Raw genomic sequence first — 72,089 nt, forward strand, 5'->3', positions numbered from 1 at the left:
TTAATAGTTTTAAAAACAAAGTTTATCATTTGGAATCCCCTTTTTACTTTTATTCTGGATATTCAGGAAAATTAAAAAAGAAAGTAATCTAATTCTTCAATTTGTTCTGTGGCAATTATAACTTGAGTTTTGAAACCTAGAATATAAAAATAAAATGATTAAAAGTGCTGCAGCCCGGCTGGCTGGGCAAAATAACGGGGGAAGGGGGTGACAAACAACTTGTGTAGATTAATACAGCAGGAGTGGGAGCCGTTTATTGTGGGACAACAGAGGTATTTATACATTCCACATAGCTTATCTAATTAACATAAACTAGATACATCAGTCAACCAATAAGAAATCTCCACACTTAATGGCTCGCTGGCCTTACTTCACAAACCACTCCCTCTGGCATTTTGCCAGGTGCCATCCAGACTTGTTTACAGACTCTAACATTTGCCAGGTGCCATCCTGAATTGTTTACAGACTCTAACATAAAAGGAGAACTTACTAGGAACTTTTGACTTAAGAAAACAATGACTCATCAGCTAACAGAAAGGCATTTCTACTGCTCACCTTACCTTGATTTTTACCAATTGGGCACTGGTATCATAGTTTGAGATGGCTATGGGCTGACAGGGTTTATAATTAAGTTAATTCAGTTCAGGTTTGGTCTAAGATATGAACTGCCTTTAGTTGCAAAACTGTACCCAAAGTGTATGAAATTTTCAGTGGCAAAATACAAATTCCAAAGAACAATAATTCTCAGAATACAGATGGAAATGACTTTTTGCTTGTGAAATGGAACCTGGTCTAAGGGGACTTTAAAGACTTTGGGGCTTTGAGAAAGCATTATAGAGGCATTAACGTTTCAACAGTTGCTTGAAAAATTCTAATTGAAAAAGGAATGCCAAGTGTGTGTGGGGGAGAACATGCCATTGTTTATTTCTCTTCCCATAAGGGAAAAGTCTGAAAGACAAATTAATAGATGAATGCTATTTTTAATGTGGAATTTAAAACAAATTAAAATGCTACCTCTAGAATGATGTCTGAGAACCAGGGAGGTGTGGCAGGCCAGGTCTTGCTCCTCTGTTATTGTGGGGTGTGTGGTAGACCCACAGTCTCAGCCTTTACTTAAGTTCAATGCAGGATGTGGGTTAAGTTTGTAAACTGTTCTTATTTCATATAGATATTTGAATTGTTCTAGCATAATTTCCTCCATGGAAGTGTCTTGGAACTTTTTTGAACTGTGTTAATTACCATGGTTAAGTTTTGTAGTCCCATTTCTCTTTTGTTGAATTAAATATCTAGCCTTATAGATGGATATAGATAGTATCACACTTGTCTTATTAACTGTAGGTTTATAGTAAGTTTTGAAATTAGGCATATTAATCCCTTCATTTTTGTTAATTTTCTAAAAAACTCTATTCAGATCAACTTGCGTTCCCCCATCCCATCTCCTTTGTAGCTCCTGTAGACTGATATTTGCTCACCATGACACACAGCTGCCTTTTCACCATTGCCACACAAGCTACATTGCACCAGCCCAAGGCTGCTGGTCTCTTTGCCAGCATACATACATGAAGCTCAGAGCTTTGGATTGCACCTAGAGAAGCTATACAGAAGATACACTTTGATCCTCAACTGGAATTAAAGCTAGCTTATCATAACAAACCAGAATACCAAGACCGTTTTTAGGAGAAAGTCTTTCACTACAAAAACTACCTTATAAAATTGGTAGAGACAACAGATTCCTAAATATGCTGTTGCCAATATAGAGACACAAGAGATATGAAAAAGAAAAAGATAATATTATGCATCCAAGAGAACACAATAACTCCCTAGTAACAGACCCCAAGGAAGAGGAAATCAATGAGAAGTCTGAAAAATAATTTAGAAGACTGATTCTAAAGAAACTCAATGATATACATAACTCCATGAAATTAGGAAGATAGTTTATAATATTGATGGGAAAGTTAGGAAAGAGATAGAGATTATTAAAAAGAAACAAATAAATTTTGGAGCTACAGATCTCTGTAAGTCAAATAAAAGATGCAATGGTGAATCTCAACAATGACAGAATTAAGCAGGAAAAAGAATTTCTGAGCTTGAAGACAAGTCTTTTTAAATAACCAAGAAAGTTTAAAAAAGAAAAGAAAACCCAAAAGAATGAAAAGAGCCTCTGAGACTGATGTGAAACCATTAAACAAATATTTGAATTATAGCTATCTCTGAAGAACAAGAGAAGGGAAAAGACACAGGAAGCCTATTCAATGAAATAATAGCTAAACCCAATCCAAATCTCAGGAAAGATATGAACCTTTAGGTACAAGAGGCACAAAGGCCTCCAAATATATTTGACCAAAATATATCCACATGGTATATTACAACCAAACTGTCAAAAGGCCAACATAAAGATAAAATTATAAAAACAGGAAAAGAAAAGTTCCAGGTCACATTTAATGCAATCTACATTAGACTAATTGCAGATTTGTTAACAGAAATCTTTCAGGACAGAAGTTGATAGAGTTGATTTATTCAAAGTTCTGAAAGTAAAATAAAACAAACAAAACCCTGCTATTCAAGAATGGGCACACACAAAATATCTTTCACAAATGAAGGAAGAATGTAGATTTTCCAAGACTTGAACATTTACATTCCCAAGTAAATTTTAGGGTAAACTTCCTTCTGCAATTTTAGCTGGACACATCTATAAATGAATTTGGAGAATTTATATCTTAGTAATATTGATTCTTGAAATTCATGAGCATGGAATTTCTTTACATTTACTTATAACTTCTTTACTTTCTTTCAGTGATATGTTATAGTTTTCAGTATACAAGTATATTAGTCTGTTTCCTGTTGCTACAACAAAATACGTGAGCCTGGAAACCTTATAAAGAAAACAGGTTTATTTGGCTCATGATTTTTGTGGCTGGTACATTCAGTGTTGTGCTGGTGTCCTGGTAAAGAGACCCTGACAGCAACACAATGTGGCAAGGGAACAGAAAGGGATCACATAGTGAGAAGAGAACTCAGAGAGTAGAAATGTTCCAGTCTTGTCATTTTATAAAAACTCATTCTGAAAGAAAGTAACTCACTCCACATGAACAGAATTAATTCCCTTTAAGGTTGATGGCAACAGTGACCTAATTACCTTCTGCTAAGCCCTATCTTTCAAAGATTCTGCCACCTTTTGCTGAGGGCCATTGCCAAGTAGGAATGACGCATCGAAATTTCCTTGCCAGCATACCCCATGTTAAATGGACTTGCCTTGGAAATTCGCTGTGACATTGCATGTGTGTTTGAGAAAGGTGACCCTGCTCAAGGACCAGGGTGGATCCAGGATTAGGGTGTATCCTGCAGGTTTGAGGAAGTATCCCACTCCTTGGGTTTAAGGTGTTCCCGGTTTAAGACAAGTTTAAGGCGTTCCCAGTTTAAGACAATATGGGTTTTAGGGAAGTTGGATGTTGAAGATTATTGCTGCTGGGAATAGGGCATTCCTGCTGCCTGAGTTCCCGTTGAGTTCTCGTGAGATTCAGAAAGTATTTGGAAAAAAGCCTCATGGAGTAGGTGAATTGGGTGGCGGCAGAACTGGGATTTCCCCAGAACATGTGTGTAGAGGCCGGTGTGAGTTCGGGAATAAAGAATTGCTGTTTGAATTGACAAAGCTGTGTGGTGGCTCGTGATTTTGTGCCCAGCCAAGACTGCGGCAACCTTTCACATCACCACACTGGGGATAAAGTTTCTAGCACTTGAAAAGTTGGGGGAAACACTGAAACCATATCAAAACAATTACACCAAATCCTATGCTTTTTAAATTTAATATACTTGTAAATATTTTGTTCATTTTAAAAGATCATGGGATACCATATAATGTTTTGCTACATGTAAGCATTGTGTAATATTTAAATCAGGGTAAACCTATCTATCTACTCAAATAGTTTTCATTTCTCTTTGGTAAAAAATATTTTAAAAAACATTCTTTTTCTATTTTTTTTGAAATATTTCTTTATTTGGGGACTTGGGGTCCTAGGGATGGAACTCAGGGGGCCCTCAACTGCTGAGCCACACCCCCAGCCCTATTTTGTATTTTATTTAGAGACAGGGTCTCACTGAGTTTCTTAGTACCTCACTTTTGCTGAGGCTGGCTTTGACTCATGAACCTGCCTCAGCCTCCTGAGCTACTGGGATTACAGGTATGGGCCACTGTGCCCAGATGAAATATACTTCTTTTTGATCTTGTAAATGGAATTACTTTCTTTTTTTTTTTTTTTTTTTTTTTTTAAAGAGAGAGTGAGAGAGGAGGGAGAGAGAGAGAGGGAGAATTTTTTTTTTAATATTTATTTTTTAGTTCTCGGCGGACACAACATCTTTGTTGGTATGTGGTGCTGAGGATCGAATCCGGGCCGCAAGCATGCCAGGCGAGCGCGCTACCGCTTGAGCCACATCCCCAGCCCAATGGAATTACTTTCTAATTTCATTTTCAATTTGTTCATTGTTAGTATATAGAAACATGATCAATTTGTCTATGTTAACTCTGTACTCTACAACTTCATAGAATCCGCTTGTTTTTATAGTTTTCTTTAGTTTCAATATGTTCTATATCAGAATAATGTCCCCTGCCTTAATGAAAGTGATATTTCTTTTTTTGCTGAGAGGTGTCTTCAGTGTTCCCTGCTTTTTTCCTTCCTTCTTCTTCTTTCCCTTCCTGTTTTATTGATGAGGACTCCAGAACACTGATGAACAGAAGTGGCAAGAGAAGATGTCTCAGTTTTTGATCTAGGTTTAAGAAGAAAGCATTCAATTTAAATGTGTGAGTATCCTATTTCTATATGTCCTCTTTCTGCTCTTAATGACTTTGACTACCCTTATCTAAACATGGATTAAAGGCTTAATTACTTGACTTTATAAGTCCTCTTGATATCTGGCATTACAATGTAGTGGTGACCACAATTTTCCTGCCTCAAACTGGATTTGGCTTTACCAGGTCCATTATTTTTCCATGTAAATATATGATAGACTTTTCAAAAAAAATTGTAATATAACTAGTATGGCACTGAATTTATATATTAATTTAGGAAAAAATATTTAGGTTTTGAATCATTTAATTAATGAACATGACATTTCTTCATTTATTTTTATGTTTTCCTATAAAATTTAATAATTGCATATTGAAGACTTGAGTTGTATTACTAGATAATTCCTAAGAAACTTAGTTTTGAGGCTATTATGAAAGGGTATTTATTTATTTATCTACAAACCTAATTGGTTATTCTTCATTTATGGGAAAGGTATTGATTTTTTTCCTATTTATTTATTGGCCAACTTGCCTAATGCTTTTTCCTATTCTTTCTAGAAGTATTATAATATTCTCTTTTATTAAAAGCATAAATTTTCATTTTTTTCCTTTACCCTATTTTTTTCTATTTTCCCTTCTTCTCATCTTCTGATTGGGCTAGAGAGAATCACTGACAACTTGGAAGAAACAGCAAAATAGCCATAATTTTTGTTGCTGATATGAAGGGACACTGAAAGTTTAATCTTTAAAGATATATTTTTGTAAAATTTACTTTCTGATTAATTAGGATTTGAGTATAGTGTAATAAATGTAACTGTCTCTTTTTTTTGAATGATATCAAGTTTAAGCAAGTATATAAAAGAAAATTTTTCTTTGTTATCTTTCTTTTTTTTTCTTTTTTTTTTAATGATTGTTCAAAACATTACAGAGCTCATGATATATCGTCTTTCATACATTAGACTCAATTGGGTTTTGAACTCCCATTTTTACCCCCAAATACAGATTGCAGAATCACAACTGTTACTCACAATATTACATAATGGCATATTAGTGACTGTTGTATTCTGCTACCTTTCCTATCCCCTACTATCCCCTCTCCCCTCCCCTCCCCTCCCATCTTCCCTCTCTACCTCCTCTGCTGTTGTTCAATTCTCTCCCCTTTCCCCCCCCCCCTTGCCCCTCATAACCTCTTATAGTTTTGTGTATCATTGAAGGTCTCCTACCATTTCCATATGCTTTCCCTTCTCTCTCCCTTTCTCTCCCCCCATTCATCTTTCTTTACTATTAGTCTTTTCCTCATGCTCTTCCTTCCTGTTCTGTTCTTAGTTGCTCTCTTTATATCAAAGAAGACATTTGGCATTTGTTTTTTAGGGCTTGGCTAGCTTCACTTAGCATAATCTGCTCTAATGCCATCCATTTCCCTGAAAATTCTATGATTTTGTCATTTCTTAGTGCTGCATAATACTCCATTGTGTATAGATGCCACATTTTTTTTTTATCCATTCATCTATTGAAGGGCATCTAGGTTGGTTCCACAGTCTAGCTATTGTGAATTGTGCTGCTATAATCATTGATGTGGCCATATCCCTATAGTGCGCTCTTTTAAGGTCCTCAGGGAATAGTCCGAGAAGGGCGATAGCTGGGTCGAATGGTGGATCCATTCACAGCTTACCCAGGAATCTCCATACTGCTTTCCAAATTGGCCTCACCATTTTGCAGTCCCACCAGCAGTGTACAAGTGTACCCTTTCCCCACATCCCCGCCAACACTTATTGTTGTTTGACTTCATAATGGCTGCCAATCTTACTGGAGTGAGATGGTATCTTAGGGTGGTTTTGATTTGCATTTCTCTGATTGCTAGAGATGGTGAGCATTTTTTCATGTACTTGTTGATTGATTGTATGTCCTCCTCTGAGAAGTGTCTGTTCAGGTCCTTGTTGATTGGGTTGTTTGTTATCTTATTGTTTAATTTTTGAGTTCTTTGTACATTCTGGATATTAGGGCTCTATCTGAGGTGTGAGGGGTAAAAATTTGTTCCCATGATGTAGGCTCTCTATTTACCTCTTTTATTGTTTCTCTTGCTGAGAAAAAACTTTTTAGTTTGAGTAAGTCCCATTTGTTTATTCTTGTTATTAACTCTTGGGCTATGGGCGTCCTATTAAGGAATTTGGAGCCTGACCCCACTATATGTAGATCGGAGCCAACTTTTTCTTCTATCAGACGCACCGTCTCTGATTTGATATCTAGCTCCTTGATCCATTTTGAGTTAACTTTTGTGGATGGCGAGAGAAAGGGATTCAATTTCATTTTGTTGCATATGGATTTCCAATTTTCCCAGCACCATTTGTTGAAGATGCTATCCTTCCTCCATTGCATGTTTTTAGCTCCTTTATCAAATATAAGATAGTTGTAACTTTGTGGATTAGTCTCTGTGTCCTCTATTCTGTACCATTGGTCCACCTGTCTGTTTTGGTACCAGTACCATGCTGTTTTTGTTACTATTGCTTTGTAGTACAGTTTGAACTCTGGTATCGCTATACCTCCAGATTCACTCTTCCTGCTTAGAATTGCTTTTGCTATTCTGGGTCTTTTGTCTTTCCATATGAATTTCATGATTGCTTTATCTATTTCAACAAGAAATGCCGTTGGGATTTTGATTGGCATAGCATTAAACCTGTAGAGAACTTTGGGTAATATCGCCATTTTGATGATGTTAGTTCTGCCTATCCATGAACAGGGTACATTTTTCCATCTTCTGAGATCTTCTTCTATCTCTCTCTTCTATTGTGGCAGTTACTATGAAGAAGTAATTTGTAAGTTATTTGTAAGCTAGCTAAAACTCACTTCTGTAGCCTCCTTTGGCCTAGTAACCTTTTGTGAATGAAATTTTCATTACTGATTTAGTTTCTTTAATTAAATAGAGCTCTGTTTGCATTTGGTATTCCCTTCTGGGCTCAATTTTGAATACATTTTTTTAAATTCTTTTGAAATTTCCAATTAACTTATCTTTAATTGTACCAATGCCTTTTAAATTCATATCATTGTCTACATGTACCTTGTCTAATTATTCTTGTTATTTTCTTCTCTTCTACTATTTGTTCACAAAGCTCAGCTGGCATATAAGTACGGTAAATATGATTTTCTATAAAACTGTTGTTCCTCAGTTTCATTGTAATATGTCTATCTGGGAATTTTATCTGAATTTGCTCTGCTGTGCATTTGCCCCTGATATAAAGATTATATATAAAGATATAAAGTCAATATAAAGATTCTGTCTTTTATCAACTATGAAATCTTGGTAGTCATTAACTATTTAAATACTAATTCTCTCAATCTTTTTATTTATTTACTTAAGGCCCTGTTTTCAATGTGGATTGGGCTATCACTTTTCCTACTCCTTCTCTGTTAATCTCTCTTTTGTATTATCCACTCATTTATCATTAATTCTATATATTTATATTTTATTATTATCACTTCATATCTGCCTTTCTATTTACTCCCTTCTCTTTCAACTATATACATTTTTAATAAATCCATAAAAATTCTATTTTTATATAAATAAATATAAATATTTTCAATTATAAGAAATTCTAAATATGTTTGTGTCTCTTTATTCCATAGCATCCTATAAATTCTTCATGGTCTTTATTTGTTTTACATCATCATATTTAATCACTTTATGTGTGTTTAGTTTAAATACACCTTAAGAATGTTTCATGTGGTATATCAATTAGGTGATTTTCTCATTTTTTGTTGTGAGCTGGTCTTTAGCCAGTTTATGAGCCACACATTTGTAGGAAGTCCACAATTCCAGAATATTAGACCTATCTTTAAATAATATTACAGTTGGGTTCTGGAAGTTACCCCAGAGGTTTTCCATTTAGAGAAAAGTCTTTACATAAATTTAATTGCTTGTGGTAGCTTTCTGTGGACTGAATTTTTGTGTCCTTTTCCCTCTTCAAATACATCTGTTGAACCCTAACTCTTAATGTGACTGTATTTGGGGATAGAGCTTGTTAAGGTCTTTATGTTTGTGTATTCCCAAAATTCATCTCTTAAAACCTAGTACCCAGTACAGAAAGTAAGAAAATGTGGGGCTTTGGGGAGGTAACTGGATCATGAGGATGAAACATTCATAAATGAGATCAGTGCCCTTATAAAAGGGTCTGGAGGAACTTTTTGGACTCTTTTACCAGGTAAAGACACTGCTAGAAGATGCTACCTATGAGGAACAGTTCCTTACCAGACATCAAATTGTCTTAAATTGCTGAGCCTCTAAAAGTATGGAAAATAACCTTATGTTGTTTATAAATCACTCATTGTAAGGTATTTTATTATAGCAGACCAAATGGACCAAGACACAATCTATAAGGAAGTAACTAAGGCTAACCCTGTTCATGAGGTAATGAAGGTCCTGAGCTGATGGGATTACTGTCCTTGGAGAAGAGACAATACAGCTTCAGTCTTCTTCTCCCTCTCTCTCCATGTTCCTCCCCACCAGCATTCACTAAGGAAAGGTCATGAGAGGACAGAATGAGAGGGCCAGCAACTCAAGTCACAAAGCAAGCCATCATCAAAAACCATGATCTTAGATTTCCAGCCAACAGAACTATCAGAAAATAAATTTTTATTTCTTAAGCTGTACAGCCGGAAGTAGTCTATGATGATATCACTGGATAATGAAAATACAGCATAAGAGAAAATGACTAGAATTTGAGTCTATATCTACATGTGGTACAGGACCAGCTACTGGGAGAAATACCTTTTCTATTGTATACTCAAATCAGTGTTGAACTTCCTTGTTTGTTCTAGCCTGAGTTGGTTTTCATCCCACTTACATGAAGGAGACTGATCAAATATTGCCTTCACTTTATGCAGGGCCACAGTTCCCACTTTAAATCACGGCTGTTCTACTGTTGGTAAAGATTAAATCAAAGCCACCAGATTAAAGGGTCTTTATTTAGGGTCATCTCTTCCCCAGATGTTACCATTTCACTATGAGTTCTCTTCTTTTTTCTGGAATCTTGAATTTCTATCATTTCTTCTGAGTTCAGCTATTTGTGTGTGGTTTGTTGTTGTGTTTTTAACTTTTATACAGCATTATATGTTTCTGAGAGAGATGAAGAGAGAAGTCTATGTTAGATGCTATTCATATTGCCATAATCAGAAGACTCCATGTATGTTTTATATAATACACATATAATTCTGTGCAAAAATATAATGAGTTTTCCTGGATAATTATTGAAAACTCTATGACCCAATGCTGTTGCAACCAACTCATTTATCTTGTATTAAATGTATAAGCTACAATAATTTCTATAGTTTAGATGTTTGTTCTCAAGCCAAATTCATATATTGGGATCTTAACCCCCAAGTGTCATAGTATTTGGAGATAGAGCCTTTGGGAAATAATTAGGTCATTGGGTATAATTAATCATAATGTGATTAGTGCCTTCATTAGAAGAGAGATGAGTTCCCTCTCTTTTTCCCTCCTCTTCTCTTTACTCTTCTCTTCCCTTCCCTTCCCTCTCCTTCTCTTCTCCCTTCACTTTTCATCCCTTTCTCTCTCTCTCTTCCTTCCCTCCCTCCCTCCTTTCCTCCCTCTCTCCTTTTTGACCTCTGAGGACTTATCAAGAATCCCACTTACAAAAAAGTCCTTCACCAGACTGATCATTCTAGCACTCTGATTTCAGGCTTGCTCTCCTCCAGAAGTGTGAAAAATAAATTGTTAAGACACTTTGTTTATGATATTCTGCCACAGGTGCCTGAACAAAAACAAAAGCTGGTACCAAAAAGCAAATACATTAAAATGTGGAAGTGGCTGTGTAGTTGGATAATTGGTGTAGGCCGGAAGGTTTTGCACTAGAAAAGGCTAATAATGTTATTAAAGGTCTTTTAAAAGTCATTACTTTGAGAGCTCAGAAAAGAAGGAGGAAAGCCATAGAGAAAGTACCCCTTCTCTAGAGAACACATAAATAGTGATGAACCAAGTATTGGTAGAAGTAATGAATGGTGATGTCCATTCTGGTGACAAAAGGTGACTTTTGTTTCTATAAAGTGGCAAAGATTTTGAATTGTGTTTGTGTTTTACTGTTTCATGGAAGGTAAAATTGAGTAATAATGAAATCGGATACTTAGCTGGGGAGATTTTTAAGCCAAGTCTGGAAGGAGCAGCCTGGTTCCTCCTAACTCCTTGTAGTAAAGTGAAAAAAGAGAAAAATGAATTGAGGTTGGAATTGTTAAGCGAAAAAGGTCCAGAATGTGTGTGTGATTGAAACACTTGTGAATTGTGTTTTAAAATAATCACAGTAGTAAAATGACTTGAATGAAAATGTAGGGTCCCCATCCCTAACATGTATAGTTTATTTAGTTATTTTAATTATTTTGTCAACTGAGCGTCAATATAGATTTTTTCCATATTTACTGGTGGTAAGTATGAGACATATTTATTGAGACAAGGTATTTTATTCTGAAATCATTAATTATTAATTAACGATTAATTAATTATTAATAATTAATTAATTATTTTTTCTTGAAGTGTTCAATATAAAATATATAATAATAATAAACATTTCACAAAAATTTTAAAAAGAACCAGAATTTAAAGAATTTTAAAATTACCAACCTGTCCATATTGCAAAAAAAATATGCAAAAGTATGATCAGAAGAGAATATCCATGGGGTGAACAATGGATCTTTTGATAAGGAAATTGGTGTGAACATGAACTATGTACCAAATCAACCATCTCTAGAGAGGTCAATATTAGAGATGGAATTATACCAGCATAAATATCATCAGTTTAAATAAGAGGACAAAATAAGTGCTCTGAATTGAAGGACAGATTGTTGAATTCCTTAGATTCTACAGGACAGAATGATAAAGCTCTTTAGCTAGGAACTAATTCTATGGGGTGGGGGTGCGCAGCAGTTTAGGAGAGAGAGAGAGAAAAGGAAAGCCCCTTAGAAGATATAGGTTTCCAGATGACTGAACACTTCCAACAGAAGCTATGGGGAAGGGCTACTCAGTGATGTGGGTGTATAATCCTCATCTAGCAGGGCCTTATATTCTGTCATAGCAGGACAAATTGATGAAAACAATAATTTACCATCTAGACTTGTGTGACTGAGAACCTCCCTTTTTAAAAAAGCAACCAAACCAAACAAAATAAAACAAAACTTGGGATGAAAAAGAACTTTTCTCTTAACCAATGAATAATTTCTTAAACTATATTTACATTAGCTAAACAAATATAGCAGAATTAATTGTTACTTTGTGGAAACCATTCTTGTACTGATATCTTCTTAGAGATTTTTTTTCTACATTCATTAAATTTTATTCAGTTGTTCCAGTTTCTCTGAGCACTAACAACTGGTAGGAAAAAGTGAAGAAGTATATAAGGAGGAAACTCCAGTCATAAATATGCCAACTGTACACAGGCAGCACTCACTGCAGGCACTTACAAATGACAAAGAACTAAAATAGCTTTCTATCAGTTGCTTCAAATTTGAACTCTTGTTCACTTTCTTATGAAAGTATCTCTCCATGTACTTTGGCAAGATTCATATCACATTGCTCTGAAGACACCTAGAGCTGGAATACCAGATTCCAGAGTGAGATCCTCAGCCTTCCCAGACATAGTGATCTGTTAGGAGATTGCCATTTCTAATATGGTTTTTATGGGCAATTGATGAGAGTTACTTACTTATTTGAAAAAATAAAATAATCTACTTACATAAATTTCAAAAGCAAGTAAATGTAAATTATCCAGTTTGAAGATGAAAGTTTTGAGGTGAAACCATAAGAAAATTGAAGAAGATGGATGCCCAAAGGATTTAACATCAGCATACTATAATAATGCAGCCTCATCAATGTGCATAGCAGCTCAATTCACAATAATTGTGGAAGCAACCTAAATGCCCTTCAATAGATGAATGGAAAAGAAACTGTGGTATATACACACAATAGATTATTACTCAGCATTAAAAGGGAATCAAATTATGGCATTTGCAGGTAATGGATGGAGTTGGAGAATATCATAGTAAGCAAAGTAAGCCAATCCCCCCAAAAACAAAGACCAAATGGTCTCTCTAATTAGTAGATGCGGATCCATAATGGAGGAGAACATGAGAAAAATTGAGGAACTTTGATTTGGCAAAGGGGAAGGAAAGGAGGGGAGAGGTTATGGGGGCAGGAAAGATGGTGGAATGTTACGGACATTATGACCCTAGGTACATGTATGATGCTAACATTGTGTACAATCAGAGAAATGAAAAGTTGTGCTTCAGTTTTGTACAATGAATCAAAATGCATTCTGCTGTCATATATACCTAATTAAAATAAATAAAATTTTAAAAAAAGAAAATCAAGGAGGAGATTGATAAACATAGTACACTATTGCTTACTTTGAAGCGGAGAAAGATTAGCGTTAGGCTTCTAGATTGCTGGCCATTCCATTTGACAAGAGATATTTAAACCGAGATATTCTTAGGCTTTTATTCTTGTGGGGATGGTCATTATAGATTTATATTATACTGCATTTCTGTCTTTAATACATATAGAATGAATTATCTATTTAATCTAGGTCAAATTTTAGGTGAGGAACCCTCATTGCATTAGATGTATTGAGCAACTGAGAGAATTCTGTTGTGATGGTGTAGAAAAAATATGTGGTGAACAATCAGATAAACAGGCTTTGTCATTCATCACTACATGGCTTGGAACATTACAGAACGTCAGATTTCTTACCTGTAGAGTAGAGAAAATGGCTCCCTCACAGGATTATCATGAGTATTTCAAAATAAAATAGATGTACAGCATTTAGCCCAACCCTAGGATGTTAATAATAAATGTTAATTTCCTTTCTTGGTATTCTAAAATTTTGAATTAATTTGTAGAATTTTTTCAAGAACTTTGGAGATCTTCTTTCTAATACTAGTTACTGGTATAAGAATAAGCTAGGAGACATTGAGTTGGTCAGGTTCATTCAGAAGCGAGATCAATACCCTGTTTCTGACTCCATAATGAATATGTAGGCAAAGATGATGTCAGTATATGTTTTCTCTTATCAAATTAAAAGGTAATCCTCTGCTGCTCCTGAGATAACTAAGCATTGTTTTGTTGTGTATTTTTAACCCCCCTGTGGGATTTAAATAAGGTGTCATTTGCCCTGAATGATGTTTGTCTTGTCTTCCAAATTTTCCAGCTACTCCTCTGCACTCCATCTCTATCAGATCTTTTCTATTTTAATATTTTTTTAGTTGTAGTTGGACACTATGCCTTTATTTTATTTACTTTTATGTGGTGCTGAGGATCGAACCCAGCACCTTGCATGTGCTAGGTGAGCGCTCTACTGCTGAGCCACAACCCCAGCCCCATGAGCCACAACCCTAGCCCCTGTGAGATCTTTGTTATGCTGCTGCTAACTCAGACACAGTCCTCTAACCCTTGATCTCAGCCCCAGGTGCAATGGATTCTCTGGAAGTTCAACCTCTCCTCAGCACACAGGCAGCACAAGATCTTCTGCACTGGGGAAACAGGCAGCATTGTAGACTCCAACAGACAAATAAAAAGGAAAACAAAAGGGGAGAATGTTCCACAAAAGGTCAGATTTCTACAGATGCTAAGGGAGAAAATGTCTTGCATTCTCTATGGGGACAGAAGTGAGTTTTTAATCTACAGCAAGCTCTGGGGGCCAAACAGCTGAGAAACGAAGAGCATTGACAATTTCTTCTTTCAGAGGTGTGACTATAAAACTAAAGAATGAGTCATATTCTACTGTTTAGTCTATGAAACTAGGAACTGGCTTTTCCTTTATTTCTTTTTCTCTTCTCCTCCCCAAAGGAATACACAGATGATTTAAACAGCCTTCGATTACAGCATACCTAAAATAATAAAGCAATTGAGGAGGGAAGAAATCCACCAAAGGTGTAAACCCCCTCCAGGCTTGACCATGGCGTACTTCATCCTCTCATTCTAAATCAATGCTGAGCAAAGCACAGAAATGTTTACCTTTGTCTGATCTCTAATTCCCTAAATTTATGTGGAATCATGCACAGATGCGCTGGAAACCAGCCTGGAAAAGCCTGGCATTTTAATTGATCCCAGAGCTTCTTGCCTCACGGCTCCTGCTGTGATGAAGTCTGCTACTTATTCCAAAGATTCTCCGCCCGGTTGCCTAGCCACGGGCAGCTGGCCAATCAAGGTGGACATACACGGTGAGGGAAGTAACCAATCAATTTTTTAATTTCCTTCTGTAAACGGGAATGAATCAGGGTGGATTTGAAATCTCATTAGTCAAAAGTGAGATCTGTAGTGTGCATTTTAACGTATGTATTAGTGGAATACATTTTGGCATTTAGTCATAAATTCTGATGAACATTTGAAACTCATTTCAGACAGGGTTGAATCTTGAATTATTGACCTATTCTTTAAAAAGTCAGATTTATATTCTAAGTAGTCCAGTCTTTAATATAAAATTCCAGTAGCCTCCATTCCTCAATCTAATACCTGCCTTACCGAAAACCAGATGAGTAATCTCAAAATTTCCTTAGAGAGACAATGGCACCTCACATTTCCCAATCATCCCAAATTCAGTAACTAAAATCACAGGCTAAATGTTGCCCTCATTCCTTAATCCACACAGTTGTCTTTTTTTTTTTTTTTTTTTTTTTTTTTTTGTCCCTCTCCACTCCATTTGACCCAATTTCTCCATTCCCATGACCGTTATTCTGATGTAAGGCTGAGATTTCTTCATATTTGGATTCTGAAACAACTTCTTTGGCTCTGGGTCCTTTCATCCATTCTTGAAGCCATTATGCACTCTCATCACTTCAGTCCTCTTTTGGAAAACTTTTACTCAACTGTGGGCAGATATGGGTTGAGTTGTGCACTTAAGCCAATTGCATATTCCAATAAGTCATCTTGTATCTCAAAGTCTCAGTTTCCTCATGTAAATGTGAAGGTAATTAAGATAGAGGAGATAATGTCTATAGAGTACCTCATCAGACGCATTATTTTAACCTTCAATACTGTTACTTACTACCTCTTATTTTTGTTATCCTTATCATTAAACTTTCAAAGTTCTTCAAAATTTGGTCTCCATTTTATTCATCTATCATCCATCCTTATTTTCAATACCTCATTTCTGATCCTTTTTTCTGCCCCAGTGTTCACCACCATGTATCCATCACTCATTGAGTAGTCTCTTCAATGAGCCTCAAATTTATCATGTTATATTCACTCATGTCTTTCCCTAACTCCTATTGATTCTTCAGAACCCAAACTCAAGTATCACTTGCTAGTGGAAGATTCTTTTATACACTTCCAAAAAAATATGTTCAATTACTTCAGAAGACTTTCTCAGTAATGATATATGACTAATACAGCTATTTAATTAAACAATGCTATGCCCTGGAATAAGAGGAATAATTTAAGTTTCTATTTGCCACTTTATTCCTAGTGCCTGATATGTAAGTGTGGTAAAAGTATTTGCTAGAGAATGTTCTTGAGTTCTTCTCTACTGTAATGGATTCTACTCTTTCTCTCCTTCCAAATCTGAAAAATTCTATCTTTTGAGTCCCTATGTTAATTCCATCTGAGGGAATCAATTATCAAATAATCATTTATTGAACTCATTCTGTATGTCCTGAATTGTGATGGGGAATAGAGAAGAATTATTTTCCCTGACTTCATAAGGAAATATTCGGTAAAGAGAAAAAATAAATTCACTTAAAGCAAGCGCTTGACTCTACATGTGTACATGTATGTGTAATTGTTTAACTATAGTTGGTATATAATCACAGAATTTTAGACAAAGAGAAATCCATAAACCAATATTCCAACAAATGAAGTTAATCACTTTCCAGATTCCTTGACAGTTACTTTCTTTCATATTATTCTGACATTTGGTTGAATTATTTGTAAAAATTTCACTAAGAAATTAGTGAAAGAATTTCACTAAGTTTTGAAGATATTTGTTCACCTCTATTTATTCAAAAGTCTTCTTTCATACTGAGTTGAAATCACCTTTTTAGAATCATAGGCAATTGTACAGAGAAAATAATGCACCTCTGAATCTTGAACCTTGAAATCAATTAAGTCTGGACTCTAAACCTGATACTATTGCCTGCTAACTTTGATTTAGCCTAAGTTGTCAGTATTTCAGTACCTTACTTTCTCCTTCTATAAAAGGGGATCATAATTCCGATTGTAGAGGGTTTTTGTGATGCTTGATTGAGACATCTTTTTCAGTTCTGCGACTTGTACTCACAGGGAGCTTTATACCCATTTACTCTGCCCTCATTCTTTCATTTCTGGCAAGCGGTGCCCTTTCTTCTGAACTACGCTAACCTGGCAGGAGGCATCTTATTTCAAATAGATGGAGAATGGGGAATAAAATGACTGCCAAGGAAATGCATGCTGGCTTCATTAGCTGCTATTATATCCAGTTTGCCACATTGCTCACAAGCTGGCTCTCCAAATATCAAAGATCAGAAACCCTCATCGAACTATTGACCTTACCTCCAAATGGCTATGGGGGTTGCATTCATGCACAAATCAAATCTGGAAATAGGTTCCCTAGAGAACTCAGCTACCAGCCATGCAGCATCAATAGTCACCAGGGTAAAGGAAGTAGGGGAGCAATCTGTGAGTTGATGTAGACCGAGAAACCGAACAGTTCACAATTTGGGAATGGTCTGGAGGAAGGTAGTGAGCAGTGGATGTGTATAAAAGTCAGTCTTCTGACTCTTATGAGGTAAGTAGACTTCTGAACAATAACATAGGAGGTATTCAATAAACAAAATATATGCATGGTTGAATGAATAAAGAAGTAGCCACGGGATGAACAAGGGTGATTCAAAGGAGCATACTCATCTTCCATGTTTTGCACCATCCACTGATTTATTTATTAGATTTAGATGCTCTTATAGTTTACATATGAGGAATCCCCCAAAAGTTCGTGAGTGAGACAATGCAAGAAGAGTTAGAGATAAAAAAATTGGGTTATGAGAGCCGTAACCCAGTCAGTGAATTAGTGCTTTGATTGGGATTAACTGTGGTAACTGTAGGCAGGTAAGGTGTGTATGAAAGAGGTGGGTCATGGGGGGCTTGCCCTTGGGATATATATTTTGTTCCTGGTGAGTGGGATCTCTTTCTCACTGTTTCCTGGTACAATATTTTCAACTGTTTTCCTCTGCCTCACACTTCCGCCCTGATGTTCTACCTCACCTCAGGCCCTGAGGAATGGAGTAGGCCATGTATGGATTAAGACATCTGAACCCATCAGCCTCAAAATAAACTTTCCATCCCTTAAAATTGTTCTTGTCAGGTCTTTTGGTCACAGCAGCAAATAATCTGACTAAAACATATGCCAAGGGCTGGGGATGTGGCTCAAGCGGTAGCGCGCTCGCCTGGCATGCGTGCGGCCCGGGTTCGATCCTCAGCACCACATACCAACAAAGATGTTGTGTCCACCGAGAACTAAAAAATAAATATTAAAAAAAAAATTCTCTCTCTCTCTCTCTCTCTCTCTCTCTCTCTCTCTCTCTCTCTCTCCTCTCTCACTCTCTCTTTAAAAAAAAATAAAATAAAACATATGCCAAGTATTATGATAGAAACTAGGAATTCAAACATTAGTATGAAACAATTGCTTTCAAGCAATTTGTAATCCAGTAACAAAGGATGTGAATATATAATCCTGAACCAACTTGGTTACTGTCATATCATCCTAGTAGGTTCTATCTTCTAGAAAATAATTTTCTCTGCTGGAAGATGTAAAACAGGAATGAAAGAAAGATTCACATTGACATATACCTTAGAGTTGGGTCCAGGAGTGTGATTAGTTTTCCAGGTGGAAAGAGGAGAGTGAAAAGTGTATTCTGGGCAGACAGAAAAACGTTTGTATTTACATGCCATTTGGGGAAAGTGCCAATGGTCTATATAGAGAGAGTTCATTGAGAGAAAGCTGTAGGATATGCACCTTAAAAGGTAAAGTAAAATAAGATTTGCATGGACATAGAATGGAATTGTTCATGATAAATAAATAATTCTGACATTTGTTTATACCCTTGGATTTTGCTCACCTTCCATCCATATTCAGCCTTTTGATCTGTTATTTCTGCTGGTTTCTTCTATGGGTAAACAGATTTCTCCAAAATCCAGCATTGTTACCTATGCTATCCTAACTAGAGTTTCTCATATACATCCCAAGGTTGCAGAGCCCTTGAAAAGGACAAACAATATTGCATTAACCTAGTTATAATGTCTGTCTTATCCCTCCCTTTAATGTCTCTTCCAAACAGTGTTAAAGAAAGCATGATTTCATTCTTTCATCCATTCATTCATGTATTAACTCAACAAGTATCTGGGAAGACTCTGTAATAATCTTTGGATGCTGTCACATCTTGTCATGACCTTTGCACATGCCTTTCTATTTCGAGATAACTCTCTCCCAATTACTTTCCAATTTTTTAGATATAAGGAAAAATTTCCTCAAGCATATTGTCTCCAGAGTTGTTTATCTCTACTGGAAATGCACACTGAGCTCTCAGCCTCTGGACTTGTTAGATTTCTTTAGCAAAGAAATTTTCTGCAGATTAGAACTCTCTTTTAAAATTTCAAGAGTCAGCTGGACTTTCAGAAACAATTGTGATTCACTGTTGACTCACTGATGAACAATGAAACAGCCCAGAATATTAAATATTTCATTGCACATTGGTCATATTCCAAAAACTCTAGTTACTCCAACCTGAAAGCATAAATATTTTCTTTTGAATTACAGGTTATTTACAGACAAATGCACTTTATGTTAATGTGTTATCTTTCCATGGAAATAAAATTTAATTATAGAAAAATAAAGTAAAATTTTGAATATTTGAATAATTGAAAAAGCCCAAAAGTTCCAATAAATACTAAATAATACAAAAGCATCGTAAGGTGTAGAATATGCAATGTAGATGATAATTTGAAAAATTACATAGATACTACTATATATAAATCTTATACTCCCAATATTTTCTGATAATATGCAAGATGTTTATTACTGTTTTGAAAACATGGAGAATGTGTGACTAAGTCTATGCTGTTTTTTTTTTTTGTTGTTGTTTGTTTGTTTTTGTTTTTTGAGACAGGTTCTCCCTAAATTGTTTAGGGCCTTGCTAATTTGCTAAAACTGTCCTTGAACTTGAGATCCTCCTGTCTCAGCCTCACAAGTTACTGGGATTATAGGCATAGGCCACTGCACCTGACGCTCTGCTGTCTTGATGCTCATTTAAACATTTAAAAGTCTCCTCCACAATCTTCCCTTTCTAAGATAGACAGGCAGCTGGAATGTTCCTAGACTCATTAGCTTATTGAAAAACATGATACTTAACTATGGCCATTCTTATGATTTATATATGTGGTGTCCTTCAAAAGTTCCTATGTTAAAGCAGGAATGTTTAGAAGTAAAATTATTGGATTATGAGAGCTGTAACCTATTCAGTGGATTAATCCACTTGATGAGATAATCATGTAAATTGAGTAGTAACTATAAGCAAGTGGGTCATGGGAAGAAGTAGGTTACTGGGGCTGTGCCCTTGGGGCTTATATTTTGTCTCTAGTATCTGGCTCTATCTGCTTCCTGGCTACCATACATTGAGCATTTTTTTTTTTTTACACCAGTGCCTTCCACCAGTGTTTTTTGCTTCACTTTAGGCCCAGAACAATGAAGTTGGCTGAGACCTCTGAAAATATGAGTTAAAATAAACTTTCCTCCTCCAACTTGTTCTTTTCAGGTATTCTGGTCACAGCAGTGAAAAGCTGACTAGTACAGGCACCATCTTTGTTCACTAAATTTAACAAATGCTTCCTCTTGGAATGTGGTTGGCTTGAAGAAACAGTGGTATTTCTTACTTATGTTAGAACACATTAGTATTATTTACTAATCCCATCTAGGATCGATTTTTATAACTATTTTCCAAAGGATATGAATTAGTAAAGATGACAAATGGTCAAGCTACTACAACATTCTTGAGAAGAAACTGGAAACACAAGTCCATTCCATGACCTGCATTAAAAAAACTAGAAACATTTCATCAATTTAGCTAAATTTAAAATTGAGTTACATATTTATTTATTTTTTATTATTTTTCTTCAGTTAATTTTATTTCCTTGAAGTTAGTGTCTATATTTGCAAGAGGCAACATGAAGTTGTAGACAATATGAACTAAGAAGATGCCTAAAGCCTGCATTACAGTATTAACTCATCTACTTATATTTAACCTTGAAAAAGCATTTAATACTGGTGTACATATATTTTGTCTATAATACTCATTCCATGCTTTATAAATTACAATAAGAGTCACACTATACAATGAATGTAAGTGTCCCTACAGAGTTTATAAAACTCTGTACAGGTTATGGGGAAATGATTCTTCCTCATTCTCACACACACACAAAATTAAGCACATAAATCTGATTTCTAAATAAATAATATGTTTGTGTCTCATCAACAGCAAGAATGGTGAGAAATTACTGTTCAATATACCATGTTTTATTCTAAATAATTCAGTTTGTATAACTGGTGTTGACAAAGTGAAGAATGATGGGTAAGTGCTCTATAGTTAAAGAGAAGGGGTTGTTAAAGATCATAATTATAATAATTTGATTTTCCCTACCCATGGTCTTTACTGTGGAAATAATTTTTTAAAAGCACTGGTAAAAGGATTTTTGTAGCTTTTGGCCTGAAGGAATAAGTCCCACAGCGATCACAATGTGCTCGAGTCCTTCCTGCTCCATGATTTTTACAATCCTGTGTTAAACAGAATACAGATGTCTGCAGATGAAAAGAAAACATATGAAATTCTCACTCTCAAGCCAGAGAGAATTCAATCCAATCTAAGTGTGAAGGCTAATGTCACAGCTGAAATAGAAGTCAAGAGGGTAGCTTTGAATATAATTAAGATATGACAGTTTCACTCAGATCCAAAACCCAGACACCTAAAAGTGGAATTTTCTCCAAAGTGTGAAGGCGAAAATAAAATGTTTCTGGGAATTGGGCTCTGAGCCCAAACTAATGAATTTCCCATTGAGTGACTAATTATCTAGAGCCACGACCATCAGACAAGAGAGTTGGGAGATGACAACTTCTATTAGTTACTTGGACCTCTTTCCTTTTTGAGGTCTCTGAGTTTACATTATGGTAAAAAGGGTAAAAGGAGAGCTTCAAACGAACACAATTCAGGTCTTCTCACTTTAACTAGATCTCTGTATTTTAAGCATATTGTTTGCATTGACTCCCTGCCAAAATTGCCAGTCACGATGGGGGAAATTCCAGCATAGTTAGTTTAATTTTAACATTGCATGTCCACAATATGGACTTGTACTTATAGATCACTTTTTCCCAGAAGATGTTAAGTATCACTCTTTCCCAGAATATGTTAAGTTTACTAAGGGTCACACAGAAAATAAGGAAAACAAAACCCACAAACAGGAAAAAAATTAGTTGAGTTTGTTTTTGTACATACACACACACACACACACACACACACACACACACACACACACATTATAAAACAAAAATAAAATCCACATTCATTTGATGACAAAGCCCCATGGTCTTCACACTGTCTTGCTTACAAAGTCCTAAATACTCCTCTTTTTTTTTTTTTTTAAGAGAGAGTGAGAGAGAGGGAGACAGAGAGAGAATTTTAATATTTATTTTTTTTTTAGTTTTCGGCGGACACAACATCTTTGTTTGTATGTGGTGCTGGGGATCGAACCCAGGCCGCACGCATACTAGGCAAGTGCGCTACCGCTTGAGCCACATCCCCAGCCCCCTAAATACGCCTCTTGATCTATGACAAAGTTATCAGTGTGCAGAGAAAAGAATAAGTTATCCCATTTAGTGAACACCAATAATCAAAGATTTTTAACTTAGTAATTTTTCAGTGTTCAAAACCTGAATTTAGAGCAGCATTTACTCAAATGTATTTTGTAAAATTCTGATTCTTCAAGGCACTAGCCAATTACCTTGGCTATTAGAGATGCTCAATATTCAAAGCAGTCTAAGAAAATGTGCAATTCTTTCACTTCTTTTGGAAATTCTGTTGATTTGATAAATTTTACTTTTTGTGCTTTTAAGTTTTATTTGTACATGGTATATTCTCTTGGAAATCATGTCTTGAGAGAGAAAGTTAAAACATCTCAAAACCCAGTGTTATCAGGGAAAGTCAGGATTGTAGTATGAGTGCTGGTTTAAATGAAAACAAAGACTTGGAAGCCAAAGGCAGGAATTTGAACTTGATTCCAGGCTCTTAAAGAAATAGTTAGATTCTTCCAGAGACATATGGTCAAATGTCATTTTAGTGTACATTGAACGATTAACAAACTACATTCCATAGGAATGTTCAGGGAGACAGGTATACTCTGGGGGTTCCAATTCTACCTAAGGGGATGTGGAGACAGCATTTCCTTTTAAAATTTTTTTTTCATTAGACTTCAGTACAATTGGTGGTGATTAAGCACTCCTTTCTGATTGCTTTTATTATATATGTATAATAGCAACTTACAATAAAACTTGTAATCATTAATATTTGAGTTTGTTCTATATCTCAGTTACTGAAATGAAATACTTTTTAGATCTTGGGAATCCAGATGGGTTGCCCTTTTTTATTGCTTATCTTATTGCTCCATGAAGAACTTCTAAAATGGCACTATTATGCCACATGAGGAGTCAGAAACCTTCATTTATTTCTGGATGGCCTTCCAATGATCCTGCATTTGTTAATCTAATATATTGAGACTTAGCTGATTTCTTTCTTGTTTCTAAAAGATTTTCTTTCCTCAATTCTCCCAGCCTGCAGTGACCTCTTATATGTTGGTTTTGATTCCCCCATGACTAGTACATTCTGTCCCTTGGTCATATATTGTTTTGTATATTTTATTTGCTCCATTATTTCCTTAATCATATATTTTTTAAAAAATACTTGGAGCAATAAAAACACCTGGGCCTTATGTCCAAACTAATTGGAACTTGAGCAGGGATTCAGTTGCTTCCCAACAATGTGAACTTCAATGAGTTATTTGAATTATCTAAATCTCACTGATTTTAAAGGCATATTATAGTGATTACTAATAATGTTATCCACTGTGACCCTTGATACTTAATATATTTAGCAAACATTAGTTCTTATCCTACCTAAATTTTTTTAAAGATAAAATATCTTTAGCCCACCATAGTGCCCTTTGTCATGTGTTTTCCTTGAAAAGAAAATCTCTGTTCAATTTATTGAATTAAATAACCCGAATAAATTTCTTTTATTGACCCTGTTCAGTTCTCCTTTGAATAAACCACATATGTAGACACTGTACTTATTTAAAAATGTTTAATGAGTTTCTCTGAATGTGCCAGGCATTGGTCTAGCCTCCACATATGTACTGAATAGAACAAAAGTCTCTCTTCATGTAGATATTACATATTTAGGACTTTTTTTTTTTTTACATTTTTTTTATTGGTTGTTCACAACATTACAAAGCTCTTGACATATTATATTTCATACATTAGATTGACATGGGTTATGAACTCCCAATTTTACCCCAAATGCAGATTGCAGAATCACGTCAGTTACACATCCACAATTTTACATAATGCACTAATAGTAATTGTTGTATTCTGCTACCTTTCCTATCCCCTACTATCCCCCCTCCCCTCCCCTCCCATCTTCTCTCTCTACCCCATCTACTGTAATTCATTTCTCTCTTTGTTTATTTTCCCATTCCCCTCACAACCTCTTATATGTAATTTTGTTTAGCAATGAGTGTCTCCCTTCATTTCCATGCAATTTCCCTTTTCTCTCCCTTTCCCTCCCATCTCAAGTCTCTGTTTAATGTTACTCTTTTCTTCCTACTCTTCCTCCCTGCTCTGTTCATACTTGCTCTCATTATATCAAAGAAGACATTTGGTATCTGTTTTTTAGGGTTTGGCTAGCTTCACTAAGCATAATCTGCTCTAATGCCATCCATTTCCCTGAAAATTCTATGATTTTGTCATTTTTTATTGCTGCATAGTACTCCATTGTGTATAGATGCCACATTTTTTTTATCCATTCATCTATTGAAGGGCATCTGGGTTGGTTCCACAGTCTAGCTATTGTGAATTGTGCTGCTATGAACATCGATGTGGCAGTGTCCCTGTAGCATGCTCTTTTAAGGTCTTCAGGGAATAGTCTGAGAAGGGCAATAGCAGGGTCAAATGGTGGTTCCATTCCCAGCTTTCCCAGGAATCTCCAAACTGCTTTCCAAATTGGCCGCACCAATTTGCAGTCCCACCAGCAATGTACAAGTGTACCCTTTTCTCCACATCCTCGCCAGCACTTGTTGTTGTTTGAATTCATAGTGGCTGCCAATCTTACTGGAGTGAGATGGTATCTTAGGGTGGTTTTGATTTGCATTTCTCTGACTGCTAGAGATGGAGAGCATTTTTTCATGTACTTGTTGATTGATTGTATATCCTCCTCTGAGAAGTGTCTGTTCAGGTCCTTGGCCCATTTGTTGATTGGGTTATTTGTTATCTTATTGTCTAATTTTTTGAGTTCTTTGTATACTCTGGATATTAGGGCTCTATCTGAAGTGTGAGGCGTAAAAATTAGTTCCCAGGATGTAGGCTCCCTATTTACCTCTCTTATTGTTTCTTTTGCTGAAAAAAAACTTTTAAGTTTAATTAAGTCCCATTTGTTGATTCTAGTTGTTAACTCTTGTGCTATGGGTGTCCTATTAAGGAATTTGGAGCCCGACCCCACAATCTGTAGATCGGAGCCAACTTTATCTTCTATCAGACGCAGAGTTTCTGATTTGATATCAAGCTCCTTGATCCATTTTGAGTTAACTTTTGTGCATGGCGAGAGAAAGGGATTCAGTTTCATTTTGTTGCATATGGATTTCCAGTTTTCCCAACACCATTTGTTAAAGATGCTATCCTTCCTCCATTGCATGCTTATAGCCCCTTTATCAAATATAAGATAGTTGTAACTTTGTGGGTTAGTCTCTGTGTCCTCTATTTTATACCATTGGTCCACCCGCCTGTTTTGGTACCAGTACCATGCTGTTTTTGTCACTATTGCTCTGTAATATAGTTTGAAATCTGGTATCGCTATACCGCCTGATTCACTCTTTCTGCTTAGAATTGCTTTTGCTATTCTGGGTCTTTTATTTTTCCATATGAATTTCATGATTGCTTTATCTATTTCTACAAGAAATGCCGTTGGGATTTTGATTGGCATTGCATTAAATCTATAGAGAACTTTTGGTAATATCGCCATTTTGATGATGTTAGTTCTGCCTATCCATGAACAGGGTATATTTTTCCATCTTCTAAGATCTTCTTCTACTTCTCTCTTTAGGGTTCTGTAGTTTTCATTGTATAAATCTTTCACCTCTTTTGTTAGGTTGATTCCCAAGTATCTTATTTTTTTTGAGGATATTGTGAATGGAGTGTTTTTCCTCATTTCCATTTCAGAAGTTTTGTTGCTGATATACAGAAATGCCTTTGATTTATGCGTGTTAATTTTATATCCTGCCACTTTGCTGAATTCATTTATTAGTTCTAGTAGTTTCTTTGTAGACCCTTTTGGGTCTTCTAGGTATAGAATCATGTCATCTGCAAATAGTGATAATTTAAGTTCTTCTTTTCCAATTTTTATGCCTTTAATTTCTTTCGTCTGTCTAATTGCTCTGGCCAGTGTTTCGAGAACTATATTGAATAGAAGTGGAGATAGAGGGCATCCCTGTCTTGTTCCGGATTTTAGAGGGAATGCCTTCAACTTTTGTCCATTCAGAATGATGCTAGCCTGAGGCTTAGCATAGATAGCTTTTACAATGTCAAGGTAAGTTCCTGTTATCCCTAGTTTTTCTAATGTTTTGAACATAAAGGCATGCTGTACTTTGTCAAATGCTTTCTCTGCATCTATCGAGATGATCATATGGTTCTTATCTTTAAGTCTATTGATGTGGTGAATAACATTTATTGATTTCCGTATGTTGAACCATCCTTGCATCCCAGGGATGAATCCTACTTGATCATGGTGCACTATTTTTTTGATGTGTTTTTGTATTCGATTCGCCAGAATTTTATTGAGGATTTTTGCATCTAGGTTCATTAGAGATATTGGTCTGTAGTTTTCTTTCTTTGAGGTGTCTTTGTCTGGTTTCGGGATCAGGGTGATGTTGGCCTCATAGAATGAATTTGGAAGAGCTCCCTCTTTTTCTATTTCCTGAAATAACTTGAAAAGTATTGGTATTAATTCTTCTTTAAAGGTTTTGTAAAACTCCGCTGTATACCCATTAGGTCCTGGGCTTTTCTTGGTTGGTAGTCTTTTGATGGCTTCTTCAATTTCATCTATTGATATTGGTCTGTTCAGATTGTCTATATCCTCCTGACTCAGTCTGGGCAAATCATATGACTTAAGAAATTTATCGATGTCTTCACTATCCTCTATTTTATTGGAATATAGATTTTCAAAATAATTTCTAATTGTCTTCTGTATTTCTGTAGCATCTGTTGTGATATTGCCTTTTTCATCCCGTATGTTAGTAATTTGAGTTCTCTCTCTTCTTCTCTTCGTTAGCATGGCTAAAGGTCTGTCGATCTTATTTATTTTTTCGAAGAACCAACTTTTAGTTTTGTTAATTTTTTCAATAGTTTCTTTTGTTTCAATTTCATTAATTTCCGCTCTGATTTTAATTATTTCTTGCCTTCTGCTACATTTGCTGTTGTTTTGCTCTTCCTTTTCTAGGGCTTTGAGTTGGAGTGTGAGCTCATTTATTTGTTGGTTTCTTCTTTTTTTGAGGAATGACCACCAGGCGATGAACTTTCCTCTTAAAACTGCTTTCATTGTGTCCCATAGATTCCGATATGTTGTGTCTGTATTTTCGTTTATCTCTAAGAATTTTTTGATTTCCTCCTTTATGTCTTCTGTAACCCATTGATCATTCAGTAACATATTGTTCATTTTCCATGTGATGTAGGATTTTTCCTTCCTTCTTTTATCATTGATTTCCAGTTTCATTCCATTATGATCAGATAAAATGCATGATATTATCCCCACCCTTTTATATTTACTGAGGGTTGCCCTATGGCATAATATATGGTCTATTTTTGAGAAGGATCCATGTGCTGCTGAGAAGAAAGTATATCCATTTGATGATGGTTGATATATTCTATATAAGTCAGTTAAGTCTAGGTTATTGATTGTGGTATTGAGTTCTATAGTTTCTTTATTTAACTTTTGTTTGGAGGATCTGTCCAATAGTGAGAGAGGTGTGTTGAAGTCTCCCATAATTATTGTGTTGTGGTCTATTTGATTCTTGAATTTGAGGAGAATTTGTTTTGTGAATGTCGCAGCACCATTGTTTGGTGCGTAAATATTGATAATTGTTATGTCTTGTTGGTGAATGGTTCCTTTTAACAGTATATAATGACCTTCTTTATCCCTTTTGATTAACTTAGTCTTGAAGTCGATTTTATTCGATATGAGGATGGCCACCCCTGCTTGCTTACGAGGACCATGTGCGTGGTATATTTTTTCCCATCCTTTCACCTTCAGCCTGTGTATGTCTTTTCCCATCAGATGTGTCTCCTGGAGGCAGCATATTGTTGGATTTGTTTTTTTAATCCATGATACCAGCCTATGTCGCTTTATTGGAGAGTTTAAGCCATTAACATTCAGAGTTACTATTGATATGTGGTTTGAACTTCCATCCATGTTTGATTGTTTATCCTTTTTTTAAAAAAAAAATTTAGTTTGTCTCTCCATGATTGTCTTTCCCCTTGCCCTCTATCTTTACTGCGGCACTTCCCACTGATGGTTTTGGTTATTGTTTTTCATTTCTTCCTCGTGTAGTGTTTTGCTCAAAATGCTTTGCAATGCTGGTTTTCTGGCTGCAAATTCTTTTAACTTTTGTTTATCATGAAAGATTTTTATTTCGTTGTCATACCTGAAGCTTAATTTTGCTGGATACAGAATTCTTGGTTGGCATCCATTGTCTTTCAGTGTTTGAAATACATTGTTCCATGACCTTCTTGCTTTCAGTGTCTGTGATGAAAAATCCGTGGTTAACCGTATTGGTTTACCCCTAAATGTAATCTGTCTCCTTTCTCTTGTAGCTTTTAATATTTTCTCTTTGTTCTGTATATTGGATATCTTCATAACAATGTGTCTTGGCGTTGGTCTACTGTGATTTTGTGTGCTCGGTGTCCTGTATGCATCTTCAATTTGTATATCTGTTTCCTTTTTTATTTCTGGAAAGTTTTCTGTAATTATTTCCTTCAGCAAGTTTCTCATTCCCTTGGTTTGAATCTCTGTACCTTCTTCTATCCCGATGACTCGTAAGTTCGGTTTCTTAATGTTATCCCATAATTCTTGGATGTTTTTCTCGTGATTTTTTACCAGCCTTTCTGAGTTGGCTAGACTCTTTTCAAGATGGTATATTTTGTCTTCATTTTCTGATGTTCTGGTTTCTACTTGCTCCACTCTGTTAGTGATACTCTCATTTGAGTTTTTAATTTGGTTTATCGTTTCCTTCATTTCTAGAATTATTGTTTGATTATTTTTTATAGTCTCTATCTCCTGATAAAGATGCTTAACTTCTTCTTTTATCTGTTTGTGAAATGCATTCTCAATGTGTTCTTTCGCTGCTTGAATTTGCTGTCTTGTATCCTCTTTAAGGTTCCATTCCATCTGTCTTAGGTGTTCCTTGAGTTCTTTATATGACCATTTTTCTGATGACTCTAGGTCCTCCTGAATATTTAGGCTGTCCTGCGTTGTTTGTACTCCTTTTCTTCCTTGTTTTTTGAAGCTGCTCATGTTGCTTCTTGTTCTGTTTGACTGCTGAGTTACTGTTTACTCCTATAAATTAGTTTGATGCTTGGGAGGAAAGGTATTTGAAGGGAAGGGAAGAAGTCTCTAAAGAGAATGAGAGTAGGCAGGTAGAATTCAAGAAAAAAGGGGGGATAAGAAAAATGAGAAGACTAAAGAAGAAAAAGAATAGGAACTAAAAAAGAAAAAGATTTTAAAAAAATAATAATAATAATTAAAAAAATTTAAGTTAAAATTAGTAGAAAAAAATTAAAAAAAAAATATTTTGTAAAAAAAAATTAATAAAACAACAAGAAAGAAAAAAATGAAAATGAAAGAAAAACCTAAATCAAAAAAAAAAAAGGAGAAAAGAAAAAGAAAAAAAAAACCTAATAAATGCAGTCTTAGAGTTTGATTAACTTCTCTTCCAGTAGATGGTGCTGTGCCCACCAGGTCAAGTTTCTCCTGTCAATACGCGGGACCCAATCACTGTGCAGCAGCTCTTCCCAGACTGGGCGAGTCTCCAATCCTGAGTGTCTAGGGCCTCCTCTTGTGTCTAGTCACTTCCCACTTTTTCTCTAGCCAGGCCCCTCTCACCACAATACTGGCTACATGCCAAGTCTGCTGCTCCCAGGAGCCCTGTTTTCATGAACGACTGGGCACACTCTTCCAGTTTGCCATTCCCTCAGACCCTAAGCTTGTAGAGTTTGGGGCTGAGAATCCTCAGCGGCTTTTACTTGCCCTCTGGTATCCACTTCCCGTAGGTGGTGCAAGAGACCTCAGCAGTCAGCCCTGGTGGGAGCGGTATTTCCGCTTGCGGGACCCGCACCACCTCTGATTCCCTCGGGCTGGCTGAAGCACTCACAGGAGAGCTGGGAGGTGCCCTTACGGGAGAGCTGGGAGGGGCTCTTAGAGTTTTCCCGATGTGTGGAGAGGCAAGGCTATGGGATCACACACCTGTTTCAACGCAGTTATCTCCTCCGCAGCAGTCTGATGACACGGTTTCCCTTTGCCGGGAGACTAATTCAACGGGTGGGTCCTTCTCTCCCAAGCCCCGTTTCAAACCTGTGGCCACTACTTATGAAGGCTCGGTAGGCATTTACCTTCGTATGATGAGAAGGGCTGACCAGTTGTTTCAGTGGGATGAATTAATGCCGAGTCATAGCTGTTTGTCTGCGGGAAGCAGGTGACCGGGAGTTTGAATTCAGCGAGTCAGAGCTCAGTGCGTGTTCTCGGATCACTTGGATTTTAAATTGTCGCTCATCTTATCAGCTGTTTCATATAATTCGGCAGTTCATTCGCGCGGTGAAGAGTCTGCTCTATGGTGCTCCACGGGAGGCGGCGCCAGCAGCGGCGGCGGCAGCGGCGGCGGCCTTCGGGGACCCCCGGGGAGGGGGTGCGGGTTGGGGGAGGGGAGGCGGCGCCTCAGGGCCGCGCGGTCCGGGTACCGGACACGCAGGAGAGCGGGCGGGGTGGGGGAAAGAAGTTGAGATCTAAATTTAGAGACTGAGCTTGGGAGGAGAGACGGCTGGGGAGAAAGAAGCAAGGCGGAAAGGCGGAGAGGAGAAGGGGAAGGAGAAGGAGAAGGGGCTGAGGGAGCCGGCTGCAGCCTTACTGCTCGCGCTGAAGTCGTGCTGTACTCCCTTCACCTTGGCTGGATTAGTGGCTGATTCACTCCACCTAGGCCCCTTTCTTGACACGGTGCTGGGTTTTTGTCGACAGATCTCCTTTAATGATCTTTACCTCATCTTTTCAGACGCCGCGGCGCGGGGCTCAGAGCGGCTTACTCACTTCCCGCCGCCATCTTCTCCACTCAGAGCCATATTTAGGAATTGATTAATACTTCACACTCCCTGTATGGTTACTAGTGATCTGCCTGGCTTTGCTACTCCTGTGGCTATCTAATTTTAATATAAAAGATTAAAAGGCTGCCCATCTATTACTACTTGAACTATATACAGGGCTTGATATTTTGGTGCTAAAATGATATTATTTTCTTAATTAATATTAATGAATATATTATAGAAAGAAGTTGTAAAAATTCAATTTTTTCACAGTACCTTAAAAATTCTATTTTTTAAAATTTTTAGAAATATTAAATTTTTGAATTAGTTTTTATACAAAATGATGAGTTACTAGTACACTAAATTATTAGACATTATAAAGGAAAATGGTTGACTTGTCATAAATCAATGCTTAACATCCTTGTTTTTGTAGCACCCAAGGATGTTTCCTGCTATGTCAAAAGAGTTTCTAAATTGTGAAGTCATGATTCATTTGTATGAATATTTATCATTACCAGATATTTATGTTGAGACAATATCTACTTCTTCACATCATCTACATGTTGCCCTGATTTTTAATTTACAAAATGTGATCTTAGTATTCAAACCACATCATTTATCTTTAATTTTTATTTTATTAATTTACATTTTATCATTAAAGCAGTACATATTCATCATAAAGATATTTAAAAGTAGAAATGAGAACAAGATAAACAGATTTTAATATCCTTCCCCATTCTCAAACTCTGCTACTTTGCCCCCAAAGTAGCTACTTGCTTATATTTCTACAAAAGCCTATGGACATATGAATGAATTAACAAATGAATCATTTTATAAGTATTCTATAATGATCTTGACAACTTTATCTTACTATTTTTACTATCCAAAACATCAATTTATTTGAGAATCAACTTTTTGAAGGTATACCTTACAATAAAGTTCACCAACTTTAAAGGTCCATTTGGATGAATTTTGATAAATGTTCATATTAACATAGTCACTGACATAATTATATTTACATTTATCTAAATTTTCTTCTTGTATCCATTTATAATCAAACTCTCATACCTCTTGACCTTTTGAAATTGCTGTCTGGTTTCTATCTCTATTGATTTTAATGTTTCTAGCTATTCAAATAAATAAAAATCACCATTTGTGATCTTTTATACCCTTGAAGTTCATCCAAAGTGTCACATGTATTAATAGTTAATTTCTTTTCATTACTCAAGATTACTCCGTGGTATGGCTATACTTGCTCACAGACATTAGGAAATCTGCTCAGTTTGTTACAGATAAAGTTACTATCAACATTCATGTACAAATCTTTGTGGAGATAAATGTTTTACTTCTCCTGGCTAAACTCCTGTGGAGTTACTGGTTCCTATGGTAAGTGTAAGTCAACAAGACTGCCTAATTATTTCCACCAAGCCACATTTCACCAGCAGTGTATGAGGAGTCCAGTCAGCCTGCATCCTTGACAAATATGGTATTGTTATTCTCTTTAATTAACAATTCTAATGGCATGTAGTGGTATATCATTGTAGTGTCTTTAATTTGTACTTCTCAAATGATTAATGTATTTGAGTATCTTATTTTGCTTGATATAATTATATCAGTGAAATATTTCTTTAAAAATTTTTTTTCCCATTTTTAGTTGAGCTGGTTTTATTCTTGTTGTTGATTTGTAAGAGTTCTTTGTATATACTACAAACTAGTCCTTTATTAGATAAAGGCTTTGCAAATGTTACCATGTGAGTCGCCTTTTAGTGTTCATGACAATGTCTTTTCTTTTAATATTTTTTTGAATTGTCGATGGACCTTTATTTTATTTATTATATGTGGTGCTGAGAATTGAACCCAGTGCTTCACACATGCTAGGCAAGCACTCTTCCACTAAGCTACAAATCCAGCCTGACAATGTCTTTTGATAAACAAATTTATTTTTACATTCAAATATTTCTATGATCTTTTCTTTTTCATCTATTGCACTTTTTTACTTAGCTAAGATTTCTTTGTTTAACCTAAGGTCACAAAGATTTTCTCCTATGTTTTCTTCTATAATTTTGTAGTGTGGTTTTTACCTTTAGAATTATTTTCACTTGAATTTAATATTGTACATAGTAAATGGTAAGGGTGAGAATCCTTTGTAAGTGTGTTTATTCAATTACTTCACAGTATGTTGAAAGGAATATATTTTCGGTTGCTTTGCTGAGTTTATTAAGGATGAACTGATAACATAAAAGGAGACCTATTTCTGGAATTTCTAATCTTTCCAATTTATATATATTCTAGTCTTTCTCTCTTTTTTCTCCCAGTACTAGGGATTGAACCCAGAAGCACCCTACCTCTGAGCTACATCTACAGCCCTTCTTATTTTTATCTTGAAACAGGGTCTCACTGACTTGCTAAGGCTAGCCTTGAACTTAATATCCTCCTGCCTCAGCCTCTTGAATCACCGGGATTACAGGTGTGAGCCATTGTGCCTGGCTTCTATTCTTTTAATACCTCATTGACTTGATTATCAGAGAATTATATTAAGTTGAGAAATAAAAGTCCTAAAACTCCATTCACTTTCAAAGTTAGTTTTGTTACTGTAGGTCATTCACATTTTAATATAAAATTTAGATTTATTCGATCAAATCCACAAAATCTTATTGATATTTTACTTGGAATTGTTGATCAACTTGGAGAAAACTGACATCTTAATGGTATTGAGTCTTCTAGTTTGTAAACACGCCATCTCTTTATCATTTATCAGTTAGATTTTCTTTAATTTATCTCGACAACATTTTGTAGATTTTAGTGGACAGATTTTACTTTTTGTTAAATATATTCCTAAATATTTGTTTATTTCATTGACATTGTTTTTTTAAATGTAATTTCTGAGTTTTGCTAACAGATAAATAACAATTGATTTTTTGTATAGATATCTTATTTCAATGATATTACTGAACTCATTATTTTGTATAAATGTTTATAAAAATTGCCTACAGTAACAAATGTTGTCATCTATACAAATGGATATAATAGAATTTTATGTTTTCTTCTTGCTTTGTCTAAGACTTCTAATATGGTGTTGAATAGAAGTATATAGAGAGGACATATTTGACTTATTTCTAATCTTAAGAAGAAAGCATTCATTCTTTTAGTATTAATTATGATATTAACTATAGTTTTTAAAAAATGTTCATAAATTTTTGTTATCAGATTGAGGAAGTGTCTATTTTATTCCTCACTAGCTCAAGCTCAGTTTTGGCTTTCTTTTTGTTGTTGTTGTATTTAATCATCAATGGATATTGTGTTTGGTCAAATACTTTCTCTGATTATATTAAGATTTTCTTTTAGTTTTTACTTTTTAATCTGTTCATAAGATTATTAGATGATTTGTGTATGTACACTCTGGAAATTTCATTCTAATTCAAACATTTGTGTTATACATACTGATAAATATCTTACTTTTGGCATTGGTTTCCTTGTTTATTTTTCATAATCAATATATGAATATCTAGCCTATTTTTAAATAGCTAGCTAAAATTATTGTATGGATATAACACAATTGACTTGAATTTTGCCACATTTATAAACATTTAAAGTCATTTACAGTTTGCTTGTTTTTTTGCAACTACAAACAATGCTGTGGTTAATTCCCTATATATATTTCATAGTACATTCATGTAAGTAATTATTTCTCAAGCAATATTCCTAGAAGTGGGATTACTGCATCCAGTTATAGGAACATTTAACAGTTTGACAGATACTGACAAAATACACTCCAAAAAAGATTTCAATAAGCATTCTTGTCCATAATTGCCACAAGTGTTTCCTTATCACTAATAATAAATACAACAAGCATTTAAATCTTAGCCAACATTATAGGCATTGTAACTATTTTAACTTGTATTTCTGTAATTATGTATTTAGGAATAAAACAGGAATTATATTATGCTATGGAACAAATGCTGATTTGCTATTCCTACTCCATAAGGTTGTGCATGATTGCTGTTATGTGTAAGAATAGCACATACTACTTGAGATACATTCACTATGTGCTAGACTCTGCCTGTAGCACTTTACTGATATATCATTTAGTTGTCACCACAACTCTAAGGCACAAGTAACATTATGATCCTTTTTTTTTTACATGTAAGTAAATAGATAAAATGAGATGTTCATCTAACTGCTCAGTTTTAGGACAAGACTGCCCTTATTCCTCATGTTGAAGCCAACCACCAACCGTACTAAAATAGGATCAATTACAGTGAATAGGATAGAAGTTGAAGTTTCAGCTTCAAATCTTCTTAAGAGCAAATTAAGGAGTCAGCCAAACAGTGTCTTTAATGATTCACTCTTTCTTAGGGCAAATATATGTTCTCATTTTTCCTAAATACAGATGATACCTCAAAAGACTAATTTCTGTGTTGCATTTCTAGGCATTAAAAACAAGTGCTCCATCAAATATCTAATGAATGTTCCAATGATAAACGGGTTCATTTACAGTCCTCTGTACTTCTAAACCCAACTCATTAGGTTTGAAGTGGTACAATTAGAGCAGTGTGGGGGATGGTCTGTGGATGGAGGACCCTCAAGCTCAAGAAAATTGCCATTTTAATTTCAATTTGTGGGACTTCACTTTCAATTTCTTCTCTTTTCACTTGCCATCAGAGCTGTAAACTACTTTTTTACATGCTTTCCATAGCCTCCTCTGACTTCCCTGAGGAACTTACATTTTTTTTTTTCTCTATCAATGTGCTATTTCTGCTCCTGTTCCATTGTGTACTGCTATGGAGGTGAAGTAATTGAAAGAGCCCCTTTCTTTTCACTCTGGTAAATAAGGAGATCTTTTTTCATGCTGACAGTGGGGTCTCAAAGGCCAGACTCTGTTTGTACCAGAAACTTGTTTTTCTAAACCTCAAAACACTTCACCATATGTTCAGCTCACATGTTCTCCTGGCTGGTTAATTTAACCCATGCAAGACTCTTCTCTGCCCGGGGTGAGCACTAGAGCCATGGCCTGCTTGAGAATGATTATTTATGGGGATGTAAATTCACAGGTTGCTTGTGATGACCTGTGGGTGCTGCACTGAACTGTGACAGACTCTTCTGCAGAGTGATTACAGATGAAAGATATTTGGAATTTAAAGAGGAAACACAATACTCAAGTCTGACACCTAGAGTTTTATTTAGTTCCTATTCAGTTCACACATTTAAAGCAAAATATGCTCCTAAATATTATGGATTGGTTGTATACATTGATAACACCCAGCTTGTTCTAAAGTATTAACTTTCACAAGTGCATATAATACCACTGGGTAATAAGGACATGAGACAAAGAACAGTGACAAAATAAATAAACGAATAGAAACAGAGTTGTTCCCAAAGTATATACAACACGATTCTACATCATTGCTAGAGAGAGGTTATGTATTTGGCAAAGCAAAAACTTAAATAAAGCAGGTTTCAAAATTGACATAGACATAAGATTCAAATTGTAGAGTTTCATATGAGTATATTATACAGTAACAAGATTTAAGATAAATTTTTCCTGGAATGAGACATTGAGGTGGCTTTGTGACAAATTTTTTAATGTGAGATTATAGTGATCAATACCCTAAGTCATAGTTCTACAATCAACATGATAACTACTTAATAAACCTCAATAAAATTTAATCTCTTTAATACCCATTATAATTTCTCAAAAGAAATTTGGTAATGGGGGCAAAACAATGCAGTGTAGGTAATTGTCTCTTGAAAGTTTGTTCACTCAAGAACAAAATAACTATGCAGAGAAAAAAATGGGTGGCTTATCATTGCAATAATCCTCTAGAAATGCCTTCTCTTACACACAGTCTTTTGAATGTGACTGGTAAGCAAAGAGTTCTAGGTTACAAGCCCCAGCATGAACTTAATACAGTATGTTTTGATAATCGACTGAATAGAGAGAAGAGCTAATATTTTAAAAGACAATCACTGAAATATGCTGTTAATTTTGGTCTTCCTTTATTGCTTCCAGACTTGAAGCTACAACAGGCTGAGGTGAGCAGGAATGAGCCAGCATATTGCTCAAGCTGTGCAGAGCCAAGTTACAGAAGAGGTAAAAGAAATGTGGCAGACAGCTCCAACTGAAGCTGCTGGCCTTAGAGTGGCCCTGAGGCCATAAATTGTGCTAGTCAAGGCTGAGATTGGCAGAGCACCACTATTACATCAAATCTACCACCTACCATAAAAAGTGGAATATTATAGGATGAATAAAGAGATTGAAGACATAACCTAAAATCCAAATTCTTCAAATTCAATATCCCTAAGAAACTACAGGGTAAATAAATCTTATTATGCCAGCTCCTTTCTTAAGTAATGGAAATTTTGAGACCCTAAGGAAAGCTGTGAACCTGCTTCCCTTCTCCAAACAAGGCTACCCTGTTCAGCCCTCTAAATGCCTCTGTGCAATTTTGGAAGGTTTATATAATCCCTGTCAGCCAGATCAAGAAATGTGGTCTTAAAAAATAAAGAAATAAAGAAACATAGTCTTAAGACTTGGCTATCAATGGAGAAGTCCAGCCTCTTTAAATGATCATGCCATTCTTCCATGCTTCCATCTGTTATTCTGGGCCAATCTCCAGTCATTTATTTACCCAACCCCAAGCAAGACGCCAGACACTTTAGTTTCTTAAAATACCATGCTGGTTCCTGCCAAAGAATATTTTGTTGTACCATTCTCTTTCATCTTTATGGTGGACTGATAGAATCTTCCCAAACCAACTCTGCAAACTAAGTCCTCCCTGCCGTCCTCATTCTGTGCTGGGGGATTTCTACACAGCACTCTCACACCCTATTCTAACTATTATTGATACGTGGGTCTCTTATACTGGCAAAGTGACTTTTAATAGTATTGATAATTTATTAGCCACTTATGCATCCTTAGGATTCCTAAAATGTTGTTTAGAAAGTTTTTCAGATTCTTAGAAAGAAGAGAGAAAGCAGAGTCTCAAAAAGGCATTTCTGAAATCAAATGGCTTCAGAGATTCTCACTAAGATTTCTGGTAGTTTGGAGGATGTTCCTATATAGAAAATTGATTTGATCAAACATCTCAATGTATTAAAGAGAAATAGTTACAAGGAATTTGATTTAATTAAGCACATTCTACATGTTCACTGCTAATCACTGGAATGCTGGCTTGGAAAGTGTTACAAAAGTATCTAGCACCGTAAGAGTTTATAGAATGACTTCTTTCCCCATTTTCAAAATATTTAATTATCAGTCAAATTAGTTGTAATATTTTGCAAGTAGATAATGGATTGATAGCTTCATATTCTTCCAGACTTGAGAAATGAACAACTTGGCTGAAAACATTGCAAGAGTGCTGGATCTTGTAATAGATGGAGAAGGGCTTAATTATAGCATATCATCTATCAAGTGCTTTTAACCCCTTGGGGTTGTCTAATTATGAAGTGAGGACAGGTGTATGGTGAGGATTCAAAGACATAAGAAATGAGAGGTGGAATGAGATGTTTAGTAGAACAAATCAAGAGGCATTCTTTGGAGTTGTTTATTCTGAATACCTGGGGTATGCTGGGAGACAGAGGTCCCTGATAAAACCTGATACTGGCCTACAAGGTCAGAGCAGCCTCTAACTCTTTTTAATTCTTTGCAGAATTACTCTGTTGCTTTAAAAATCTTCTTGACATAGTTAAGCATTTAGAGGAAGTTAATAGTGTAGAAAGGATACCACGTCCCTTTGGATTCAACTCTCAACCTTGCCTTAAGTGAATATCTAATATTTCTGAGCCTTTAATGAGATGATGAGCCTTATGTGTGCCACACGTGTGAGTCCAGTTTTATTTCATTCTTTGAACAACTTCTTAGAGGTGTAGATATTATTTTGTTATTGTTATTTCTATTGCACAGTTGAATAGATGGATCGGGTTAAGAGGAAAAGACAAGTAGCAGGTGGCACCTTGATTTTTGTATCCAGATCATTTAAGATGTAGCCATATCACTATGCTATCTCTATGACCTTCAGAAAATTACTTGATGCTATTGAACTTTAGATTTCTTGTCAGTGAAAATCAGGTCATAATTTCCCCTTTCTTTCTTAACTATGAGGTTTAACTGAGATAGATAATATATGAAAAGTGCCTGAGTAGAGCATCAGGATCTGTATAGACTGTAAAAAATTCATCTTCTAGTTATGTGTTGTGAGGGAAATTTCTCATCTCAGCTTGAGGAATTTGTGAGTTTTTTACCTACAGACATGGAGGTGATTAACAATGTGCAATTATTCTGGGATTAGATGACCTGCCTAGTGGTCATCTAAAAGCTGGCTGGCATGCATAAACCAGTCAAGCTCCGAGGTCGTCAGGGGCTGGGTCGGCAATGTGATGAGGTGGTAGGGTTGTTTGCATGTACTATTTGGATCTTTTAAGAAAATGACAAAAACAAGAAAACTTCAAGCCTAAATTTACTCTTGTGAAGTGGGACAAGAAACAGGACTGGGACAAAGAACTGATTTTTTTTTTCCTTGCTCCGTGAGTAGCCAAGATCAACTTACTTTCACAGCTCTCCACCTTACCACTTGTTTGGAAAGACAGCAAAAGTAGCAACTAGTACTTTAAACCCAGGTGTTTCAAGGATTCTCCTTAAATGGTGAGGACAGACAGACAGACAGACACACACACACACACACACACACACACACACACACCAGTGTATACACCTTTGATATAGAAGAGTTAGGATGCAACTTCCATACTGTGTCTCAGATATAATAAGAACTAGTAAACCTTTCAGCTTTACATAGTCTAAAAGCACATAGATTTAGGGATTATTTACTCCTAGTATAACATCCTAGTACTATCATGTGTGCTTTTGAAACATATATTTTTACTTTCATCTAGTCCCAAATATGTTTAATTATAAAGCACAATAATTCCTATCTTACAGAGTGTACTCACCCAAAGAATGGCATTGAATATATAATGTAACTAACCCAACAAATTGTTGGTTGCTTCCCTTCTACAATAAGGATTTCAAACAAATTCCTCAACAATTTGATCATATTGATGATCACTACAAATCCATTTCCACACTACCAACCATTTATCTTCTATAATGTTCTTTTTTATTTTTCTTTCTAAGAGTATAGCACTTCCCCTTTGTCCTGAGAAAAAGAAAATCTTTTCCTCCCTTCTTATTTTATCTTCATCGAGAATATCCATTTGATAATCTCATTTTTCACTACTGAGAAAAGGAAATGGGCTTGGCCCATAGTAGCATACTAGTACCTGTTAGGTGTCCTTCTGCCTACAACCTAGATCATGTTGAGCAGGAAAGAGATTAGTTACTGCATATGATTTCTGAGCCTCTAACTTGCCTATGCCATGTTTTATTGCCTACTGTCCTTTCTTGGCTGCACTGATAACTAATTTTTCACTTTTTCCTGCATTTCAATATTGCTTTGTTTCTCAGATCCAAATATGTTGCCATGTCAATGGCTTCTTAACCTTGGATATTCTTCTTACTAAATATTGTCTTTCTGTTTGGACTTGATATATGCATTCATCAGTGGTTTATCTCTCAGGAGAGAAGGATCTAAAGTGTTGAATTGAGCAGCTAGGGTAAATCACGATGTTGGAGCCCTGAGAGGCTATGCTTTAGAAGTTGAATGGGGTTTTAGGTAATATCTCTCAAATCAGTTAGCACTCCAAACAGGATGGAACTGAGAAAATTCAGATATGAAGCTAAGCATTTCAGGTTCAGTAGAGATCTACTAAAAATGTAGAGTTGGACCAGACATGGTTGTGAACATCTGTAATCCCAGCAACTCAGGAAGCTAAGGCAGGAGGATCACAGGTTTAATACCATCCTCGGCAATTTAGGGAGGTCGTATATCAAAATAAAAAAGGGCTGGGAATGTGACTCAGTGAGTATCTTTGGGTTAAATTTCTAGTATGATGATGATGATAATAATAACAACAACAACAAAAATTAAAAAAAAAAACATTTGCTGCAGAGAGCAAGAGATGAAAACTAGAGGGATTTCTTTCTGAAGAAAGCAGTGATTTTGACTTTTTATAGAGTTCTTACGGCCTTTAAATGGTTAGAAGTAAAGCAACTAAAGAAATAATGTATGTAGAAGATTTCTATTGGACATTTTACACCATAATCCATTTCTGAGAATTATTTTACCATGTGAATTTGTGTATGCAATGTGGGTGTTTTTGTTGTTGTTGTTGTTGTTGTTGTTGTTTCTGTTTTGTTTTTTGCTGCTGTGAATAAAGGACCCTGTCAGTACAATTGTAGAGGAGGGAAAGTTTGTTCGTGGACTCCCAGTTCCAGAGGGCTCAGTCCACAGACATCTGGCTCCATTTTCTGGAGCTCCGGGTGAGGATGAACCTCATGGTGGAAGAGTGTGGCAGAGGGAAGCGGCTCCCATGATGATCAGAAGGCAGAGAGAGAGAGGCTTCACTGGCCAGATACAAATATATATACCCCAAGGCCATGCCCCAGGTCCCACCTCCTCCATCCACAGGCTACCACTTCAGTTAATCCCTATTAATTCACCCAGTGAATTAATTAATTAATTAATTAATCAATCAATTCACTGGGTGAATTAATTCACTGTGTGGGTTAAGACTGTTACAACCCAATCATTTCTCCTCTGAATCTTCTTGCTTTGTCTCACACATAAGCTTTTGGAGGACACCTCACATCCAAAGCACAACACAGCTGAAGTAGTTTATTTCAGTTTTCTTCTGAGCCTTGGGCACTATGCACTGAGCCAATGGAAGGAACATAACCAAGCTGGGCCAATGGACCTCTTCCCCAGGACATTTAAACTTGGGATATAAAGTGTAAGAATAAATGCTCAGAGGGCTGGGGGTATAGCTCAGTTGCTCAGTGGTAGAGTACTTGTCTAGCATGTACAGGACCCTTGCCTTGATCCCCAGCACTGCCAAATGATGATGATGGTGATGATGATGATGATGATAGTAATACTGCTCAGGATCTATCTTGGATGTTTCTTGCTATGTCCAAGAAGGAGAAAGAAGCCATCTTTAGAGAAAGAGAAGAATGAACAGATATATAAAACTTGATAGATGAGAGAGTAAGGGAGGACTCTCATAAGATTAGAATCTCATGAGGCTTCAAATTAAATTTTGATCTTAGAAATTGGACAAAAAAAACTGTCTAGATGTAAAAATGCCCATTGAAGTGTGACTTCTGAGCCTGTGCTATGGGCATACTCTTACCTGTACACCTTCCCTTCCCCTTCCACATTGCCTGTCATGGTCATCCACGAAGCCTCTCATTCTCTAGAAACCCTCTCCACTCACACCTGAGGTCTGTATTCTGGGAGACCTCTTACTTGAGCACTCAACTAAACTCTTAATGGATTCAAAATTTTAAAAAAACCACTTTTTTTAAAAAAAATTTATATCTTCTTTTCTTTGAGTTTAGTTGGTCCTTCAACTTCCTTAAGAAATTTCTACCTACTTAATTTGAGTCAATTTAGTGATGTATTAAAGCCACAGAATCCTTTATCACAAAAGTACTTCATCAAACTTCTAATCATAGAGCTCTTCATTGTATGGTATAGAGGTGGAGACCATTTTATTAGAAATAACCCCTCTGACCACATGAACTAATATTACCTGACAGATTTATATTTTCGAAAGACAAAGGAAGACAGAGAGAAAACTCAACTAGTACACTTGGTTTCGGCATTGAAATAAAAACACTGGAGTCTGTGATTCTACATATAGCAGTACTCAGGATAGCACTTTTATCTTGGCCCAGATTATAAAACAGTAAAAGCACTATCCTAAGAAAGAGAACACACACAAACACATACACACAGGCACACACACACACACACACACACACACACACACACACACACACACTCAGCTCTAGCTGTGTCTGTGGCAGCATTATGAATGCAGCTGCTGGCCCCAGTGGTGATATTGACAATAACAGAGACGACACAGCAGACGGTCAGCACATTCACTCAAATGTCAGGCGGTGGCATCATTAACATAGTGCAGTATCCAATAACTCCAAGCTCCCCGAGGATGGGGACTGTGCAGGAATAATTACTTGGACATCACATGTACTTCATCACTTCCAAATTAGATTTTACTAATCCACCGCTTTATTTTCAGAGTAATCTCATTAGTAGAATGGTGTTTCTTCTTTTTTTTTTTCCTCTCAACACCTCAGAAGATTTATTGCTTGAAACCAATAATAAGATTTAGTGGTGGCCAAAAGACAAATTATTTTAGGATCCAGGCTGATGCAAGTGGTGCTATAGAAATTCATTCCTCCTTCTGTCTCATCCCCCCACAATCAAGAAAGATTTTAGGGTGAAAAACAAATTATATCTCCAGACCTTGATTTTCTTTCTCTTTTTGCAAAATAACTATAACCCTAATAAAGAATGCTGCTAATTATCTACAGTGGCAAGGAATGGCCAACCAACTACCAAATAGAAGCTTTCCTTGTAAAAATTCATCTACGAGAAAAATGTCATCTATTTTCAGTAGACATTTTATCTCATATATCCCATTTTTCTTTCCTTTAAAATCCGATAAAACAAATATTCTTGATGGTTTTATTTTTTCATTCATGCAGATCCAGAGAAGATGAAGTTGGAGAACACTGCATGAGTGATTTCTTCCTCTAAGACATTTGTAATGTCTCAAGAGATACACATTTTAGACCCAATTCTAGATAGGAATGCCTTGGTCCTTCCCCAGGTTAATCTAGCATTGTCTGGTTATTTAATTGCCAATAAAGTCTCATAATGTCATGAAAAACAGCAGAAATTATGATAGAGAACAACTAAAAACTACTATTTTGCTCTTTTAATTCTTTTATTAAACAGATTATTTTCCTGATGACACACATACACACTTTATACAATTTTACCTTATGAATTGCCATGTTAGAGAGTCATACCTGTGTGATTGATAATTGACTGAATAAATTAACACTGATGAATATAAAATCATAAAATTAATTGCTTTCTCTTTTTCAGAATTATTTTCATGATAAAAACGTCCAAGTTACCAGAAAAACCCAAAACATTTGCCTCTGAGACAGGTAATGTGCTAAGTAGTGACATTAAAATAATAATCAAGATCAGCATGGTATCTGACCTCAGGCTACATAAAAGTAGTGAGCAGACAGTCATTTAGATACATAGTAATTATTTTACCAAGAAGAGTGAAGAACAGGGTACAGTAGCCACACTCTCCTTAGTTGTATAGACAGAGCTTACCTTTGAAGAGGACTCGATGTTTGATGTCTTCTTAATTTTCCTTTCAGGGTTTTAACTTGTTATTTGGGCTATGTTTTGTTAGTATAATACTAGAAATTTGTTAACTAATTACCCACATACTCCCTACACTTAGGGGGTTAGCTAATAACTTCCTTTCTCAGAGAGGGAACATAAAGCTTCCAAAGACCTGGCTCTTGAGTCTGCCAGTAATTGATGCCTTGCTTCCTAGGTCTGCCAGTTCGTGATGCTCTGATCCTGGGAAGAGCACACAGTGTCTTCAGGCTTTAGTTTCCTTGTCTATTATGGAAACAGATTGAACTAACGCATCTCTATGGAAGTTTAATGTTCTGAAAGTGCCTCTACAGATTATCTCCTTGCCTTTTTATGGGGTACATATTAAGATCATCAGAACTCAAAAAAGAAGAAGAAGGAGAACAGAGTAAATAATAACTCAGTACCAATTATGTGGCATTGATACTTCACATACACACCCATTAAAAAAATAGAGGGAGTGAGGTTATGGCTCAGTGGTAGAGTATTTGCCTAGCATGTGTGAGGCACTGGGTTCACTTCTCAGCACCACATATAAATAAATAAAGGTCTACCAAGAGCTAATAAAATATTAAAAGAAAACTAGAGCTGAAGATTAATTCCAGGAATACTCTGCATGGTTTATTAAACTGCATACTGAGTGATATATACTATTTTATATGCACATACTGAATATATATACTGAATAAATATATATGTATATATAGTATATATATATATGTATATACATACATATGTATGCATATACTCTGTACATAGAGTATGTGTGTATGTGTATATAATGGTTGAACTAAGATCCAGACATGATGCCTAAAGGATGATCCACTAATTATGTAATTATCACATTTTAGATATGTAGACATAGAAGTAAGAATAATAATTTAGACAGACATGACTACTTGGATCATTCAGATAGGTAATTTTCTAACAGAAAACCCTGTATATATGAAATAACCATATTTGAGAAGATAAGCACAAAACCAATAGAAAAATAATAAAAAAACAGAGATCAAGGTAAGTTTTTGGATAAAGATGCCCTCTTTGCAAAATGTGATTCTTCACTCCTGAAGTATAACTACTCTTTATATCTAAAAGGTAGTGCTGTCTTCCACTTGAAAATCATCTCATACTGACCACACCATGCATGTTAGAGGACTGACTAGAATATGGTAAAGGAAAAGAACCTATTCAAACTGATTTGATGATTTGCATAGTTTCTTGATACTCTATAGCCCTGATAAAAGAGTTGACTGAATTTTTATTTCTGTCTGGTTGCTATGGTAATACAGCTCCACTTCCTTCCACATTTCTACCTTCAGTAAAATATGTTATATAAAAAAAGGTTGTTTTGTTCAAACTTGTGGGAGGTAGTAGCATCTGCAACAATGGCAAAACCATAACTAGAGAAGAGGAGGAGGTCAGAGACAGGAGAGGTAGAAGGAATGTCAAGTTCTAGGTATCCAGGCTTAGCATATAATCAAGGTCTCAGACTCTGGGGAGACTGAACAGGAGGCAAGATAGAGGAAATAGATCTCAGGAGTGGGAACTCCAAACATATTTAAGAGTTCAGTGTTTTCTTAGGCCGAGGAAGCCTTTGAATGGCTAAAACCTTATAATGCACTCTGACTCTTCTTAAACTTTTTAAAAAGAAAATTCTATATTGTAATGATTTTAGAATTATACCTCAGTTGAAATGACAGTTCCTGCATAAGTCTTTTGAGTTTTTTTAATGGGAGTTTTAACAAATGTTCACAAACTTGGTGGCTTAAAACAATACAGATTTATTACTGTATGATTCTAGGAGGTAAGAAGTCTGCTATGCAACTCTCTAAAAATTAAGGTGCTGACAAGTCTACGTTCCTTCTGGGGGCTATAGGAGAGAACCTATGATTTGTCTTTTTTAGCTTTTAGAGAGTTTCTGCATTCCTGGAAGTATTTTGCCCTTCCATTTTCTTTTTTTTTTTTTTTAATTTTAATTTTATTGTTGGTTGTTCAAAACATTACATAGTTCTTAATATACCATATTTCACAGATTGATTCAAGTGGGTTATGAACTCCCATTTTTACCCCGTATACAGATTGCTGTGTCACATCAGTTACATTTCCATTGATTTACAAATTGCCTTTCTAGCCCTTCCATTTTCTAAACCAGAAATCCTTCTTGCAGTAAGTAGTGGCACACACGCCTGTATTCCCAGTAACTGAGGAGGAGGATCACAAATTTGAAGCCTGGGGATATAACTCAGTGGTAAAAATCACTGGGTTCAGCCCCTGTAACAACAACTACAACAAAACAAAACAGAAGAGAAAAAGAAAGATATCCTTCTATTCTCTGTCTTTCTCCCACTGTATCACCTTGACCCTGCTTTTTATGCATCCCTCTTGTTTATGGACTCTTAAGACTAACCTATTCAGAGGTTCTAGACATCCTCAGAAGTCCATTATTCTGCCTATTACACCCTTTTCAAATTTTTTCATCATTAACATCTCACATTACCCTGGTGAATTTGGCAAAACTAAGAAACTGACAGTACCTTACTATTAACTCAACTAGATTTTACTTTGGATTTCACCATTTTTTTCTGTAATGCCTGTTTTCTGTCTCAAGATTCAGTCTAGAATACCACAATGTATTTAGCTGTTATATTTCCCAGTCCTTCCTGGATTGTAACTTTTTTTTTCAGTCTTCCCTTGATTTTCATAATCTTGGAAATCAAGTAAATTTTGGTACTTTGAAGAGTACTAAAAGGCACAGTGTTTTGACAGTTCACCTCTACTCTCAGTACATAACATTTCATCTATCAACCCACAATAAAAAAAAAAAGGGACTCATTCTTTACTTACCCTGCTAGAGCACCACATTGCAGCTTTGTAAGGGTACCAGAGTAAATGGTTATCATTATAATTGAACTTCAAAGGCAGTGACCAATTTCTGGCTCTAGAAGAAAAATAGAGCCCCAGTAGTCAATACCAAGCTTTCAGAAATCCCTTTCAGTTCATTATGAAAATGCATAGTTTTATCATTAAAGAGGAGATGTGAAATAAAGCAAGAAGAATAGGATTTGGTATAAGATTATAATTTTTTTGTATGTTGTTGTGTCTATCTTCATTTATTGAACAAAAAGTGGAAAATACAAATAAGAAAATGTATTTAGAATTAAAATGGGCACAGTGGTACATGCCTGTAATCCCAGAGACTCAAGAAGCTGATTCAGGAGGATCACAAGTTCAAGGCCAACCTCAGCAATTCAGCAAGGCTCAAAGTAACATAGTGCATTTAGATGCAAACAACCTAGAAAAATTCTGTAAACACTGTCTTAGTCAGATTTTTGTCATTGTGACTAAAATACTTGACATGCACAACTTAAAGGAGGAAAGATTTACTTTGGCTGAAAGTTTCAGAGGTTTTAGTTCATGGTAAGCTAGTTCCATTATTTTAAAGACTGTAGCAAAGCAGAAACATCAAGGTAAAAAGATGTGGCAAAGGAAAGCCCTTCACTTCATAGCACTCAGAAAGCAAAGAAAGGAAGTGAGAAGAAGGATAAGGAACAAGTTAGAGACCCTAAGACATGTCCTCAATATCCACTCCCTTTGACCAGAAACACCCCACCATAGCATCCACCACCTTCCAGTAGTCCATTTATTTATTAATGGATTAATCCACTGATGATGTCAGAGCCCTCTTGATTCACCCACTTTCCAAGACCTAGCCTCTGAACCCTTCTGCAGTGGAGACCAAGCCTTCAACACATGAGCTTTTCAGAGCATTCCAGATTTAAATCATAACAAGCACCGCACTATGTTGTATGTTGTTTTTGAAAATAAATAAGTAAATAAAAATTGTGATTATGTAATAATTGAGATTTTAAGGATTGACCTTACTTTTCACTTATTATCATATTGAGGGAGTGTGTGTGTGTGTGTGTGTGTGTGTGTGTGTGTGTGATGGAAGTTCTTCTATTTTTTCAGTTATACTCGGATGTATATAACTTATTTGAAAGTTTTCTGATAATCATTTGGATTCCACCTAAGGTCACTGTAATAGAGATAAATTTAACTAAAAATCTGAGGAACATTCTTAACTATTTCTTTGGGATAAATTCTCAATGGAAAAAAATCCTGATGTTAGGCTATATTGGATGGACAACTCAGAATCTCAGAGGTTTAAGGGAGTGGTTGATGATGTAAGTCTCCAGGGTTGCTTGCACACTTTCCCATGCCATCTTCTCTGTGGTCCTAGTCTTCACTTTGGAACTAGTTATCATCTTGGATAAAGCTGGTTAGTCAGGCAGTGAGAACAAAATATGAAATACTTGATGGCTTTTCAAATGTCTTTTTAGATCATTAAAAGTTGGCCAGATCAAGCAAAATGACCAAATTTGACATTAAGGAGGCAAAACAAAACAAAACAAAAAACCATGCCATCAAGAGAGCTTTATTGTCAAATAACCATCTAGAATGCTTTTATTGGTTCATATTTCCACTAGAATATGTGGAAGTGATGATTTCCAGATAACTTTCTAAATAGTATCTGTTATCACGTTATTATACTTGCCCATTTAATAGGTGAAAGCCGTGTTTTAAAATTGCATTTAGTTGTTGATGAAGAAGAATTCAGTTTAAGTACAAATCTGCATTTAATGGATGTGAATCACTAGGCAAGTTAATTAAATTATCATTCCATGGTTGACAGGAGGCAAGAGGAATATATAATGGCAAAAGGAATAAATTCTATCTTTTTTTTTTAAGAGAGAGTGAGAGAGGAGAGAGAGAGAGAGAGAGAGAGAGAGAGAGAGAGAGAGAGAGAATTTTTAATATTTATTTTTTAGTTCTCGGCGGACACAACATCTTTGTTGGTATGTGGTGCTGAGGATCGAACCCGGGCCGCACGCATGCCAGGCGAGCGCACTACCGCTTGAGCCACATCCCCAGCCCCAAATTCTATCTTTTTGAAGTATGACAAAGATTATATTTGGTATGTATGGCATTTGTAAAGTAGAAAAGGTATTTTTAAAGGAAAAATTAGTTTCACAATCATTTATATACTATCAAATGTCTAATCTAGAAAAATAGCTTAATAAGAGTAACAGCAATCTTATGGACTTAGGTATGGAAGAGTATTTGGGGCATCACTATCAAGAAATGTCTGGTCCAAGGGTACTGATCATAATTTCTCTGTTAAAGGATTATAATCTCCATTCTGCATGGCTAAGGTGAGATTTCAATTATATTATGTGGGTCAACCAGTAGATATTTAAAAATACTTATTAATGGAAAGATGGTCTTCTATTAATATTTCTGAATGAATTATATTATCGTTATCAATTGAAAGCATACATTAAACTTATAAAATCAATGTTTCTAGTTAAAAGGTTTTGAAATTAATCTATGTCTTGTGGATTTCTCTTTGATTTGGGGACTACTAAGCACATAAAGGATCATTTTCAGACATTATACTCAACATATCTTTTAAGAAAATGAAAATTAACTAGAGAAATTTCATCCATGAAATATGGCATTTAGTGGAAAGAGAACTATTGAATTCTTCATGCATAATTTGTCCTTGGTAACTTTCCACTGTAGTATACAAGGACATATGATTCATTATAACTTTTTTGACTTTTCTTTCTTTTACTATTTTAGTAAGCGTTAGTTCTGATCACAGATGTCAAGGATAGGGAAGAAGATGGAATATTTTAACTTTCCTTAATCATTTATTCATTTATCTATGCATTCTGAAAAAAATGTGCATGAAGCATTTATTTTGTTTTATTTTAGCCTTTATAATAAAAGATCTGCATATATTATTTCATGGAATTCTCCTAATAAATTCATGAAGTAGGTAGTATGATTATTTTAACTTTCACAGAGTAGAAATCTGAAATTTAGTGAATTTAAGTAATTTGCCTAAGACTGAAGTTAAAATAATTAGTAGACTCAAGGTTGAAACAGAAATTATATGCCTTCAATAGTGTACTGTAAATTACTGGCTTTGCTATTTCATGAAAGAGGCATTGGGAAAAAATAATAAATAGAGTATTTCTGAATACTACATTTGTAAGATGGGAAAGAGTCAAAATTGTACAACATTTTTGATCCTATATTGCATGAAGAATATGAATTAACTGAATTTATATATAAATATCTAACTTAGAACATTTCTCCAGGTTTGGCCAAGACAATTATTACATTTGCACTGTGCCTATTTTATATACTAAATACTGGAGTAATAAAATAAAGTATGACTTAGTTTCTTTTATTAGGTGTTGGTATTTTATACTATTTCATAAGTTCATAAGAACAAAGTTCCTTTGCTACTTTGTAATGAAATTAGCTGTCCAAACTCATTAGAACCAGTAATATACAGATGTACCTTGTAACATCAGTGAATAAAGGTCTTTGGATGACACTTTTAAGCATTTTAAAAATCAGGGATGTGTCTTCCTCATCTCTTTCCTTTTTCTTTATGACAATAACAAGATTTGGTAACTACATTATTTAGTTACATACTTTAATTATACTTAAAAATAATGCCTTGAGATTCTAAAACTAAAAATCATTTTTTTTATACCAGAATCCTCCCAACAGTTTATTGGCTTACCTTTAATTTGATGGATCTGCTCAAATCCTCCAGCTACCAAGGAAATACATTTAGCAATTAATTTACTTCAGAGGGACCCCCCAGGAAGTTGCTCTATTGTGATTTCTTTTATGGCTATGGTGAGTGATTAGTAACACCTGCTCCAAAAATTTTCCAGGCTATTCAATAGTGTAGAACATTGAGCCTTGGCTACCCATTTATTTTGGTGTTAGAGAGGACTCAATATATTTCTAGACTTTGAGCAATCTTTAATTCAGAATTAGTCAACTATACTAATAAGCTCCTCAAGTTCCTTTATGGTATGTAAAATTTACCCTGTTTTAGGGTGATTGGAAATATATGAAGTTGCTCCTAATCAGAATTCTACATTATCTATGTCCTCAGTGAAGCAGTTACCATTAACTGCTGCCACCCATTTGTTAAAATCCTATTTAGAGAATTAACAACCATGAAATATTGTCTGAAAGATGTTCCATCTATCAATTTCTCTGAATATTCTAAAGTATTTTCGTGGATAAGGAGAATTATGAGTCATGGAGTCAAAATGCATTGTTTTAGCACCTGTTGAACTGTTCTTATTACATTGCCATTAGTTATGATGGATGAATATATATATATATATATATATATATATATGCATGTAATATTTATATATATACTTCCTGTCTAGAAATTTTAAGAGAAAAGTAAATTCATTAAAAAGAAAATTTTCAGTTGATTAAAATGTACAACGTTTTTCAGTTATGTAAATGAAGAAGCTCTAGAGGTTTAATGTAGAGCATAAAGTTAACAATACTATATTTTATATATTTGAAATTTGCCTGCAAGGTGGATCTGAAGTGTTCTCACCATTGCACACAGAAAGGTAAGTATGTGAAGCACTAGAAATGTGAATTAGCTTGAGTTTGGCAATGATTTTACAAAAAGACATGTATATCAACATCACATTGTATAACATATATATAATTTCATTTCCAATTATACCTCAATCAACCTGAGAAAAAAAGTCATGTGAAAACAAAAAATGGGAGAAGAAGAAAGGAAAGGAGATATAAGGGAGAGAAGGAATAAGAAAGGAAGATGGTTCTGAACAGAGATTACTCATCCCCCTGCATTATGTTTCTCTCTGAGCCTGCTGTCTCATCAGTAAAATGGGGTCAATAATATCAAGGGTACGTAATTGTCTGAGGGAGGGAGGGAGAACATTTGGAGCAAATGGAGCCAGGAATGCATTGTAATGGAAAAAGGAAACGAGTTAGGTGAGAATTGCAATGATTCAAATATAAGCAGATGAGAACCTCAGCTGGAGCACTGGAACAAGAAAACTTATTACCACATTGACAAGGATATTGAAATCATGAATTTCTGTCATCTTGTTCAAAACCTCAGAGACACGAAAGGACATCCCTCAGTTGGGCACTTAGAAGTATTCCTTCCAATCCCTTCAACATCGTGAGGAAAAGATGAGACCCAAAGAGGCTAAGGATATGTCCAAGGTGCAGAATGAGATAGACAGGGGCTTGAAACAGTGTGCTGGTCCCATTTATCCTAGCGACTTTCTCACAAGTGGTCTCTCCATACCCATTCTCTCCTCTTTTCAATCTGTATTATTGGAGGCTACCAATATTTAGATGTTAATCTCTGTTTCAGAGCCTGCCATCCTTTCTAAGTATCTACAAAATAAGAGGCCAGATTCTTGAGGCTACTACTCAAGACCCCAAGTGCCAAATAGCTTCATTTTTTTTTTTATTCCTTGAGTGCAGTCAAACAGAAGAATTTGCCATTCCACAAACATGCCCAGGAATTCATTCTGTCATTCATCTTTATTAAGCAAAATTGTCACCTACTCCATGAATAGTTTCCTTATCCCCATAAATCATGTTTCTGAGTCTGTTGTCTAATCAGTAAAATGGGGACAGTAATACCAAAAACAAAACCGCATGAAGGATTAAATGATAACTGCTGGTAGTGTGTCCATCACGTAACAAGAGGCTCTTCATATACCTACAAACTCCTCTCCTTTCAACTTTCATAGTTGTAAATATGTTCCTTTGTTTTAAGCTTGTATTTTATATTTCCTGAAGTTTTATGTGTGTTGACTTAATCCCCTGCCTTATGTAATGAATATTTGAGAGATAATAAAATTCTTAGCCCTGAGACTATACTTCAATCTCTTTTTAATCAGTATGTCCAAATAGTGCACCAGGCACAAATTAGGTTCTTTATAAATACTTGAAGTATTAACTTGAATTGATTAATTCCCTAGGATGGACCACCTTCTCAGTTTCTAGTCCTGAACCTCTAAACTTTGTTCAAGGATCACATACACAGTGGAGAAGTTTGGGACTTTCAAATAATCAATTTCTCACAGAGCCCTACTAGCTTAATCTGCCCCCAGGTAGTACTCTATCCCTTTTATTAACCATCTTAGTTTGCCTCAAATCTCTGACTTCTCTATCATCTCCCCCAGTTTATCTACCTTTTATGATATGTACCTCCTGTTTCCATTGAAAATAGAAACTCTAAGTTTCCTGGCAACCTCATCCACCAGTTTCTTCAAATTACCCTGAAAACTCTCCCCACACCTTATTCTCATCTTACTCCCATATTTTCTTTACCAAAATACCTATAGTTGCTCCATCCATATAAGGCTAATTCCTTTAACTGTGGTCTTGATCACTAAGCTCTCCCATTTCCACAAGTATATTTGCCTACAAATATCTTTCTTTTCTTCCTCATCTCCATTAACTCCTTTCTATCAACACTGGGCCATATTTAGTTGTCTCCATTGGCTGAAAAATAATTCATCCCATGATGCTAAAACTTTAAGGGATGCTGTAACCTTTATGTTGTCATTTATTGCTCTTCTCTCATGAAACTCCCAACCTCTTTTGGAATTCTACTTTTTTCCACAACCATTCAAGTGAAAATGTTCTAGTAGAGGGTATCGTGGGCTCTTGGTTGCCAGATCTGGGGAATTCTCTATCCATCATTACAGGCTCGTCTCATATCACTGAACATATGTCCTGCGTGGCCTGGTTTTCCTTAGCCTGGTCCTTAAGTGTTGGTGTTCCTTAGATCCTCAGCTCTCTTTTGACCTTTGTCTCTAGGCTCTCCTAAGTGATCACATTACCTCCTATGACTCCGTCATCTTTCTATACAATTATGACTCTAAAAGCTATAATTCTAGAAAGAATTGCTCTTCTGACTGACAAAAATTGCTCTTCTGACTGACTGTATGTCCAATAGGTAACTGATCATTTCCACCAAGGCAAAGCACCTCAAAATTCCAGTATTCCCAACAATTCAGTCCACATCTTTACTTTTCCTCCTGTCAGCTTTTCCTCTTCCTTCTCTCAGTGAAAATCTCCACCAAGAGCTCAGTGGTCCAAGTCAGGGTCCTGTCCCCACCCTCATTCTCAACCTTGAGCTGACTCACCAGGCTGTCTCAATTTCATCATTGTATTAAATCTTAAACCTGTGCATTTCTCTCCATCCCACACTTTACTTCAAGGCTTTACTCTCTTTGTTTTGACTTAATACCTCTGTAAAAGCACACCATGGAGGCAGCATGTAGAAAAGCAAAATGATTCTCTCAGGACTGGGAAGTGAAAAAGAGAGAAAGGATGGAGCTGGGGTCCCAATTTCTCTTCAAGATCATAGTTCCAGTGACAAGAAGACCTCTCACTACCTCATCTCTGTGCTAGGGGATCATGACCAAATCCTTAACACATGAAATTTTGGGGGCATCTAGGATGTAAACTATAGCCTTTACTAAATTAAGAAATGAAAAGATCTTGTATGTTGCTATCCACAGTCTAAAATTAAATTTATCTAGGAGAGAAGAATAGTATTAAAACAGGAAGTAAGTAATATAAGGGAATGTCTTTTGTTTAACATTATACCAAAGGAAGAATTATATCAAATAAACTTTGACAAGTATCTCATTGAGGATTCTGACATATAATATATCTGATCTGGAAGGGAATGATTATATTTTAAAGTAATTCAAAAGCATTGTTAAAATAATTTCAGGATGAAAATTTGGGAGAAATTAGCATTAGCAAATTTCAAAAAATTTTCACCTGTACATTTCAGAATCTTGTCTGTGCACGACCTTCACTTAGTCTTCCTGCCTTCACAGGTTCTTATGAAAGTTTTATAATCATGGAAAGTGTTAATATTTCAAATCTTGGTTATTTGTAGAGTAAGGAAAGGCAGGACAATTAAATGTAATGACATTAAGCTCCATTTCCTTCTGCAGAACACATCCATCTTTAGGAAATACAATTATTCTCCTTTATTTTAGTTCTTTCCTTAACAAAAATTAATGACCCTATATCCAAAACCTTTCCCTCTGACTTAGATGAGAACAGCTTGAGGACTCTAATAGCCTCCTGATTTTCAGTCAGTTGTATGAAAAGGAGAAAAGGTAGAAATTCAACTGGTCAAATCACATTAAAACAAGCTCTAAGGAACTGTATACATTTTTTGGATAAAAATTCAATTAATTTTTATTTATTAGTTGAATAAACAGGCAGTTTCCTATGCCAGTGTATTTTCCTATGCTCATGTTCAGATGTTAGAAGTTTAGACTTATGATGATGAGCAATAAGTTTTTTTCCTCCAATTTTAATCTTTCTATTTTTAAAACATTATTATTGCCACAATGGCTAGAATGGTGAAACAAATTCATTTGTAGATGAAATTAAAAAGAGAATTTCTGATGCTGAATTATTAAAAATAATGTTTGTTGAAGATTTTCCCTTCTATGGTTAGTTTGCTAATACTCTTTGCCATCAAAAAGCCCTGAACTTTATAAAATGCAATAAATGATCAAGTATTTTATTCACTAAATAATGTGATAGGTTGAAGTGACTAATTCATGAAACACATATTTATAACCAACTGATGTGATGGACTATATAAATTTTTTTCTCAAAATCTCACGTATTTTTGTTTTCTATTGTGAACGGTAACTTTCTCTCTATTGGTTTGTCTTGCCTAGTATATCTTCATCTTTCATTTGAATTTTTAAAAGCTGTCTTGTTTTTAATATTTACATGTGTTCCTTCTAGACAGAATTCTTAGCAGTTATTTAATAAATGTGAAATCTGGAATCTGGATTCTTAGGTAGGCAATGGGAATATAACGGAGAATAAAAGGTGATAATTCCCTGGCTCGATAAAATATATGACTTGATATGGGTCATTTTTTTTAACAATTACAAAAATAAGAAATGACTAGATGGCACCAGGCATGATGGCCCATGCCTGTATTCCCAGCTACTTGGGAAGCTGAGGCAAGAGGATCTCAACTTTGAGACCATCCCATGCAAATTAGTGAGACCCTGTTTCAAACTAAAAATAAAAATGTAGTTCAGTGGTAGGTCACTTTTGGGTTCGATACCCAGTACTGGGAAAAAAAAGTAAGTAAATGTGGTCAATTCTATGAAGTACAGAAATAGTGCGTGGGTAAAGAACAATGAGTGTGCACTCCATAGGATAGTTAAGAAAGATGGCTAAGAGAAGCCAATGTTTTAGTTAAGACCTGAAAGATTAGGAGCCAATCATGTGAAGAGATAGAAAATCACCCATACTCTAGGGACATTTTCTATGCCATTAAGAATTTTACATGTTATGGGAATTTTCATATTATCATTCTAACTTGAACATCGCAAGAAAGAAGTTAAAGGGCCCTAAGAGAATGTTAAACAGAGAGGAAGTAAGCAATACACAGACAATTTGAGTCATAATAAAGAATTTGGATATAAATACAATGGGAAACTATTCAACATTTTTTAAAGGAACTATGAGATTTATGACTTATGTTTATGCAAGTTAACAGTGATTTCCATGTATAAAATGTATTTCATGGTGGTAGAGAGATATATAAAGAAAACAAAGAGCCCAGATATGAAGCTAATTCAGTGAATGATACAGGTGGCTTGGATTAAGTCAGGAATAATGAACAGATTTACGTTTTGAAAGTAAAACCAACATAATCTGCACATGTATTGATATAGGGGGGCAAGAAATCAATAAGAGACAGGCACACATCCCACAGTCCTGTCTTTAGTAATAGGTAGATTGTGGTAAATTTACCTGAAATGAGAAAGTGTTTGTGTGTGTGTGTGTGTGTGTGTGTGTGTGTGTGTGTGTAGAGATAGAGAAAGATAGAGATGATAGATAGATAGATAGATAGAGAGATAGATAGATAGATAGATAATGAGAACAGAACAGAGTATCTGTTTTGTGGTATATCCATACATGACCATTGGGAAATGATAGTGGAAATAGATAAAATTTTAAAATGTTACTATTGGAATGACTTGGAGATATCCAAGTGGAAATAAAAAGTTGAAAATCATATATAATCTACAATTTAGAGGAAATGCATAGACTGCTGACAATCAAAATGCAGGAGTCACCATAATATAGAATAGTAATTTAAACTGTGTTTTGGATCATGTTTCAATATGCCTTTGCAATTTATTATCTGTATTCATTGGACAAGTTCTTTAACCTATCTATTCAGATTTGGCGTCTATAGAGTGATGGTAATAATGGTTACCAGTACTTTATACCAATAAGTTAAGCACATAAAGCACTTGTGTTAAGTCTAAATAAATGACAGTTGCTATCATCATTATTAACTCTAAGGGTTACCTTTCTTGGATAATATATTATTTTAATAAGGCATTCTGTAATTGTGACTTCATTCAATGACAGTGACCTTCTAATAATGAACTTTATATTGAGTGAAGGCAAATATTACAGGAGGATTTACTACAGCAGAAATCCTTTTAGAAGCAGTGTGTTTTGTAGCCCTCAATTAGAATACCAGATCAATAAAGTTATGTCAATGTGTGCATGAGATCTATCCTAGAACTTAGCTCAGCCAGTGCCAAGTACATAGTATATGTAAAGGTGATGTTTATGGGATGAATAATACGAACATACACGAAAATATTCTGGATTGTGAAAATTGTCTATTCCCTGGAGTATTCTAGGAATTTATAGAACATCACTGGCTCACTGATGTTTTGAATGGCGCCTTTGCCAAATTTCATGCCAGGATTGTATGTATTTCAAGCTGCTCTATTATGCTTGCCAAATAGACTACCTCCTCCACTTCCAGCGCAAACTTAAAATTCAAAATACACACACCAAAAACAGCAATTCATTACAGTTTGGGCCATTGAATGAAGCCATAATCCCTGCCTGATTTGAACACTCTATGTCTTTTTTTATTTTTCTACAAACCAGTGGTCCTGTGCTATACCCAATCTCTTGCAGTTATGTAAATGTTTAAGTAACAGCATTGAGGAATAAAGAAAAAAGAATCTATAATTGAAGCATAGGCACTGGGCTCTTTATGCCTGTAAAAAATATTTTGGTGCACTCTAGTGGTAGAAGGAGATAGGCTAGAAGACTTGGAGGTATATTGGGAAAAGAAGTAGTGGTTTTTATTCAGAAAAATGTACAATGAAGTGTGGATTTCAAAACATGACTAGGAATGTTTCATCAAAATTGTGGAATTAAAATATTACTTAATCTTATTGTTTCTCCTAATACCCAGAAAATTTCTGGATAAGGACCACATTTTTAAAAATAGGCAGAATAGCTCAATATAAATAGAAATATAGTATGTACTTCTGAGATTTATATATTTGGGGACCATTTTCCTTTTGATAGGAGTGAAATTCATTTTGAATTTCCCTTGGTGAATGCTAGGATTGGACGTGAAATGTTCCTCAAAATCTTTTGTGTTGAGGTCTTGTTCCCTCGTGCAGCAATGTTTAGAGTTGGTGCTTCTGGGAAGTGATAGGACCCATTGGTACCTGGATGGAATGCTGGGAGGTGGTGGAAACTGTTGGCAGGTGGGGCATGATTGGAGTCATTCTCCACCCCTCTCCCAGCTTCCTGGTTGTTGTAAGCTGAGCAGCTTTCTTTCACCAAATCCTTCTGCCATGATGTGCCTTACTTCAGTTCCAGAGCAATAGAAAGAGCCTATCTTGGACTGAAACTTTTGAAACTCTTAACCAAAGTAAACTTTTCCTCCTTTAAGTTGTTCATGTCAGTTTGGTCATGGCAACAAAATACTCAGTAAAAACAGTGATGGTAAGAAGACATTCTCAACAGAAGTGCTCAGGTTTAGAATATGTGCATGTGAAGAAAACAGAAAAGGGGGTTATAAATTTACCATATATTTACATTTATTTACTCCTGCATTGATAAATGTTCATTTTAGATGTTTTTGTAATTACTTTCTACCATATTATCACAGATTTAGCTTTTTCTCCCTGTTACTCAGGACTGTCTCTCTCTCCCAAGTCTCATGATCATTCATTCATTGTGTGAATAACAAAAGCTTCCTTTTGGCATCTGTTCTTTTATTACCTTGTTAGTTCTAATCTTTTTCTGTGCAGTTTGTATCTCTATAGATTATAAAGACATGTAAGAGCCAGCTGTGCCCTTGGTCCTCCCCACAGCATCCGGCATGGCACCTAGTGTAGGCATTTGGAAATATCTGGTAAGTATTCAAAGTTATGAACATCCTGAACATCCTTGAAGTTTTGAAGAGTCATCAAGATGGTGGATTTTATTCACACATCTACACCACTCTGAAGACTCCAGTTCAGTCCCAAAATCTGATAGAAGGGATTTTGGACCTCCCCAGATATCTTCTTGAAAACGAGGTGCTTTGCCAACAAGAGCTAATTCCATACTTTCTCTCTTCTAAGGCAGGGACCAGAATGATCTCATTTGAGCTATACTTAGGTGGAAGAGAAAATCCACATAGACAACTCTGTGTTCAAATTGCCTTACAAAATTAAAAATGTGTTTGTGTTTGTGTCATCAAAGATGAAAGGGAGACAAAACTCACTGTATACATGTTCTAGTACAAAAAGCTACATTTGAGAATATGGAGAACTGGGCTCATCATATTGTCTAATGCAAGTAATGAAACATCTCTAAGCATCAGTTACTGTATTTATCAAACAACTACAAACACAGAATCAAATGAAATGAATGTGAAGTGATTGGCAGATATAACCATGCTGTGTGAATTGCACTTTTATTTATTTATTTATTTTGTAAAGCATCTGGCTTATGGAAGAATCATGATGCAACTTTGGGGAAAATATATAAATCCACTCAGTAACTCAAATAGCAAATATTGAGCACTTAGTGTGCCCTAGGTATTCTTCGAGGAACAGGAAATACAATAGTGAGCAAGGAAAACAATCTTCCACCTTCATGAAATTTATACTCTAGTGAGAAAGAATGACAATGAATAAATTAATAAATACGTGATATGCAAATAAATAAATATATAATATGCAAACATCAAATTCAGTGTGTTGAAAACAAAATAATAAAACAAGCTAAAGAATGATGGAGGAAATAACTTTATGTAAGGAAGCCTGGGAAAACCTCTTTGCAGAGGTGACATTTCAACCAAAACATGAATGAAGTGAGCACACTAGGGGAGGAAAATTCCGGGGAACAGAAATAGCTTAGCAAAGGCCCTGGGATAGGACAGGAGTGGTGAGAATATCACTGAATTGGGTGGACCAGAGGAAGGGTATAACGATATATAGAGAGAGGGTTTTTCTTCCAAATAATCTTTAGAACAGTGTTAGAGGTACCAAAGTGTTATAAAGACAGCAGATAGGGCTGGGGATGTGGCTCAAGCAGTAGTGCGCCCGTCTGGCATGCAGCGCGGCCCGGGTTCGATCCTCAGCACCACATACAAACAAGGATGTTGTGTCCGCCGATAACTAAAAAATAAATATTAAAATTCTCTCTCTCTCTCTCCCCCCTCGCTCTCTTTAAAAAAAAAAAAAGACAGCAGATAGTTTTCCATATCTCACACACAGGTTCCCCTATTGTTAACATGTTATACTCAGTGGATACATTTGTCACAACACATGTACAAATATCAGTACATGATTGCAAACTCCAGCCCAGATTTTACTCAACTACTTTTTACATAATTTTGCTCAAGAAGCTGCCCCCCACTTAGCTCTCTCATCTCCTTGGCCTCTTCTTGGCTGTGATTTTTTTTTTTTTTAGGCTTTGCCTACTTTTGATGGCTTTAAGAGTTTTGAGAAGTACTAGTCAGATACTTGATAGATTGCCCCTTGATTTGAATTTATTTTCTTTAGACTGGGGTAATGGGTTCTTAAGAGGAAGCCCAGATTCACTACACTTTTCCCAGCCCATCACACCAGGGATACAGGTTCTCATTATGACTCATCACTGCTGCTGCTTGACACCTGCCTGAGGCGCTATGTATCAAATGTCCACTGCTCCCCATGCCCCAATTTTCATACTCAATTTTGGTATTTCTCACTTAGAGGTGGGGAGTTATCTTACTCTTCTTGAAGGAGATGGCTGTATTCAACTTATTTGGAATTTTTCTTCACCAAAGATTTGCCTGTTCTCCCCCATTAGGTTCTTTGTTCAGTTATTGATCTTATACTTTGGATTATAAAACAGTTCTCCATCATTTGTTCTGATGCTCTCCTTGTTCCAGGTTTAGCCACGGGGAGATTTTTTTACTTGACGTCCATATCCTTTGGGCATATGTTTTTGGAGTCCTAGACTTTGATACATATTCTAACCACAGTGGAAACCAATAGAGACTTTGGGGAAGGGAAGGAATATAATCCTATTGATATAATCCTATGTAAAGAGTCCTATCATTACAATGTAGAAAATTAACTATAAGATGACAAGAATAGAAGCTGGGAGCCTGTGGAAAGCTCTTACTCCAGTGAAGGAGAGAGGGAACAGTGACTCAGGAAACGGTATTGTTATGGTTTAGATGTGAGGTGTTTCCCAAAAGCCCACCTATAGGACAATGCAAAGTTTCAGAGGTGAAATAATTAGATGATAAGAGTTATAACCCAATTAGTGGATTAATCCCTTGATAGAGATTAAACGGGTGGTAACTGAAGGCAGGTAAATTGTAACTGCAAGAGATAAGCTACTGGGGTTGTGCCTTTGGGGTATATAGTTTGATTCCTAGTGGAACTCTCTCAGCTTCCTAGTGGCCATGTCTTGAGCTACTCTCCTCCTCCACACCTTTCCACCTCAATGTTCTGCCTCACCTCAGGTCCCAAGCAATGGAGTCGGCTATTTACAGGCTGAGATCTCTGAAACTCTAAGCTCCAAATAAACGTTTCCTCCTCTAAAAATTGTTCTTGTCAGGTCTTTTGGTCACGGTGGCAAAAACAAACAAATAAATAAATAAAGCTGAGCAAAAAAGGTATTACAGTAGAGATGAGGAGGAGAAGGATTCGGGATAAAATTTATAGGTTGAATTAGAATACTTCCTGGAGCATGAAAAGTTAAAGGTGACTCCAAGTGTTTTGTTCCGAGCAATTGGATGAATGTTCATGCTCTTCACTCCTCTAGTGAGCACTGGGGAGGGAAAAGATTTGTGACGCTAAATAATGTGCAGAATAAATACAGCACAGTCACAAAAGTTAAAAAAACAAAACAAAACAAAACAAAAAAAAAACTTTCCTTAAAAGAGCAATTTCATCTAAACCCTTGTTTTGACTGATTTCTGAGTGGGAATCATCGGCACAATTCAAACACAGGCTCCCAGGCCAAGAGAGGCAGATGGTAGCTGTTCTTGAGGCTCAGGCTTTAGAGGAGGGTTTTCATTTTTTTTTTTTTTTTCTGAGACTTCCAGTTACTTAGTTTATAAATGTTTTTCTCAGATGGTGAATTTGATCTTGTTTTGCCTGTATACATTCAACTCTCATAGCCTTCGGTGAAGTTAGCCATTTGGGAATCACTCTAAAAACAAACCAAGGCAGCCCTAAAAAAAGATAAAATTACTCTTTCCAAGGAGTAGAAATGTTGAAAATGAGAATTATTTTAAGAGAATTTGGATTAAGATATTATATAAATTGCCAAAAGAGTTTTGGGCAATTCTTTAAGCCAATAGGTATTTACTATGGACCTATGTGTATTAAACCCTGCATGTGGAATGTGGGTGCAAGGTTGAGGCTCTCGAGGCCCCCAGGGGTGAGCACAGAAGGAATCCAGTCTACTGTCTGGGTCACTGAACATTCACCTGTGCATCGATTATTATAGTGAAAGCCATGAACTTCTACATATTTGAAACTTTGGACATGCTGCTTCCTTTGTTTGAAAGATACTTCCTTCTCTTCTCTGCCTTATTAATCCTAGCTTGTTGAAGATGCTATTCTGGTGATTTAACTTCTCATCAATATCTTACCTTGGGCTGGGGATGTGGCTCAAGCGGTAGAGCGCTCTCCTGGCATGCATGCGGCCCGGGTTCGGTCCTCAGCACCACATACAAACAAAGATGTTGTGTCCGCCGAAAACTAAAAAATAAATATTAAAATTCTCTCTCTCTCTCTAAAAAGAAAATATCTTGCCTTTTCTCCTGATTGCTCAATATTGCTCAATTCCAAAGCTCTTGACTGGTTCATATAACAGTGAATACTCTTCTCTAAACTTCATTCTATTATTTCTCTCTTGAGTTTATTTCCCTGCAGATGAATACAATTAAACCATTATTAACCATATAATCTGTTCACTGTTTTGACTTAATTCAACTTCATTTTATAGAATAGTACTTATAAAGTCAGTATCTCAGAGTACCAGTATTATTCAACACATGAAAATAGGCATATACTATTAATATAAAAGTAATATTTATTGTCTAAAATACTAACAACAATAATTTCTCACAGCAGCAGTGGAATGTATACCATGCTTTGGAAAACACTGGATTATGTATTTATTTGATTGATTGTTAATAATGAACGATGCTTATTATTTCATGCAATAATTTTTACAAAAGTTAAACAAATTTCCACACCACATTATATTTGTACTTGCTATTCTATTTACCTGGAAAATGTTTTCTTCACAATCCACCCAGGCCCTCTCTCACCTCCTTGGTTAGAGGCCTTTCCCATAACAGCACTCTACCTACCAGATCATTACTACACAGATCTCATCATCCTGCTGGTGATATTCATCCTGATTAAGAATGCTTTTATTCAACTTTTTTTACATATTGTTTGATATCAAACCCAGAGCCCATGCATACTAGGCAAGTTCTGTATCACTAAGCTGCTTCCCAACCCCAATATTATTTTTTAAATATGTTATATCAAAGGCATTTTGATACAGAGCCACATAGTGAGGCCCTGTCTCAAAAACTGTAAAGACTAGGGATGTGGCTGGTCTCAAATTTGCAATCCTCCTGCCTCAGCCTTCCAAGTCTCTGGGATTACAGCTGTGCATCATTGCTTCTGGTTAAATATTACTATTTTGATTGCAAAATTAAAGGTTGTGAAAAACTTTGTTGTTTCTCAATATACATTGCTGTGTTATTTATTGAAATTGTTCACGTATTCTTGCTTAGTATTTCTGGCTTTGTAAATATTATATTTGTGTCTCTTATCCATCCAACTATAATAATCTTCATTTTTTCTTTCTTTATTGATTTGTACTTTATCAGTAAACTTTTTTCTGAGTTTGTGCAAATAATTTTGTGAACTATTATCTCTTCTTTTAATACTGCTAAATTGAAAAAGATCACATTATAAATTAGATTATTTATAAAGTAGACAATGCTAACTGTAATTATATTTAGGGATTAGTACTTTTCAGATGAAATATTTTATATAGGCCAAAGAAGTCCTACTTGTTTAGAGGTCCTATGTTCTAAATATGTAGAACATTTTGGTCAGTTTGACTCATTAATTATGAAATTCTCTTCCATTCCTCAGTAAAATAAAATGCACTGTTAGTTAATCACTTTATAGGAACGTTCCTTCCAACCATGTAAGATCATTTTAAAATCCATGGATATTTTTGAAAGCTGTTTGTACTCTAAGAAATAAAAAATGTTGGAGCAGATATATTTACCCTGATTTAAACACTACATAATATATACATATATTGAAATGTCACATATTACCCCCATTACTTGTATGATTTTTAGTTTTTATGCATGATTTAAAAATGTTTAATTTTACAAGAGTTATTCATTTATTAGGTTGATTAAACACTAATGAGTTATAAATTTCATGCTTAAGTATTATTTTTCTAGAAAACATGATAATTTCTGAATTAGTATTTGTTTAGTTTAAAAAAGCTGTGGCTTTTAATTTTACCTAAAGATAAACTCATCTTCCAAGAATCTCTTTATAGATGCTATCTGACAGCTTCAAAGGTGTTATGGCAGCAATTAACTACCTCATAGCTTAAAATAATACCAGCCCTTTTCGAAAGCCTTGGATTTGAATGTTAATTAAGCAATTAGAGGCACAGGGGACTACTGCCAGATGATGCCTCCTGGTTAGGTCAGCACATGAAAATGATGAATTCTATTAATATTGTGTTCACATTTTAAAAAATACTCAGGCAACAACCACAAAAGCAATCTGAGAAGTAAGAGATTGTTTTGGTGGGGCTTTGTGAATTTTTATGGGCATATTGGAAATACTGTTGATGAAATATAAATAAGAGCTATTCATGCAAGCTATTCACTTGTGAATCACTTTTTAACTGCTGATTTGGGCAAATCCTTCAAAATAGAACAAATTAAAACCAAATCCAGGAGGTACAGATGGAAAGGAAGCCCTTAGCATATGTTTGGATTGCATGGATGAATGGTTCATTCTCATGTGTTCCACCTATTAATGAATTTCCCCAACCTCGCATAATCCAGGCCATATTACCTAGTCCAAAGCCTTCTTTTCTGCAATTGACCACTCTCTCCTTTATCTACCCAGTCCCCTCCACACCCACTCTACAAGCCTAACCTCAGGAAGTTTCTCTGAGAATGATTACATTATGCAGGGCTCCACATACTCTATTTACGATGTTAATGGACTGAATCTTTGGTTGGAAGGGTAATAGCAATAAGAAAGCTACACATAAAATGCTTTTATTCAATTTTGTAAAGGCATCATCTTTTATGAAGTGGACAATCCTATGGACAAATGACTTGGGCAGTGGAATCCAGATTAACTCTGCACATACACTGCACAACCCTATGTGAAGAGATGAGAAATAAATCTTGAATTAAAAAATTTCCTTTCTTCCCTTTTCTTTTGAAAAGAAGTGAGATCCCCAAGTGTGTCGTTTACTAGCGGGGGAGGTCTTGTTTTCTAATTCCTCACACCAGAAGTTTACTGAACCTTCCCTCAATAATGTAATTCTGTAGTGTCAGGTGGGTGGGGAACTGGGAAGAAGCGATACTGCATACTTGACCCTGATGTTGCTAACTGCTTAACTTGCATGAAAATTTGTGATTTTAGAAAATTAATGACTAATTCATGGCATTAGGGAAACAATTTTGTGACAAAGTTTTTCAGAGATTAAGAAAACCTAAATACTAATCTTTTCTTCCTGCTCATCCTCCCTGTTCTGTTCTTAGTTGCTCTCATTATATCAAAGAAGACATTTGGTATTTGTTTTTTAGGGATTGGCTAGCTTCACTAAGCATAATCTGCTCTAGTGCCATCCATTTCCCTATTAGAATCAATTGGGTTATGAACTCCCATTTTTACCCCAAATACAGATTGCAGAATCACATCGGTTACACATCACATTTTTACATACTGCCATATTAGTGACTATTGTATTCTGCTACCTTTCCTATCCCCTACTATCCCCCCTCCCCTCCCCTCCCATCTTCTCTCTCTACCCCATCTACTGTAATTCATTTCCCTCCATGTTTGTTATCCCATTCCCCTCGTAAACTCTTATATGTAATTTTGTATAACAATGAGGGTCTCCCTCCATTTCCATGTGATTTCCCTTTTTTTCTCCCTTTCCCTCCTGCCTCATGTCTCTATGATTTGTCATGAGCTTTGTAATGTTGTGAACATCCAATAAATAAATAAATAAATAAAAGGGAAAAAAAAAAGGAAACCTAAATAGTGTTTATTTACATTACCTCTAATAACCCACTTAGCTCAACAGGTTAAATATGAGATTTTTGGTAGAAGTCATATCACCAGTAGAGCATGGCTTTGGTTTGAATTTCTCCTCTGTCATATCTCCAAGGAACCTAATGTCATTGGTAACCAATTAGAGCCAGCAGTCAGCATTGTGGAACCTGAGCCTGGTAAAACTTGGAAGAGTCGAAATAGTCAAAATGCTCCCATAAAATATTATACTTTGCCAGGCAATAGTATAAGCTATGTGGGCAACAGAGATGCTTATGGCATTGCCCCAATCTCAAGTAATTTGCAATGAATGCACTGAATACAGTTGCAAGAACTGGGTAAAATACAATGCATTAAAACAACTGTGGAATTAATCACATGTCCTCCAAGTAACAGTTGGAAATGATGCTTTAAGGAATACCTTTAAATTTCTTACCCCATATACACATGCTCAATTTTATATAGTTTTTCATAAACTTTGGAGGAAAATAACATAAGCCAGACAGTGGCAAGAAGAGAATAATTAATCAGCAACCCAAACCAATGAATCAATGATTATGTGGAAACAAGATTTGGGGGTAAGCAAGCTACTAGGGGAAGGGGCTGAGATTGTAGCTCGATGGTAGTGTGCTTGCTGTCATGAGTGAGGCACTGGGTTCGATCCTCAGCATCACATAAAAAAAATAAATAAACAAAGGCATTATGTCCATCTACAACTAAAATAATATTTAAAAAAAAATCTGGGTCAAGGAAGGGCTGAAATTGCCTGACTAGCATTAGATTAACTCCATTAAATAGTTTGCCAATAGGCAATAAGACACATAGTATCCTAATTGGTACAAAATTTAAACAAAGGAAAATAAGATTAAAATAAAGAAGAGCAAGTATATTATCAACTATCTAAAATCTAATTTTCATAACTAAAGTGCTCCTTTGTGGGAAGCTCTTACTAGATGTATCCAGCAAGATAATTTTAGGGACTGGAGGCCAATGAAGAACATCTCTCTTCTTACCTTCATACGGAGAACCTGGGAATGTGGCCAGCTGAGTTGTTGATATTTTATCATCACAATATTATATAGATTTCACCACCCACTTTTGACTCAGTGGAAAACTGTAGCCCATCTTCTAATGTGCTAGAAGAGGATCCTGTCTAATAACCTTACCACATATTACAAAGCAGAAAATAATGCAATTTCTCTGGATATACAGGTTACAGAATGGACAGATAAAAAAACTGAGTGTGCATGCATGCCTTACCGTGTGTTAATCAGATAAAATATACCTGATCCTGGGAAAGATTGCGTGATGGGCAAAAAAGTGACCATGAATGTTATTACCTCAAATTCCTCATAACTATTTCATACATTAATCTACCCACATTACATACCAGTCAATGACAGGACCCATTGAATCCCATGAGAAAGGACATAGGGCTCTTGATGCATCTGAAATGAGAACAAAGGGAAGAGAGATTCCAGTGACAATAATAATAGGCTATGAGCATAGAGTATATAGCCTTTGCCAGACACTATCCTAAGAACTTTACCTATATTAATTCATTTAATCCCTAAAAGTTCCGTGAAATTGCATTGCTCCTATCTTATGATGTAAGAAAAAAAAAAAAAAAGAGGTGTAGAGAGGTGAAATAATACATTCAAGGTCATACGGCTTGCAAGGGGCGGAGTTCAGCAGTCTAGCTTGAGCCCACTTTCAGTCACCATGGCATGGCACTTCTCACCAGCACACAGAGGAGAGAGAGTGGAGAAGTCCTTTTCTGACATCCTCTGTCCTATCCAAAGTCCTCCAAGCTCAGACAGAGATCTATCCATCCGCATTCAGAAAAGCAGTGAAACTCTGAATTTAGTTTCCTTCATCACCAACATTCTTTATCCCCACAGGCTCTTACTTACTATCAGCTTCATCTTGTGAACAACAGAGTGGAAGAGTTGGAAGAAAGTTCTGAAAGCTTCCTTTGTTCTCTGGCATCCCCAGGGAAGATGCTAACAAACCCTATTTCTCACAGCTACTTTTTGTTGCCTAGTTGGCTCATTTTTCATCTGATTTCTGCATCCTTAGCATGTCATTGTGTTTTTGAGTTGGCAATCTATCTGAAAACTTTCAAAGACAGAAGGAATAAAAAAAAGGAAAAGAAAGGAGCAACTACTATCCATTTTGTGTTCTCTTTTTCTTTCCTGGAATCTTGCCTTCAAAATCCAAATGTTTCAAAAAAAAAAAAAAAAGTCTTCAGAGAATGAAGAACAATGAAAGATCCTAAATACATGAACCAAGAAAATGAAGTGTGAGATTGGAAGGACTGAGTGTTATGGACTGGAAGCATTCCACTGGGAGGCAGCCAGCCTGAGCTCCCACATTTAAGAGCCAATCATGCCTCCTTCTTTCCTTCTTTTCCTGTACAGATTTGCTTGAATACTTGGCTCATAAATCAAACAGTTGCAATATTAATTATTATGATGATTTTTTTTACCTCTAGTGTTAGTTGTTAAAAAATATCTCCCTCTAAGGGTTACTGTAACACTCTAATCCTCTCTGGTTAGTATTGGGCATATGTATAGGCAAATGACACTTTCTTCTGTTCTGTGACTTAATAGAAGTTGGAAAGCCAACATCTCAGCCCACACACACCGAGGCTTAAAAAAAATGTCTTTGACCTGGAAGACCTAGTTTTCTCTGTCTCTACCAACATACTGCTGTGACTGCTGATGCTTCCACTACACCCACTCCAGGATCAGTCTCTCAATTTTTGACCCCCAGATTGGGAGGTTTGACTGGAGGAGTGTGACTAACAATGACTAACCTTGAGCATCTGTCTATACTGTGACTAGTGCCACTAGGCATTATTCACAAGGTAAATATTATTAGCTTTTCTTTACAGATGATAACAGTAAAGCAGGAAGTAATTGAACAGTTCCAGTGCCTGTGACTGATGGGACTGAGAATTAAGTCATCTCTAGTCTGTCTAGTCATCCTGGTTTTCCAAAGACAGTCTCAGGTTTTAATTGTTGTCTCAACATTAATCATTATGTCAGCTATTAACAACCCACACCTTACTCTCAAATGTGGTTTATCTGATCACTGGGTAGTCTTTGTTTAAGCTGGAGTTCTGTGGTTCCAGAAATTCTGCCTGTACTCCTGCCTTTCTACTTCTTTTAACCTTCTAGCTAAAGTCTTAATTCTTCCAACCAGAGACAAGATCTGATACAAATTGTTTTGGGGCCTACAGGCCTCTGAAGACACCGAATGAATGTTCTTCTTCCTTCCAGACTAGGTCAACTTTAAAAATATGAGCTTCAGCCAGGGGGTCTCACCATAAGCTTCTGCCACTGGGCAGCTTATATCTAGTATTCAACATCTCCATGAAGCTGGAGAGGTACCTTTAACTGGTTTGAGTTCCAATTGTCCTAATCAAGAGTCTGTACACAACTTTAGGTAAAGATTAAAGTTAGCTTCCTGTTTCCACTGAACAATTTGGGGAATATATCCTATATGCCAATAGCACTGATGTTTTTGTTTTATAGTCTGATTTCCTATCCTTAGATTAAAAGTTGGAGAAGATATAAAGGTGAAGGTCTAACAGCAAAATCAGGGAACAAGTACTATGTGTCAGTAGGGTGAAGTAAGATATTGTGCTATCAAAATATTAGTGATATCTTGGGTTACATTACAATAATTATATGATGATGATGATGATGAGTGATGTTTATGTGATAGACTCATTTAATGCTTTCCTGATTAAAAAAAAATCCTGGGAATATTTCTTTTTTAAAAAAGAAGAGCTCTTTAGTTGTTAAGATGATTGGATGACATATCAGGATTTCTTTCATGCATTCAATTGCTATTTATTTAATACCTACTGTGTTCCAAGCACTGTACCTGTGCTGGGGTCTTGGAGTTCTTTGTTCTATAAAGAAGGGCCTGGTTGGACACTTTTAGGGACTGAATGGATACCTATATTCCCCCAGAAGTCCTATGTTAAAGACTTCAGCACCCATGTGATGGTGTTAGGAGGTATGACCTTTAGGAGGTAATTAGTTTTAGATCATCTTATAATGGTAGACTCTCCATAATGGGATTGGTGCCCTTATACAAAGGACAGATTCCAGAGCTTCTTCTCTTTGCTATTTGAAGATTTAGTGAGATGTCAGCAAGCTAAGTACAGCCACCTCACACCACGTAAATCCACTAGACTTTGATTTTTATCTGCATATTTACAGAACTGTGAGAAACAAATATTTGTTGTTCAAGCCACCTCATCTATGGTATTTTGTTATAGCAATTTCATACAAGGCAGTGACACAGACATTGATCTCATAGTTACACAGATAAAAAATTACAGACATGATAAAAGTAATGAGGAAATATACAATGTATATTAAAGACCACAACTATAGCTGGGGATCCTATGGGAAGTGTAGGAAGTGGCTTTTCTGAGGAAGTGACAGTAAAACTTAGCTCTGATGGACTAGTAACACTTAACTGATTTGGTAAAGGATGAGGAAGCATTCCAGGCTGGAGAGAATGTATCCACTGAGATCTCAAATCAAGAAGGAGGAGACTACTAGCTAACTGAAAGAAGAGCTTAGCCAAAGAAGTTGAATCCAGAAGAGGAGGTGGTGGGGTAGCCCCGGGTGGAAGTTGGGCAGGGCCAGAGCTTTCCTGATCACCTGAACTATGGAAGAGGGGCTAGCCTAGCATGGTCCCACCATGTAAAAGCTATAGAAAGATATATGTAATTGGAGAAAACTTCCTCCGGTGTTGCAAAGGCAGAGATCTTCTGTCCCTA

Source organism: Spermophilus citellus (assembly GCF_964194105.1).
Source record: "Spermophilus citellus genome assembly, chromosome: 2".
NCBI lineage: Eukaryota > Metazoa > Chordata > Mammalia > Rodentia > Sciuridae > Spermophilus > Spermophilus citellus.